Genomic DNA, 72,089 nt, shown 5'->3' with positions numbered 1-72,089 from the left:
GAATAGTGAAGACTTCTTCAAAAGGTGAACATTCTAACATTCTTTAGGAGATTATATGTTTTCATTAAAAACATTTATTCTACTTCTTAATTAAAGCTATTTGGTTGAATTCAGCTTAGATAGTCATATAGTTTTGCCTTTTTTTTTTTTTCCCCAGACTGTCTTATGAGTCATTTTTGCCATCCAATTCTAATGTGACTATACTTCTTGTTACCTGTGGTTTGTCTCTAGCTGAATGAAAGTCCGTAGCTTTTATAGGGACTTCAAGCAGAACTTAGGCCTTAACTATTTTCTTTTGGTAACAGGATCCTGAAGACAAATCTGCATTGCTCACCAGGATATGCCTTTTTTTCAAGAGACTGGGGTAAGTAATCAATCCAGATACTAACAAAAACTGAATCAGTCACTATGCAGTCATATTTAAAAAAAAATAACAATAAAATAAAAAATAACATCAGTTTTACTGGCAGCGTGTCAACTTCAGTGCCCCATAATAATAATAAAAAAGTACAGATCTTCCTGTGATTGTAGAAAAAGTATACTAAATAGGAACAACAGCAGCTTCTATAGGTCTTTTTCTAAAGAAAACTAAAATTCTTTCCTGGTTCTCACCAAAAATAAAAGGAAAAACAAAAACAAAAAAAAATCTTTCCACATGTTCATGCTCTGCTTTTTTATGCTTTGTGTACATATTTCAATTTGTGGTGTGTGTATATATGGTGATTTAGTATTGTCTAGCTAAGCAACATACAGATCCATTTGATGTTAAATTAATAAATATTTGTTACTTGAAGAGAAACAATTTGACACATTTTGTAAGTATTATTACTTTAGAGATTGTATTGTATCAGAAAAGAAAAAAGGAAAGGAAAAGATAGGGAGCTTTCAAAGTAGGTCATTTTGCGCAGGAATCAAATGCAGTGGTGATTAACACTTGAAGACATCTCTATATATCAGAAAGGAGATCAAGGTTGCTCTGTGTTCCTTTTGCTTTAAAGTCAATGGTAAAAAGTACAACCAAGCTTAGTAATCTCAGAAATATATCCAAATACTAAGTAACCAAAAAAGGGAATACTTAAAGAAAACTGAAATAGCGAAGATCTGAAATAGTGAAAATATAATGAAGTAGTTCAACAGATAAAGATTCTAATAGTGTTTTAATATGTCAAAACTAACTTTCACAGGATGAGACTTCAGATTTAGAACCCAAAGTTTAGTTTATAAATGATGTTTAAATTAGCTAAAGTGCACCCCATCAGCAAGATTTCCTAAAGTATTCAGTGTTGACCTGACAGCCCCACTGGCATCTCTGCACTATGTATACTAATTTCAATATAGAAATGTGAGTCACTGAAAAATTTGGAAAGTATATTATTTGATTTGCACTAGATAATGATCTCCGGTAAAGAGGGTGTTCAGAGAATGGCATGTCAACAACACTGACTCAGCTGGTGGACCAAAATATTTTCTCAATCTGCATGTTAAAGTGTACTATTGAAATTTCAGTTTAGTTAATTTTATTGAAGCTCGAAATAAAATTATTTCCAATAATTGTTCCCATGCCCTTCCATATATGTAGGTATACATGTATATCTATGTATATTGCAGCCCAGTACTTCAGAGGAAAGAGGAAGAAAGGTGATAAAGTGCTGATATATCTTTTCTCTGAATCTTTCATGCAGGGAAAATACAGTTCAGGCCACCAGCCCATTATAAGCAGAGGATGGAAAGGTTTTTCCTCCTGAGTTCATCTACGCTATAATCAGTGATAAAGCTCAGGGAAGAATTATGCTAATAAAATCTGTAGGCATTAGATAGCAAGCCAGATTTTGAAACCTCGAGTCTCTTTTCAGCCCTTAAATTGAAAATGGGTTTTTGTTACAATGGCTTACAGCTGTGGTCCCACTCACTCCACTGACCCTTGTGACCAACTCTGTCTCAACTAATAATTTGGAAGTGAATTTCAGCCACCACATCTGACTAATTCCCTGCAGCAGCCACACTCCATTTAAATTATTGAATACATAATACGAAATACGACTGTTTCATACCAAAAACCAGAGGCTGGAAAATTGCTTTGGAAGGCTGAGAGTGATTTCTCAGAAGTTCTGTTTGCAGTAAACATTCACAGTTAGCAATGTAGTGACTTTAAGCGCTGTGTAGGTTGGGAGTGCAATTCGTAAACTAAATGCAAGAAACTTTGTGTTATTGAATGGCTCACTTTTGGTCCAGTCACTAATTAACAATTTAAAACCAAAAAGATGATATCTCCAGTCTCTCTGAGCATGTGCAGTTAATAAAATTTCTCGGTTTGGACCCAGGAATTTTCAGGTAAACTGTATTTTACTCTTTCAACAGCACAGATCATTGTAGCAACATGTTAGGGGAAAAAAAAAAAAGATACAGAGCTATTGAAGACACAAACGTGGGCTGCAAGCCATCTCATCCTGTGATGGAAATTAATGAAGTTGCACAAGGTAAGAAGCTGTGGACTGCACCAGTGCTTGGATGGGAATCTCCAGCAAATGTCTCCTTATCCTCCTGGAGACAGTATATCTCCTGTCTCCTGTTCCTTTGTGGAACCATGGTGCTTTCATAAGAGCTACTTCAGAAAAATTCTCAAAGGCATGAAAAAATTCTCAAAGTTCATGAATAAATTTTCCACTTTCATCCTCAAAGTCCTACTTCTCCTAAATTTCAAAACCAGCCACTCTTCAGCTTTTTTTCTTTGAACCTTTCTCCTTTCCCTTACCCTTCATTTCATTTTATATGATCTATAATCAAGTAGCCCCTAAAGTCTTTGACATTCTCTCAGATCTGTGTGGATCTGTCCCACATCTTGGGATACACCCCCCGTGTCTGTTTATTTAAATAAAATAAATGAAAGCTGGCTTTCTCAAAGGAAGATGACCTATCTGGCCAAACAACTTGGACAAAGATAAAGTCTTGATAGATGAGTGCAGAAAGGCACTTCAGTGCCATGTAGAAAAGGATAAACTATGCATGAAGACTAGACTCAATAGAGCAGATAGCCCACTTTCTACTGTACAGAAAGTGCTACGGTTGGTTATGTGGATGTTCCCCATGTCTTCAAGTGGGCTGTCTGTTCAAGTTACAGATCGTTATATAAGTGAGGACAATCTAGAGAGGCTCTGAGACTATGTATCTGTACACCTCAGCTGTTAGCTCACCTTTTAATACCTCTATATTGAACTACATTTTTAAAAAGATTTTATTTGTTCAGTACAGAACTTTTTGTGTGTGTCTCACTGGTGATTGTGTAGCCTGCAGAATACTTTTTATTTCTCTGTCCTAGAACTATTTAGGTATGTGCTTTATTAAGCCTTTTTCTCTGCTGGCTGCACTTTAGAAGTGTAGGAAATGATCTGTTATTCATTTGTAAAACATTTTGTGATGAGGCTTCTCTACATATATAGAATTATGATTGGTATTTAAATTTGAAACTGGTTCTACACTTTCAAAGTGGAGGAAATGAGCTCCATTATTCACGTGTAAAGCATTCTGTAATGAAAGTTTCTCTACATGTATAGTCTTATTGTTGATATTTAAAACTGGCTCTCCACAAAGAAGGTATCCTCTGTATATTTTGGTTTCCTACCCCATTTGCCCATGTACCCCATTTGCCCATGTATCTTTCACTCCCCCAATACTCTTTGGAGCTATTAGATTCCTGTTATGACTGAGATGTCTCAAAGATATTAAATTCCTAGTAAATATGCGAGTACAGATAGCAGGCTGAGGGGAGAGAGAGAACTAACAATACTACTGGTAGAAAAGCAAGAACTCTGCCCCTTATCCATTCTGAGAGGTATCATCAGCTGGACAGTCAGTATGCACCTTGACTTTCCAAGACAAACACAAATTTCCCAGACAGGAGCTGATTAGTGCGGACTGTAGAAGGGAGATGCGCTTGGGAACGTGGGAGTGCTGTAGATGGTGTGGTTTGTGAGAGATGAGGCATAAATTCACAGTTTCTATCCCACTGCCCATGGTGTCCATCTGCATTCTGTATTTGGTTGTATTTTGTCTGGTGTTTATGGGGACTTAGCAGTTTTCATGTATAGTTATCCAGAAAATTTCAGCTACATTTAAATGAAAGAAAATGGATATAGGAAGGTCAAAAGCACACAGGAATTCTGGTTTGTGATTTATCAATAATATCACCCTTGAGTTGAAAACTTGAGGACCTTCTCACTCTGAGCCATTGTCATGATAAAAGAAAAGCAAACAATGAGAAGATCAAAGCCATGAAGCAGTGTGGAGGGAAGTGGGAATACTATTTTCCTCACCGGCATTACGGAGCAACATTAGAAATATAACAGCACAAGACCTATCTCTTTATACAAGTCTCTTCTGATATTCATGAGCAGTACAGATTTTGCTACATGAATGTGTTTAGGAATAGATGTATCATCTTACTATTTATGCTTGTCAAACTTTGGCACATTATTTCACTGTGTTAATCATTGCTTCTGTATTTCCAGAACTTGATATGCAAGTCTCATATTGGTAAGCAAATGAAATACTTGTTCTAGTCGAGTGTAAATAAGGTCTTCCCTCCTGACTGTAAAAGCTGTAAAGAAACATAAAATGTAGTATATTGTTAAAAATTCATTTTAGATAAACATAGTAAAAATGCTGAGCAACTATGTTCATCATCACAAACTTGCCATCTGTGGATGATGAGTAAAAGAACTATATATAGAAGTGGGTCCAGTGTGTATAGACTTCCTTAATTTTATGGGGCTACAAACGCATTAACATTTCCTGACAATTTAAAAGAAGCAGCAAATTGCAGTCCCACTCTGCTGGTACGCATTCTGTTAACCAATGAACTGGGAAAAGCAAGCTCTTCCTACCTACTGCAGTTTAAGGGGAAGAATAAAGGCAGTGTCCCCCGACTTCTCAGAGCCTGTGCCCAAAATCTTAGCAGGGAATGCAAATTTGGAAAAAGGTGTATAAAAATTGCTTTCACATTTGTCATTGCTTTATTTTTGCTTTCCAGAAATATTTCTGGAAATATTTGTGAAATAGCTAGCAGCTTCATAAAAACAGTGAAATTTAAAGACAAAAGATCTGGTCCATGCATAATAAGAACTCTGAAGCAAAATTGAACAAGCATTATTCCCCTAATCCTATGACTAAAAATTATACAGAAGTCTTCTGGATATGGAAAGGAAAAATCATAGTTCTCATCTTTATATGGAAGAATATGTTTCTAACAGTGAATGTTAAGGAGTCACAACAAAAGATTTATGAAAAAAGTAGGCATAAAGAGTCATCTACAGGAATTCCTGTCTGGCAGTCAAATATGGAATATTCAAGTTAAATGTATCTTGAGGACTAATCACAAACAAACAACAACAATAAAAAAGTGTGTGCTGAGTTCAGACTGAATTATGACATTCTTTTCAATAGGGAATGTTTATTCACTTGAATAAACTTAATGGTTAATTCAGTGGGAATATTTGTGATAAGTTTTGAGGAAAGTGTGTATTAAAGGGCCTGAAATTTCTGCCTAACTTTTATGCTCCTGAGGTGTTTAGCATATCTTTTATCATTCAGGATTTTCCTGTAGATTCCCATATGGTTGTCTTCTCCTGACCAAGTATCCTATGTTGTGGAATCAGCAGCTAAATGGTCAAGAGTAAGAAATAAACCCCTTGCATGCAAGCCAAACTGTGTGACAAGCTAGGTGCTCCTTGCCTTTTTTTGTTGTTGTTGACATGGAGTCAACAACATGGAGTCACACATCAGTGTGACATGGAGAGGAACTGAGTGACTATGGATACACTCTGGCTGGACAGATCTCTGAGAGAAGTCTTTTGGTGTCCTGGCATTGAAAAGCACACTGGAGATTATCATGGAAACTAGTGGGTATATATCATCAGGATGACTCAGTAGATTAATGATGAGGTGCCACAGATATCTGACTCCTGAGGCTGTTAGCTCAATTCTGGACTCTGATAGTCAGGAAAACATCTCTGTTTCTTATTCAGAAATAAAATAAAATAAAATAAAGAGAGAGAGAGAGAGAGAAAGTCACTTGTCTAGGGAGGCCAGATAAAATGTGTTTTTAAAAGTCTCTCTAAGCTGTCTAATATTTGCTTAAGTCTTGGGGAGTGTGTCTTTTGTAAGTCCTGTTGAAATAAACTCTTCTCCTTTCTGTTTGGTTCCTAAACTTCTGGTGTAAGAAAAATTTCCATTGATTTCAGTAAAGAGACGAGAAACCAAGTGGCTGATAGAAGGATACACAAAGAACTATACAGACCTAACACGGAAATAATTGGACCATTCATCTAAACTCTACACCTGCAACCAAAATGTCAGGCAATTTCCAAATGTCATAACCGTCACTGGGAAGCTAATGTTTGACATCAGCTTTGAAAGTGCAGTTAAATATTTTGAATAAGATGATTTGCACATTTTATAGGGGGTTTTGATCCACTTTTCACAATTACATAATATAATCCTTGATAAAGAAAATAAGGCCCTACCTGCTTTTATAACATACTTCCTCCTTTCTTTCTATCCCTTTTGAAGGATATCTATCAAAAAAAAAAAAAAAAAGTCCAAAGTTTAGGCCCAGTCTTAGGTTTCATTTTTGATTAATATTAATAAATGTGAATACCAATATTTCTTTTCTCCTAGCTTTTATCTGTGTTGGCCTTTTGATTCTAAATTCTTCAAGGCAATGATTTAATGCAAATGTTTGGTTAATAACTAGGAAAGTCAGGCTATGATCTTGATCTATGAAATCAAATATTGATGCCAACTCTTGATGCTGGTCACAGAAAATAACTGTTCTGTCATTAAAATGAACTGGATTTGGGTAGTAGCAATTCAGACATGCTGGAAATTAAGCCCTGGAGGTTCAGGTCACAAGCGTGAAATGTGTGATACTGATGGGAACCCTCTGTGATTGTGGAATTTGACATAGCCAAATCTTACAGACATATATCTAATTGAGCCTTACTGTCCAATCAGTATCCTAAATTTCTGAAAACACATTTGCCTCAGAAATTTAATTTTCAATGACAAGTCTCTAACTGTCTTGGTTTGGGTGAAAAACATGGATCTGTACCTCTCCTGGTCATACTGCAGTGACACTGGATTCAGCTGAGAGCCTGAAACCAGTCTCAGCCAGACTGTTTTTCTTCCTTTCTTCCTTCTGTTGCAGCTCAGCACCATATGGGTAAAGAATTGTTGTCCCCAGGCAGTAGGACAGAAGTGAGATAGCCTGCGAAGACTCTACAAACCTGTCTGTGAAGGAGAAAGGGAGCCTTGTTATTCCTGTTGGAAGAAGAAGCTTCAGCTGTGCACCTGGCTGAGAAAAAAAAGCCAACTGATCCAAATGGAAGTGATGGTAAGCCCCGATCAAGATCCTTGCAGGTGTAAAGTACAGTCACTACAAAATGAAGAAGGGAAAGGCTGGCCCCATATCCAGTTTTATGATGTGTCCAGAGCCTCAGATTACCCTAATACACCTGTTGAGGCAACTTCAAGACTGAGGCCTTTGCATAGAAATAAAAATAAGACAATAAGTAGTAATTGATTTATTAGATATTTAGTTAAGGCTTTGTGCTACTAGAGATTTATTTGATTTATTTGATTTATTATTCACTTGCTGAATTTAAAGACCTATAATTAATAACTGGTTGTAAAAATTAAAAAAGTTGTATTGACTAAAAATCTCCAGAAAAGTAATATGGACATGCTAAAGGAATTATGTCTGTCACTTAAGAGCCAACCTGGCTGAGTGTAAAATCTTGAAATATAGCCAAGTAATACTGTATTAGTGAGTACATATGAGCCATGTTTCCGACTTTATTCTTGATCCCCCCCCTTTCTTTTCCTTCGGTTTCACTTGTGTTTTCTAACACCTCTTAAGCCTTATAGGGTCAGATGTTTGGGGAGCAGTCTGGGCTAGATTTTCAAAGAAGCAGAACTGTAATACCCTGCATAAGGTTTCTAACTCAACACCTGCTTTCTTTTCCACATTATGGAAAAGAGCTGTAACACCTAATTTTTTTGTCTCGTATCCCAAGCTGAAACATCAAGTCACTGTCTCTGTTGGTAAGTTTTCTCTGCCAGGGATGATTGATGCTGTGAGCTTCCAAAAATATTTCAAGGGGCTCTTGCACCTGGTGTTGCTGTTAGTCCTTTGCACATCTCTCACTGCATGGACTATGTCTCAAGAATTTAGAAAATCAAACCTTGCAGGCTGTCCACGTTTCTTTTCAGAACTTCTAGGATACAAAAGGTACAAATGTAGCAATTATTTACTTGACCTATTTTCCAGACTATAAGTCAGTTCTACTGACAGCTGTTCAGTAGAAACAAACCCAATCTATTGTGTTTTCTGTTACAGAATAAAAAAGATCCATGAATCTGCAGACAAAAGCCATTTCCGGGCAGACATTTGCCTGCTGTTTGTCATATGACAGTATTCTATTTAGTAGCTTATATGAGGTGATGCTTCTCATGGGTATAATAGCAGAATTGGACTAATATTGGCTCTTGCAGAGGTTATCTCACTTTAGCTGTCCCTTGTGCAATATAATAATTTTATCTCCATTTTATAGATGAAAAGAACAGCTGACATTCTACCTGGGGGAATGTGGGAAATTTTATCAACAAGCTCCCCTTCTCCAATATATGTTAAGCATTTTATCAGTAAATAAATAAATAAATAAATAAATAAATAAATAAATAAAAACTGGTGTTAGATTGTTAGCTAGATTTTATCCCATCCCTCCTGTAAATTCCAGAATTCAAGGCCCCCAGATCTTTATTTCTTGAAGAACTTTCACCATTACATAGAACTGAAAACTCTGATTAATTTTCTTTGGTATACAAAATCTAGGCCAAGAGACAACTTTTGGTGGCTCCTTTATTTAAACAACAGTTGTGGGAGTGTCTACTTGTTTTATTTTTTGAGGGTGAGAGAATTTTGAAGCCCTGTATCCTCTCCTCTGTCCTGTAAGTCTCATATGAATTATTATTTGGATTAACATGCACATTGTTTTAATGTGAAAAGTGCCTTGTTTCTGTAACTAGTGTTAGAGTGCTGTACACATTTTCCTCTAGCTTGGTTGCTGCATCTTTCCATCTCTATAAAAGGCTTCCTAGGAAAAGGTCCAAGGATATCCACTTAGCTGTTACACAATCAGCACACAGAAACTATTTTTTGAAGTAACTCTAGATTATCAGTAAAGTCATGGAAAATGTGTTAGGAACATGAAGAATTAAACTTCTGAGGGTATTCAGAGAAAGCTTCCTTTCTTTTCAGCTTATTATACTAATTAGAAACGTGTTTTGCCTTGGTAACAAGTTGTTTGCCAAACAAAATGTCTAGCGCTTAATTTCTGTTTCTGCCTTATGCAGAAAACTTTACAAAGCGCAGTTCATACAGCAGTGGCAATGGCAGCTGCTTTGCATTTCTATAATGTGATTCAACAATGCATATACGCAACTGGAGCTGCCTTTTGATAATCTGTATTTCAATAACCAGGTGGCAGTGCTCTGATATAAATCCAGGGCAGAATGGGCCGTGATGCTCAGTGATAACATTTCAATTAATTCCTGCTCTCTCATCAGGGAATGTTAATCTTCTAAAAATGATCTCTGTGGAGTGCACAGCAGCAAACAGGCTTACTTTAGGTGTGAAGGAATTGGAAACTTCAACTGCATGAAAACGGAGGAAGGATCTTAGATGGGAATCGTTTGTTCTGCATCCATGAGAGCAACCATGCAGATGTCTCATTTGTTCCCAAACTCCATCCCAAAGAATTCCTCCGTTAACCTAGGGCTGGATTACAGTCCTTTTGTCACAGTTTTTCTGTGGTCCTTTATAATGGAAATTAACCCTATTGGTTAGTTGGGTAGTGTGAATTCATAAACTGATGGTGTATTTCTGGTAAGTGCTGTAAGGAGGTTATTCTGTGGGGTCATAAATTCTCAACTAGTTTATTTGGAATTGGGAAATCAAAGTGGCAAAAGAAAATCAGACTTTTAAATAATAACACAGGATATGCATTTAGGATTAAATGCTACAGTAATGACAATGAGCTACAATTATCTGACTTCTCCTCCTCAGTGTGAGTCAATTACCTTGTTAAGCATTTAGAATATTTAGTTATCAAATATGAGATATAAACCTGATTCACCCCAGAAGCCATACATCTGAACAACTTATATAGTCCCTTTAAGATATTGATATTGTGCCATATATATATATATATTAATTTTATTTTTTTCCACCTGAGTCATTGTCCACTGCAGTCACTGAAAAGACAAACCAGGTGTCAGTGGATCGGGCCGTATTCTACTACTTCACCTCTAGAAATAAAAGGTCAGAATTTCACTACAGGCTACATGGCACCTCTGAGCCAGAGTCAAATGTCCACCAGTGCACAGGACTCCCCCAGGACACCCTCATGGTTGTTCTAGTTGGGCCACCTGCAGCCAGCTCCAGGAGCATTTCAGCTGTATGGAAAGTTGGGGACCTTGGTCTTGAGCCCATTCTTAAAATACAGTGTAGTTGTTCTGCTTACCATAATTAGAGTTATGAGGAGGGGGAAAAACACAATGCCAAAACCAATAGAATAGTTTTTAATTTTAGTAACTGGAATTGGCTGTAAAACACAGGGCATGAAGTTACAAATTTTCCTTTTCTTTTTCATTTAACATTTGCTGTTCTGATTTTGTACAGACACCTTTTTCATGATGTACTTCTTATCAACTGCTGAAAAGAGTTGAACAAATTCAACAAAATCATTTTCTCTACTTATTTTCTTCTAATATAGAAATAAAATGAAACTTAGAATTTTGACATATTGCTATGCTGCTAGATATACAAATGCCTAGGGGGTATTTATACTAGGATCAAGCTCAGAGAGCAAAGATGTTCGTCCTAAAAGAGAGTTGCTCAGCTCAGCTGGGCAGATCTGCTTAGCAGTACGGAGGGGAAGCCCTGCCTCACTGCAGCAGCTAAGCATACAAAAAGATTGGTAAACCTGTATTGTAAGGACTATTGCCTTCTTCCCCTTAATCTGCTCTCAGATGTTATTTCCCTGGATAACTTTGTTGTCTTTAGACATTAGTGTCTTTAGACATTAGTGTCTTTAGACATTAGCATCTCAGATATACCCCAGGAGGACAGAAGCACTGGTAAGGCTACGTATTGAATCCAGCAGCACAGCTGACTGACAGCTGCCACTCAGTGCCAGAGCAGTCTGGGACAGGCTAAAATCTCTGACTGTGTTGGGGTAGTGACTGGTTTCACACATGATCACACATGCTAAGCTACGTGCACACCAGTACAGACCCTATGTCCGACAGATGTTCAGTTTACATCTTGCTCTCTTTTTGGTGCCTTCATGGCATTGCATGTGAATGAGAAGACAACTAGCAACTGGCTTCTTCTTTGGCATAACCAAAGAGCTGAGCGATAACTTGTTTCACGTAATGCAAATCTGACAGAGGTTGTGTATGCCAACTCCTGTCACATCCCTTTACCTGTCTCATGAGGAAGGTGGTGTAACCAGGCATGTTTTCACTCCCTGTCCTGTAAAAGACTGAATCCACTTTTTAGGCACACGGGGCCAAGACCCCTGCCTTTTCTACATGCAGCTTGGGATGAATGAGCACACACTCAAACAAGCATGCATGGCTCCTATTATAAACAATAACTCCCAGCACATTTTACTGTGCTGTGTGCATGTGCTTGTATGTCAGTAAAAACTTACTGTCCTAATGAAGAAGGCTGTTTGAGGAACTCCTGGAACTGTGTAGATGCCAGCTACTACTCCCCTCCTACCTATTGTGACTTAAGGAAGTATGGGTGACAATTTGCTCACAGTGAGTAGCTCAGCTGATCAATGACTCTTTTGCTGCTTCTGATTTTTGGTTAAATGTCCTTTTGTTTAAGAACCCTGTGAGATTAAAACAAACCAAACCAACCAAACAAACAAACAAGCAAACAAACAAACAAACAAACAAAACACTCTGCATCCAAGAAAGCTGATATCTGGATTTAATATTTATGTATAGGTAAGCTTACTTTTAATTCTATTCTTATTTGCCTATTGAAAAGAGCTAAATAGGTACGTTTTTAAATAGAGGAAAGAGGCTCTGATGTAGAATGCATCTGGAGAAAACTACCTTTATGACATGCTATTAGCATCTTTCTATTTCATTACTTTTGTTATATTAATTGGTTGTGAAACCACAGCTCCCTGAGTTTGTCAGCTGAAAAATCAAGTAGTTGATTTACAATTTTAATGAAGTTTAGAAATTTGCATACATAGTTTTTGTCAGGGACACAAATTCAAGACCAAACATTTCAGTTCCTTGAGGTACCCTAATGCAAGGGAAAAGGGAAAATCTTCCTTTTGACCCTGGCCCCAAGGTCTTGGTTCCTGTTTTATTATTATTATTATTATTATTATTATTATTATTATTATTATTATTATTATTACTAAGTAAAACACAATCCCAGTCCACAGAGCAAAGACAGCAGGACACAAATATGTAAATTTGAATGTTTTTCAGTTCAGAAACATTGTCTCTCTAAGGAAAATAAATAATGTGGTAACTGTGTTACAAAGAGGTCATTTTTTATAGAAGACTTCCAGATTTCCAGATGTATTGGAGGGAGGATTGCAGAATGCTTATTTTAAAGCCAGGTGCACTGTGACTCAAATCATCTTATTGTATGAAGTAAGAGCACAGGTAGGTGAAATGAAAATTGGTTTTACCCTGGCAGACAAGTATCAGGCAGTAATGTGGTACTTTAGGGCCAAAATATAGCTAAGGAGCCCTTACTCTAGTTAATTCAATGTGCACTCCTGGATTTAGTAGATGGAGGCTGAATGAGCTGCATTCTTCAGCCCTACTGATAAGTGGCTGGATTCTTTCATGCTTGAGATTTAATATATTTATTGTTATTATTTTCGTCACTAATATACTGGTACATGCATATACTAGTATTACTAAAAAAATAATAAACTCACTCTTTGCCATTGCTAGCACTCTAAAAAACATCTAAGTTTTGTTTCTTGGAGAGGGGGTTGTAAAAGGGTGCAAGGATGGTTTGCAAAGTGTTTGTAAGAGCTTAAGAATTGCCTATGCTTAAAACATTGTACCAAGTGTCTGGGCCCTCTGGAGGTCATAGAGAGACAGATGAGACCAAACATGCTCACACTCCCAAAAAGTTTGAGAAACTCTATTCTAGCAATTTTCTTCATTATCTTCTTTCTCTTCATCTCCCAATTTCATTATGTCTTCTTATCTTCACTGTATTTCTGTTCCCTCCATTGTCTATTGTTTTCTATCTTTTTTTTGTTTCTTTTCTTCTTGACTTGTGCCTGTCTTCTTTTATCAGCTCTAGTTTTATAATAGTCACAACTGATAAATGTCTCATAACCAGTATCTTCACCAAATTCATCTGTGTATCTCCTTTTCTATAGGGACTATTCTTGGGTGAGTACCTGAGTACCATCCTTAGTTATATAAAAGTGACATTTCATTTTCAAAGGCAATCAATGAAGTGTAATCAGGTAATGATAACAACATAATGTGCAGACAAAATTATATTAGATCTTTTCTTATTTTTTACAGCAATTAGAGTTCAGCTCCAGGTTGTGCAGGGCAGAGTTCTCCAGTGGCTGCAAGTTCTTTGGTCCCTGTGTCTATAGCCTGCCTCGGTTCAACCCTGCTCTCGTCTACCTTTGCTGCTGTCCTGTCTCTCTCCTTCACCTCTCATTCATGGTCTTCTCCTGCATTTCAGCATCTCCAGTTCTCAGTTCTTGTTCTCTTCTCTTCTGCTGCCTCCCACCTCTTATTTTTGTTTATAATCTCAACTTCTTTTCAGTTTCTCTGCATTGTTGCCCTGTTCTGCTCTTGCAAACTTCCTCACTACTGTGGTACTTACCCTTGTGTATGACCCAGGCATCTCTGAGGGGGCTTTCTGCTCTCTGGTCTGTGTTCACTCCAGTGTAAAGCCACACACAGGAACAGTCAGGTGCTTGTCCTGTATACAGGAGGGCTGGTACCCTGGCACAGAGCTCAGCCTCTGGTGTCTTTCTGCACTTTTGGCTGAGACAGAAGTTGTGGGAAAGAGATTGAGGGCACAAAGTTCAAAATTGCCAACATCTGCCATAGTGTTCCCTCCTTCTTTGTGAAAGAAAAAGAAGACACTGAAGAGAAAGTGCTGCTCTGTCCCTGTAGACCCAGGTAGGAGCATTTCATTGCACGTACACTCTGAATTCCTAACAAGTTTTGATTGTATCTGTATGTAGAGAGATATTTTTTTTTTTCAATGTCTAATCAAATGAGAAAGAAATTTCCTGGGAACTATAAAATGCATATCACTGCCATATGGAGGAGAGAGAGCAAAAGCAGAAAAAGGGAAGCTGCCCTGCTGAATTTTAAGTGTTGTCTTCAAAGAACCTTCCTATGAAATGGCTGTTAGGTCATATTTCAAATGGGAAAACGAAGTATATTTTCATTCTTGCCCTCTGAAGTAGGTAAGCTGTTTCTTGCAATGTTTTCCAAAAAATATTCACCTTTCCTGAAGTTAACTATGATTCAGAAAAAGATGCATGTAGGGGTATTAGTAGGATGTCTGACTACCACTGCAGCTCCACAGAGCTTCATAGAGTCCAACCAGTTAGCACTGTATTTCAACAACTGCAAATGAAACTCTGCATAATTAAAAATACCTTCCTAACTACAAGGCCTGAAGACAAAGTAATCTATTTTTTTTTCCACAGAAACACCAGAGAATTTCCTGAGTGCAATTTACTCATCAAAAAGTCCTCAGGAACATCCCAAAGTAGGGACTCTATGGCAAAGCAAGATTACTTGACCCTTAATCAAGAAAGTCTGGAAACTCATACCACTTTCATCCTGGTGAAAAATCATTACACGATCTGATACATTTCTTCATTACAGAACAAGGAGATTGCCTTCATGCAACCATGTTTAGAGTAAAAAGAGAATATTCAATTGCACAATTCACGGAGTAGGAAGAATTTTTTTTTTCTTTTAATAGCATGCAAAGTGCTAGGAAAGGTTTTAAATCTATTCTATTCTAAATGAACAGCTACCATTCTGGAAGGGAAATAGAGAATACCAATCCTCTGCTCCCTTACCCCGTGCACACACTTTATTCCCTCAGAATGATCATTTCTTCTCTTGGCAGGAGGAATATTTCCAGTTATGGGGGAACATAGAAAGTTAGATGTTCTCTCTAGAGGCAGAAGACAAACTGACTGCAAGTAGCTTTCATCTTCCCATTTGGCAGTGCAGAAACTTCAGTACTAATCACATTTCTCTAATGCTGCAAGAATATGAGGAAAATTGAGAACAGGAATGATGGCAATGTTTACATTCATTTTCCTCCCAAGAAAACTGAATTTGAAAATGGAACTATTAATGCTCATAAAGACATCTGAGAGGCAGCAAATGTGAGAAAATTTGATTTTGGCTCAGTAATTGTTTCCAGTCTGTGGTTAGAAGATCTATCTGTGTTAGTAAATAAAGTAGTGTAGCTTCATGAGAACATTTTTGTTATCCTGCTTTAACTTTCACCTAAACAGGTACAGTTATGAAGTTATGAAAACTAATGAAATTATTTATGAATTAATGATGAATTAATTATTATTACTATAATGAATTAGTTTATGAAAACATAACTTCACTAGTTATACAAACTAATGGGAATCCAGTGTTCCAAAGATATTACAGAAAAAAATGCTAAAAAATGGTCAAGGAAATGGTCATTAGAAATATATCTATTAGGTAAATTAGAAGAGTTTTACTTCAATTTTGAAACCTCACTTTTTATCATAAAGTAGTTTTTAAATGCATTTTTGATTTTTTTCCCAGACATATATTTAAATATTTCATAAGCATCTGTATTTTTTTCTTATGTAACTAGATTTGTCAGAACTGCATAAATCTTTGGTAAATATTTAATAAAGCTTCTAATAAAATTAATAAGAATTTTTATGCTATCTTACTAGGTCTAGATTAACTGTAAGAAATAAATTATGAAGCATCTTGAGTAAAATGTGAAATAAATGTAGATTATAGTTATAACTTCATTTGTGCTACAGGCACAAAGACTTACATCTAGAATGCAAAACTACATACAGGGTTCTTCATACCCTGAGAAGAAAGCTAACTAGGAAAATTGTTTTGGTCTCCAAAATTATATTTACATTGAAGAAAACCAACAAAACAGCCAGCATATATGAAAATTTGCCTGATTTTTTAAACCTATCCTTACCATTATTACCATTTCAAGGGCTTAGTTGCATATAAAAGCTTTTGAAACATGTTACTAGTAGAGAGGAATTTTCTCAGAAACATCTCTTTACAGGTCATCTCCACTGGGTGTGTTTGTTCTCTGCGCTCCCTTGGGGGTTTTCTTTCTTTCTATCTTCAGCCCTCAGCTGGACTTCCAAATGTAAGGTCCTTCTTGCTCTGTGTCTATAGAGTACCGAAGAGCCCAAGGCCAGCCCCTGGGTATCAGCCATGCTTGCACCATTGGTAGTATGGAGGGGGCTCTGCCTTGTGTCTCTTCAGCTTGTTGCCCTCTGCAGATGTTCATTGTGACCAGTCTCTCGAAGCGAGACCACTATGTGTTTTGTATATTTTCCATCTGCCAAATCTGAGATCAGCACTCTTATTTCACCCTTTAAAAAAGCAGGACTATTTACCAAAAAATGAATGAAGATCAGTTGCTGAGCTGGCAACAGAGAGCTATGTTTTACAAAACCATAGCTGATTTGCATAACAGCTGGAGCAACAAATCTCCATGGTCTTCGAGTGTCATCCTCTGTGATCCTATTGGGGTGGCAAACACAAAGAAGATTTAAAAAAGAGTTGACCTTAAGGTGACACCACCAAGAATTTGAAAATTTGTTTTTAGCTTGTGGTAATTATCCTAAATATGTGAAGCTGGAGGTAGGGCATGATCTTTGAGAAATGTTGGAAAAACAGAAAGTAGCATTCATTTCACTTGTTCCTTTTTAACAACATTTTCTTCTTCATTTGTTTTATTCATTTTATGACTCCAAGCCTTGCTTGGAGGTGAGTTATTTTAATGAGGTTTTGAATGATCTCATATCTCTATCTTCATATCTCTCATATTGTCTCATATCTCTACTCAGGTCACTAAATTAGAGCAACACATTCTAATAGCTGTGAATAGAAGTGAGGGAAAAAAAAAAGGAAAATCGAAAAATGGACAAGTCAGGAGAAATACTGCTGTATCGCAAATCCAAAATATAGTACCATTGCTTAATATAAGGTGGGAAAAAAAATCAAATGTTTATGAGCTAATGAGAAACCCGAATCTACAGAGGAACAAAAAATAATTCTGAAATGTACTTCTTAGCAGGACTGGGTAAGGTTTGCTGATTTGCCAAGATTTAAACATGACTGTGTGTGTTTCACAGCTCTGCTGCTCCCAGTGGTAAGCAGGGAATGAGGTATGGTGTCTCTGGATGCAGTTTGGTCAGGCAGCACGGGCTTATTCTTTTAGCAGAACAGCTTTGCTTTATTCTGCAGCCCACAAGCTCTGTTGGCTGGCAGGTCAGGGAAGGTGAGGGTAGCTCTGTGTGTTCCCAGTTTTGTGTTTCCAGGGAGATGCTCTCAGTAGATCATCTTGGTATAGTCACTTAACAATAATGTGTGTTTGGGTCATGTCCACACCTGGACGGCACAAGGAGAGGACCTGATCACTCCCTGCATGGGCACATCCCCAAACATTTCTACATGAGACATACAGAGCAAGTCATAACCAGGTGACAAACACCTGCTCATGATACCGTGGGCAGTATCTCCTTCCTCAAAAGAAGGCACTGCCCCTCACTTTCTATGGTGAGCACAGTCAACTGTGCAAAGCCTTCTACAGTAGGGAAAGAAGATAAATTACTTCCCAGCTAGTCTCGCAAGGAGTTTGTTCCTCTTGTCTGAGACTGAATTGACTTTCATACTCTTACTTCTACTCTAAGAGAAAGATGTATTTTTATGTACCATATAATTATGCAGTCTTCTAAAAAATTTACCTCCGCTCTGATTTTTTTTTTGCCTGTGCATTGAAATCTCCTAAGATCCAGATGTGGTATAATATGTGGTTATAACACTGTAATAAATAGTTACATGCCTTTTTAGAGGTTGAAATGATGGTTTGATATTACTTTGCCATGAAGAGTAATTTTGCTTTCATCTGGATGACTGTTACAATATTAATAAGCCCGTCTAATACAAATTAACCATTTAAATTAATTTACTCCTGCAACCTTGCAATTCTTCTGAAAGCAATGTTTCCCTAGCGATCAGTGCTTGTTTTCTAGTTTTGATGTAAAAAATTCCTAATTCAGTCCCATATAAATAAATCATATATATGTCTCTGTTGGAAAACTAATGCTTGCCAGGAAAACAGCACCAAAAACCCAAACTGATGGCAGTATAAAGAATGGATGAAAGTGTTTGGATTCCATTTAAATTGGGGCTAGAAATAGGTTTCTCAACCACTAATACAATGAAGTTGTTTGCCTTGGTGTTTTTTTGGATGAACGTACTTTTTTTTTTTTGATTCCCAACAAAAATATCATTGAGTTAGCAGTTAGATTTATGATCAAGAAGTGTTAGTGCACAGTACATTCATTTTACTCCATGTCTACCATCTTATTAAACACTTCTCTACACCAGCAGAATTTGAATTAATCTACTGGTTGTGCTTTATTTGCGGCTTTGCTTGCTCACGTGTCCTGTCCAGAAAATAGAGTGTGAGTGAGTAATTGCTTGCATCTCCCATCCACGGCCTGGACCTGCTGCTGTGCACATTTCTCAGTCTGAATTTCTAATCCTCCTGGGCTTTGATGATTCATAGGCAGTAGCTCTGGCAGACAAATCCCCCACTGTGCCCAATCTCCAGGAACCAGTAAAAGCTGTGCTCAGCTTTTCATAAAAGGACCTCTATTTTTTGTTATGTACAGGGCAGAATAGATGGAAAAGACAGATGTAAGATATCAACTTTGCAGGCTGTCCACCTCAGACACTTTAAAAGTTAATGCAGCAGTATGCTGTGGTTTGGATTCAACAGTCATACAGATAAGTTTCCTGACCCCTAAGACAACTGTATTTTCATTCTTTTGTGATGGTAATGAATGAGAAATGAATCAGTTTGTGATTTGGTTATGTGTCAATGTCTAGTGCCCCTCAATGAACTTCCATAATAGAATTCACTGTGGAACATCTTAGACTAGCTTTTCCAGGGAAAGGAAGTGAAATCTTGCCAAGAACAATCACACTAGGTGAGGTACACACTGTGGTGAGTGTCCCACAGTTACTATGTTCAACCACATGGAACTATTTTTAAGGAATAAACAAATGCATTCAAAATCTAATGAGAAGAAATATTGGTTAAGAAATTTTGGTAAAATGTGACAATAATTATGTATGGTCACTACAGTCTGCATAAATATTTGCTCAATATGATATGTCCCTTTGTAGAAGAATCCCTTTTTAAGGTGTTGCTGTGCTGTAATACAGGGATCTAGGAAGCACAAATATGCTCGTTGCTGCAGCTAGAAGTTTTACTGTATTTATATTAGGATATGAAATGTTGGAACATGACTGGTCAGATGCCAGGGTTGCATTACAGATCAGGTTAAACATGCTTGTGATTCCATGTTAGGCTTGGATCCCAGCATGTTTGCAGAGAAACTCAATCTTTCTTTCTCCTTAGGTGGAAAAAATCACTTCTATACTGTTTATTTTTACAGTCTGCAAGAGAACAAAGATGTTTTAATTTGTATTGCAGCAGTAGGAATCCGCCCTCCATGTCCTGCCCAAATTCTTTCTTCCATCACCATGGATGGGATAACTTTTGTCATCCTCTTCCAAAGGTATGTATAACTGAGATCCAAGGCACTTTGAGATTAAATGGCAGTATGTGCATATATTTTGTCTATACACATACATCACACACACATACAAGAATCAAAGTAATAGTAATAGTATTACAGTTTCCATTGAAACTGTGGCAGAGGGATTACAATGTTCATCTCATCCCCTCCCTTTGTTTCAATATACCTTCATTTCTGTTTCCGTTTTATACAGTGAGGGACAGTCTGTGCACTGATGAATTAAGGCAGACAGTGAGGCTGTGGGAGGCATGTGTCAGGAAGAGCACATCATCATCTGTGTTACAGCCTCTGAGACCCCAGCTGAGGAACAGATGCATACATGTTCTTAACCTTACCTCAATGATCTGTTTAAGCTTCACTGTGCAAATTATATTAATTGTTACATGATTAAGTGTTTTTGTAAAACAGACTCTAAATCACTAGCAAAATGTGCCTAGGAGCTTTGAGGCTCAGGCTAGGTACAAGTTGTACCTAGGTACAACATCAGATGTATGCACGTAGCCCTCCAAACACCCTTTCTCTTAATCCTAATGTTGCCCATGATATTAAATATATGAATGGTCAATACCTGCCTTGTGCTTGTTTACTTTGCCATGTGCATCCTTTTATGTTGGTATTGGATTTACATTTTTTCAATGCATTTAAAGCTGTCCAATGGGCCAGTTCATGGATTTGTTTCAATACCATAGATTTGTTTCAATACATGTGTGCTACAATCTCATTATCAGTTGACAATTAGCACCTTCCTCATGATTAGATATCAACAATACAGCTGGATGTTATTACAGAATTTCTTCAAGGGTGACAAAAATAGTTTTTAATAGGCTCTTCCTTCATGAGTCACCAGTTTCCTCACGGCTGTCAGCGCCCTGAGGGCACAAACAAGCCTTAGTGGTGCAACCAGCCTCAGCTGTACCTGGCCATGGCCTCTGGTGACCTGAATCTCAGCTTGCAGACTGACTTCCTGAGTTGAACTTGGATCTGACTCATCCTCATGCATTTCCTTGGTGATCCAGGCTCTTGGCTGGACCTGGCCACTATCTCTTTGTCTGCACAGAGCAGACCCTTGCTACTCCCTCACTTTGGCTGAGGGCAGTATTTTGGCAAGAAAGTGCTGTACCTCTGCAAGCCCATGTCTACTGCTCTTAGGCATGGTTTGCTTCATCCACACCTAGTGTCACACAGCGTTGAAAACTAATGAACATATGTCACCTGATACAAGCCAAAATATGGCTCATTGCTCTAGTGTGGACAAGCTGGGGGAAAACGAGAAGTCTGGGGAGACAGGACCAGGAAATCAGACAGAAAAAAATTCCAGTGATTGCAGGATGTTCCCATCTGCTGTGATGACAACAAGGAAGATCCACCTGCTATCATTTTTGTGGAAATAGGTAATATCAGTTTGTTTCTTGCTTTTTATGTCTATTCTATATTACCAAGGTGCTACCTTGAGTACGTAAGTATTGTGCCTGCTACTGGGAACTATTTTTAAGGGTTGTTTTTGATCACTTCTGTTTCAGAATTGCCTCACACCTCCATACGCTCATGAATACAGACACATTAGAGTCACTGCAGGATGATCTCATACCTTTCATTTTACTCTCATATGTTGTTAATAAGGAAAGATGTTAATGCTCATTGTGGACTCTTGCTAACTTCTAGGTGGGGGCTGATTCTGTCAAGTGCTGAGAGCCCCTGGAAGACATTTAGCATCCACATCTGTCAGTGACTCCAGAGAACACCACCCAGCAGTGATAGCTGCTCATACTGCTTAAGGAGTAACCAGTTGCTGCTAGGATCAGGCTCCTGGAGAATAACCAGTTCTTTAGCAGATAGAAAAGAACAAGGAGGCTATTATAGATGTTGGAATACTTTGCAAAAAGAAAGTCTGTGAAATGTGTCTGCAAATGTTCTTTGAAAACAAGATTTTCTAGCTAATGATACATTTGCAATTTTCCAGCTGTATATTTTATTTTTCCTTTGGCTCCTCACAAAGTCTAAAAATAGCAGTTGACTATTCTGTAGCTATTTGTGGGAATTAGGCTTATAAGTCCTGGACAGATGTACATTATTTTGGTAGGTGGGACCTTCATCTGCCAAATTGCTGTATTTTTCCAACCCATTTTATCCCTCTGTATGTTCTTTCTTTCTTTCTTTCTTTCTTTCTTTCTTTCTTTCTTTCTTTCTTTCTTTCTTTCTTTCTTTTTCTTTCTTTCTCTTTCCTTCCTTCCTTCCTTCCTTCCTTCCTTCCTTCCTTCCTTCCTTTTCCTTCTTTCTTTCCTTCTTTCTTTTTCTTTCCTTCCTTCTTTCCTTCCTTCCTTCCTTCCTTCCTTCCTTCCTTCCTTATTTTCCTTCTTTCTTTCCTTCTTTCTTCCTTCCTTCCTTCCTTCCTTCCTTCCTTCCTTCCTTCCTCCCCCCCCTTCCCCCCCCCCCCCCCCTATTTATTTATTTATTTTTATTAAAGCTATGAAAGGATGGTTTCATAGCGGTAACTAAATCTGAGCTGAATATAGACAGGCACCAAGCAACATTTCTACCAATCACCCTATTGTTACAAAGTGGCTTTTTTTTTTTTTTCCTTCCCCCCTCTCACTTGTGTTATTGCTATGCTGACTTCTGTAGCTATTCCTGTAATGAATGTTCCCTAAGAGATGCATATTAAACCAGACGTCTAAATTAATAAGCAAATGTTACTAGTAAGGCTGAATAGTTGCCGCATGGATTTAAAAGTGATTCTTTCTTCAGTTTGCCTTAGAACCAGAATCACAGAAGCACTTAGTTTAGAAAAGACCTCCAAGATCATCAAGTCCAACCACTAACCTAGCACTGCCAAGTTTATCACTAAACCATGTCCCTTGCTCCAAGACTGGAGACAATATCTTTTCCTCATTCTGCAGACAGCACTAGAGTCATCCCTTCTATGGGAGAGGTTAGGCAGGGAAGGTCTCACCTTCAATAATACAAAAGTTTTGTTTGTGTGCAGAGCTGGGTCCTGTAGACCCTATATAGCTTTCTTAACATTACTTCTTATTGACACTAATTGAAAAGTTTTCTTAAGTCTCGTCTCAAATTTAAGATTAGAAATTCTGGATGTAGTGAATCTAGAAGTAAGTTTAGACTGGTTATTTGAGTTTGCATGACTTTAGTGACTTTCCAAGAAACTAAGGGATTGAAAAGGTATTGACTTAAAAAAAATAAAAATAAAAATAAATAAAAAAAAATGAAACGCTTCTTTTGTCCTTAAAACACTAAATAGAACTGCAAACAGACGTATCCTTTTCCTCTCCAAGTACTTCTGTACTGTGTAGTCCCTGAGCAATATTATCAAAGCATTAAAATGTTTTCTAAAACAATATCAACTAGCAATATGGTTTTTGGAAGCTAAAACAGAACCCAAGAAGGGGAAGGAAATTACAGTACCTTATTTTAAAATTAAAGGTGAACAGATCAACAGATATGAAACCTATCTGTTTGCAGCTTTCATTATATCGTGTTAACACTTAACAGAAGGAAACAGGAAGGAAGAGATAAGACAAACACAGAGTATATTAGTGTTAGGGAAAATGGTGAGTGTGGTAAAGGAATTAAATCACTAGGTAAAATTGTAAAATGCTGTTTAATATTCACATGTAGATATAATACATGTTAAAACACTGTGTAAGAAAGACCATTTGTTAGGAAATCTGAGATCTCAGGAAATTTAGTTTTTTCATTTAAAATCCAATATAGAGACTGTCAGTAGATGAATTGGAGTATAATAAAGGTGTCAGTCATGGCCTACTTCAGTATGAAATAAAGTCAATGGAAATTGTTCTAATTCTTGTGGGTCCCTCATTTTCTCCTTTGTATTTAATGATGATGATAAATTGTGTTTTCTTATCACCAGTTAAGCAACCTTCTCTAGCGTGAGTAATCGTTTAAAGAGAGGTCATTTAATTTTTAAAGTCCTATTAATTATATTCTGCCTTGCTTGTTTTCATTGATGTTGTGCATAGGTTGAATTCTCAAACCAGAACGAGTCTGAGAAACATCAACTTTTTGTATTCTTACTCAAACATGTATGTGAAGGCTTATATTTAACTACTTAAATATCCTAACGGAAGCCTACTATTAGGCACTAAGGTTTAGAAATGTTAGCCCACTCCAGCAAGCTAATGTTTGAACTTGTCTAATAAACAATGGGCAATATTCACTCTTTCCATCAGTTTTCTGGTATTGTAGTTTCATAGCAATTAAGGCACCCTTAACAATCCCTCGTTTATTATACTCTGGGTAACAACTGAAGCGGTTAATATGAGCAATACCACAGGATTAATGCTAAAAGCAGACTCTAGCAATGATGTATTTGGCACCATGAGGACAAGCAGTACTGTAGACAGGGGTAATCTGTACTGCTGGAAATGCAGTAGTCCAATAGAATGGAGCTGCAGCTATTGATAAATTGTCTGTCTGGATTCCTTCTGTCCTTTGGCCTCAGTACTGTTTGGTGCATACATACCAAACCAGATGAAAGGAGAGGATGTTTAGAACAAACAAACAAGCCACCTACCCAGGACAGTTACCACAAGCTCAAGCCATCACTCTTGAAATTTGGAAATGAATCAAAACAAATACATAAGAACAGATAAAAACCACAGGACAGACAGAAGCTTTTTTTTTTTTTTTTTTTTTTTTTTTTAAAAAAAAAAGAGCCTGTCCTATATTTCAGCATTCAGTGAGTTCTTTGCATGAAAACTCTGCCAAAAATATTTGAGCACAGAAGTGAACAGTATGTTTTTCTTTTGAAAGAAATAACCCAGTGTCTGCTTGTGCAGCTGAAGTAGGAAGGGAGAAAGAACCCACTAGTGTACTGTTTTGTTTGGCATTCTTTCAGCTGTACAGGGATGACAGTCTCAAGGAATACAGAAGGAACAAGTAAGTACAAGAATGGGAAGGGTGGACTACAGGAATAGTGTAATATTTTATGGAAAGACAGTGCAGTGAAAGAGTGACACATGGAAAGATCTATTCTGGCTATAAAGAGATGACCAGTCATCAGAAAGCTCTGTGTTAAAACATGAATACTCCTCAAATGTTTCACCAGGAAAAAAAAAAAAAAGGCAGTGAAATTGCACTAAGATTCAGAAGTTCAGGGGTAACTGAGTGTACATAATTCCCTTTGCCTTTTGTATGAATCCTTGCTTTAGTTTCTTGAAAATTCACATTTTTTTAAGGGAAAAATGGAAAATAACTCCATGACTTAGGTGCTGGCAAACTGAAGACAGGTGGCATAGCACTGATGATGTGGATAACTGAGCTTTACAGGCTAGATTTCTCAATGTACTGAGTAAGAAATGGCAAGAATGCTACAAGCCAAAGAAGTACAGCTCTGAAAGAGGCTGTGGACTTTGTCAAGACCTAAAAAAAAAAACAACCAATCAAACAAAAAACAAACCACCACTACCAAAAACAAACAAAAAACAACAGCAACAACAACAAAACTATAACAACAACAAAAACACCTATAAATGGGAAATTCCAAATTCATGAGATTATCATGTAGGAACTCTGATAGCTGATGGGGCTGAGGGGAGGGAAAGGGAGAGGAAGGGAAATTTAAAAATAAGATCTTATCCCTAAAGAGTAGCTGAAGCAAGAAGGAGTTTTGCAAACAGACCCTCCAATAATACAAAGAAATTGGCATGAAGAGGCCAGGAAGCTGGATGCATGTTCTTCCACAAAATGGCATAATCTAACCTTAATTACTAAATTACAGAGGTACAATTGGTGAGGAGGAAGACTTTCTTTAAACTTCCCACTATGACTTTTAAACGGATATAGGCAACTCAGTGTTTGCATTGGTTAAAAAAAATATATATAAATATAAAAAATGGTACAAAGCAATGTATGTACTTATAATAAGAAGTGTTAAGAGATTCCAGTAGCCCCCAGGTAAGATTTACTCTTTCATTTCACTTTTTCACCCAGACTGTTCTAGCATTGCTATTTTATGTTAATGTTGTGTTTAGCTCTTTTTCTACCTGTACATGTGGCAACTCTTGAGCTTATTTTGAATGGCAATCCAAAATCAAGAGAACAGTCTCATGTCACCAGTAAATGCCAGCTCTGCTCTACACCAGCAGCTTGTCTTTTTATTTATTTATTTTTTATTTTTATTTTTATTTTTATTTTATTTACTATATAGCTACTTCACATCTTTATTCCTTTGGAGGGGTTGGAGGAACTTTGTTTGGTGGAGCTGGAAAAAGACCGTGTAGTACACTTTTCCCTCCAAACTGTTCCTCCTTTCAAGTTTCTTCTTTTCCACTAGGTGCCACTGAAGGCTAGGGGAGCAAATAAACCCTAGGAAGAGCATTTGCCTTGCCTGAAATCCAGAGCTCCTGGATTTCCCTGTAACTTGGGGGTGGGATTTCAAAGTGACCTAAAACCTGTGTAAATTGGGTTCCAAGTTATAGCCAGTACTGCTGAAAGCTGTACCTTTCTGTTCAAATTACTGGAAGATTCAGTCTTTAGAAACATGTATTAAATGTATTAAAAGTCCATATGGGAATTTGACAACAGCATCCCTGTGAGCAACTTTTTTTTATGCTTTTGGGGACTGCTGCTCAGTCCCTGAACAGCTGGGCATTGCAAAATATGGTAGCCTAAGATCATGGAGCACTAGAAGGGATAAAGCTACTTCTGTCTCTTCCTTTTACTGATCCAGGGCTGTATATAACTGCCTATGATGTTTTAAGCTTGCACTGCAAAAGAGAGAATATTAATGAAAATTTACTAGAAATTTTACTATCAATGCGTAACATTTTAAGATGTCTTTTGATGAACAGAAAAGTTTATGGATTTTTACAAGAATAGGGAGCTCAAAGTGTTAAAAGAAATCTATTTTTAAATGGTAGCAAAATAAAAATACTGGCACTAATTCATATTTACTTAAAAAGAGGCTTTTTTTTTTTTCAAAGTTTGAGAGCTACTGAAAAGCTCAGAAAGGCTCAGCAAACTTTTCTTTAAGAGGAGTGAAGGAATTTGAAAGAAAATTCTACTAAAATGAGAGTAGTCAAAAGCAATTATTTCAATCTGAAGTCATGCATTAGGTGTGTAAAACCAGTATAGGTTTGTAAAACTAGTATTTATCTAAAGTTTGTCACAATTAAATTATTAATAAATTCCTTTAAAAAAAAAAAAAAAAAAGACTCCTTTGTTCCTAAATATGAGAAGAGTAAGAATGAACTTTATTTGTTCACACAGTTTGAGTCAATTGAGTCAATTGTTTGTTTCCTCCTACGATGCTGTGGGAACATATGTGTGAGGTGCTCTGTGGGTCTCTAGTAGCATGCCACTACATACCAAACAGAATAAGCTAAGGAAATAACTGCTTTTAGCAGCTTCCCACCTGCAAAATAAGTGCTTTTATTGTTCCTATAGTCAACTAACCAGGAAGTAACCAACCCAGCTCAATTTTCTGTTTCAAATCCTCTTTGAAAGGGGAGTCCGGGTATAGAGGTATTTATAACAACCTGCCTAAAGTAGCTCTGTCCACCCTGTTTGAAACTCTGTCTTAGCAAAACTGGCAGGAGAAATACAACTATTCTCCCAAGCCCTTAAGGCCCCCTGTGTGATGTAAAGAGGTCTTACAACATTCATGGAGGTGATACCATGAATATGACTTCATTGTCAATTCCAAAATTTGAGTAAGGATTAAAATGGGGAAAAAAAACCTTACAGTCGACTCAGTAAGCATAATGCTGGAGAAGGGATTATTGGATACTTGGTTTCTATTCTTGTTGAATAACTTTTAAAAACTGCTATACCTTACTTATATAATGTACTGTTCATAATTTTTTCTACCTTTGCTCTATGTTTCAGGATTCACAACTGAAAAGGGCTCTCAGAACTATGACATTCAGTAATGCTGTCACAGCCATGAATATCTAAGGAAAAGTCTAAGATTTGCTTAAGAGACTGTGTTTCCAAGAGCTTGCTCATTTTCTCCAGCTACTGGCCTGGTTTAAAAAATAAAATAAAATAAAATAAAATAAAATAAAATAAAATAAAATAAAATAAAATAAAATAAAATAATAAAATAAAATAAAATAAATAAAATAATAAATCCACCTCTATCTGTGAATCTTGCCTTTCTTACAGGAATTTTACAATAAATAAATGAAAATGCAGTGCAACTCTTCCAACATTATATTTTTGTATATTCACCTTGCAGCATCACACTCCTCCCTTTCATCTCACCAGATTCCTCAGTAGTGCCAAGACATGACGCAATGACTGTTCCTTAGAACTGCCTCCTTTTTCCCCACATCCCTTAACGTATTAACATTATTCCCAGTGAACTTAATGTGTTCACTTAACAGAGCGCCAAGTGCTATATCCTACCATCTTGTTGAATACAATCTCTGCTGACAGCTGGATTCTCGGTGGCATAAAAGTTACAGTGGAACAAACTGAAGTTTCTCAGATATGGATACCTCAGCTCTCTGCATATGTATAGCAGCACTTCCTACATGAATTTTTTAATGTTCTGTAACTTCATATTCAAAGATAAAAAAGCATGAGAAGCAGTGATGGACTGTATTATTTGTTATAGATCTGTGTTTGAGCAAAACAAGGATGTATATATTTTTGTATGACACTATACCAACAGCTTGCCCCCACACCACCAGTCTATGCAAGCTGTCAGCACTTCTCATCCATCAACCTAAACAGTATTCTGCTTCAGCAGTGTTATTATCTGTCTTATCTTCCTTTCTGTTGCACCTGGCAGAGAAATGATGTTTTTTGATGGATTTTTTACTTAGGTCTATTGTTTTCCTTCTCCTTCCTTTTAAATAAATATCCTGCGGAGTGCAAACTTGGAAACATTTCAGAGCAAGTTTTGCTAGCAAAGATAAACAGAATTCTTTAACATTTACTCTTTTCAAACCTTACTGGTTCTGTGCTTTTTATCAGTGTCTTTGTGTTGATGTGGTGTATCTGTGAACAAGTACACAGTGCGGAACAAATTCAGTTTCTTGGTTAGATCATATTGACTTTTTTCTTTTCTTTCTCTCTCTCTCTCTCTCTCTCCGTTTTTTTTTTTTTTTTTTTTTCCCCAAGACAATATCCTGCTTGAGCTGAAAGGAGCTAGGCAGACTCAAGTTCAGATGCTCTCTATCTATACAGAGTTTGTTCAGCTGCCATGCAGTGGGGTAAAGGAAAAGGTCCTCAAATATGTTGTCAGTACAGAATTGGACTTGCTTTCTACTCTGGTAGCAAAGGGAGCCTCCTCCTTCTGCTAAACAGGACAGTGAAGCCAGAGCTGTAATCCCCGAGTGCAATGTAGGAGACTTTCCATTTATGGGGACTCTAGAGAATGAACTTGCACTCCTTTCATGTACCTCCTTGCAACCAAGGCAGTAGGCAGCATGCAGAGGCCAGAGTGCTGAGACACATACGTCAGCAGAGGCAATGCTGTGGAGAAATATGCAGCTCTAGAAGGCTGTGAGTGACTGCCCTGTTACAGACATGACCTGTTGAGAATCTGTACTGGACACAGCAGGGAGGCAATCTCTCATTGTAAGCCCTTCTTATCTGTTCCTGGCTGGGTTTGGCACCAGGACCCAAAGGGTGTGTGCGTATGTGTGTTTTACTTTCTGTGGGATAGATTGTGAGAAGTAAGATCTCCCCCCAAACTTTTTAGTTTTTTAACTTCAGCTTTCTCCTTGGTAAGAAAGCAGTGGACATCAACTATTTTCACTAAAAAAAAAAGAAACAAGCTGGAGCATATCTACAGTAGCTGAGGTTTCTAGGGATTTCTGGATCAGTTTTTTTGCCCTTTCGTTGATGTCCAAACAGACTGCAAGGACAGAGACAGGGTGCAACAGACAACTTCAGTATTCCAGACAGCCACTTGAAGCTTTATGAGCTGTTGTTTCCAGGGGGATATAAAGGTCTCCCTGCAGCAATACGGTGGCTTCCAAAGAGGGAGTGGAAATATGCTTTTTTATCTCTTCAGGTCTCTAGGGACACTAGCACTAAGGAGCTACCACAATCCCCACATTGTTTAATCAATGATCTCTATTGCTTTGTGATATGTAAAGCAAAAAGTAAACATTGGAATTCACTAGCTGAAGCATTCAGTTGAAACTGAAAGATGTCCACTGAGGAAATTTACCAAGCAATAAATCTGATTTTCAGAAGACCAACCATACAACCTTTTTTCCTGCTAATTTCAGATTAATGTTTTTGTCAGTATTTATAATTTCTAAGTCTCTATGTATGTGTGAGAAGGCAGCGGCTAGAATAAATAAATGCAGAGATGAGATTAGACACTGATTGCTGGCATGACTGTGGAAAATGCCTAAACCAGGTTCTCCATAGATTGCTGCTGATTACCTGCTGGTCCTTAAATTTCCAACCCAAGTTTTTATAATAGGAGAACAAGCTATCAGTGGATGAGTTGTATCTTAATACATAGAGGGATCAGAGTCCTGATGTCTGTATCAGGAAATGTGAAGGGAAATTTTCTTTTATTCCCTTTGTGTAAACTTTTTTCACCCAGATCACAAGCAATGCAGCTGATTCTGCTGTCTTACAAAGCCTTAGTACTTTTCATCACCAGCCCTATGAAAGTCATATCTTGGAAGCAGTGGACTCAGTGGCTGAATGAATGGAATCAGCTCCAGGCTATAGGCACATCTGCCTCATGCTCAGAGCTTGTGGGGAGCCAGAAATTATGACATCAGATTTTGTTGCAGTCATCTGTATGACATCAGGCAATACTGTCATATTATGTTTGTTACTCAAATATTTGTTACTTGTGCCAATTTCACATTTCAGGCCATGAAGCTGTAGTAATAAAGAACTCCTCCTATGCTTCCAAGATGAAAAGAACAGAATCTGAAGAAATGGATCAACAAGGACTTGAAAGCAAAAGAGTTAATAGCATTAATCAGAAAGACAACAAACTCACTAATATTTCCTGTACAAACCTGTTGTTAAATCCCAACAGCTAATTGTATGTTAGCATAAGCTGCTTGCCAAATTCTAGTTATGACTAATTCCAAGAGGCTCATTCTTATTGCAACTGTGTTCCAGTGAATTTATTTAATAGTTTAAATGCTGCAGTTAAAGAATCTTAATTTCAACTGAAAGAATTTAAACCTACTGCCTTCCCATCTCTGACTGTCATAATTAAAAGAAGAGCCAGCATAAAACTCTAAGGAAGCCAGTAAGATCCAAAATTGCCAGTGGTACAGTAATGACTTGGAAAAGGCAGACACTAAAAATGCATGATGTATTCAGAAAGGCTTATAATGAGAATTATGTACTTCTTGGGGGATCTAATCTACCATGCTTTACAGGGAGCTTTGCCTATATGTAGTCTAGGAAGGACAGTGGATGAAAACCACTGGCATGCAAGAAGTTGATAATGGAATATATCTGCAAAACTGGAGCTGTTTCAGCCCGCTGGCTGCACATCAAGTGCTGTCAACAATATTATGTTTGTTAAATAAAAGAGGAAACAGGCAGTTGAGTCAGAGGTGACAGTTAATCTGTGGGGTCTTTTAATTGTCTAAGGGAATGGAAAGTAGGTAATCTGTAGACAAATCAATGATCTATTAAAAATATTTTTGGTACCAATAGCCCAACACCAAAATGAAAGCGAATCTTAAGTGGATAAATATCTTCCTTTCTTGGGTGGCACAGCAGTTAATCACACTGACTTGTAAATTGACTTTTTTATACTTCTGAGGACAAATTTACAAAATCTTGACAGTGATTTGGGTCTCTCATATTTCTGATTGTTGACATATAAGAGAATACAATTTTACATGGCAGAATTAAAATGGAATGCCTCCGAAGCATTTCCATTTGGGACACTCAAAATTCAATACCTCCACAATCACTGGTTAGCGCTGACAATTTGATGTGATGGTAAATGCCAGCTCTCTCAAAGCCTGTTGTTTCAGGTTGCCAACAAATTTGGGAAGACACTGTCTTACCAGTTCTGTGCAGTACATACTGTGAATTTAATATTTACCTTTTCAATAGCAAGGTTTGGGTAGGTATCTTTTTTTTTAAAAAAAAAAATTATTATTATTATTATTTTTCCCAGTGGAATGTGAAGTTCTGGTTCAAAATTTGAAAGCTGCATCTTAAAAACCAGCCAAACAAACAAAGAGAGAGAAAGAGAGAATTCCAGCCTGTTTTCATGCCAAGAGGCAGAACATTTCAGCATGGTGCCATAAATATGTAAATGCTTATTATTAGCTACATTCATGCTTGTTTGTTTTCCTACAGACTTAAAACAAGATTTGCAAACCCTAAATCATCCCTTATATATATATATATTTGATACGCATTTTCTAACAGAGTAGCTTTAACGATTAAATGATTTCTCTTGTTTGGACCCAGATGTATGTTACCGATAGTTGCACTACATATAGTGTAAAAAACTTCCTGAAGAAGGGTGGACAAATAGCTGCTTAAATTGATGTGGTACCCAGTGTCCTTAACAGTGGAAAGAAATGCTATGGCAAATAAGTTACCCATTTTTCTCATGTGGTGACATGTCATAGTAAAAACACATTAGGATTTCACAGCAGTGGACTATGAGGTTTTATCTTTAAACGGGTTCTTTCTGTCAGTGCAAAAAGATTGATACATGGCTTATTGTAAGGAATTCTGTCCTAGCAACACTAAACATCGTGTGCACACCAGAGAATGCCAAACTCAAGAAACATATGTACCTGTACTTGTTGGCACACACCTGCACCCACTGATGCCACCATAACTTGTCATGGTGTGAGAACGGTCTGTAATAACCTGTTTGTCCTTGTTACTCAAGCATCACAGTAGGGAATATACAGGTTTAGTGTGCATAGAAACTTAGAAAACAACACACTATCTGTAACTCTTGTGAAGTTCAAAACAAGAAGTCCACAGAAACATTAATAGGCCTGTCTTATAGTAATATACCAACTGAAATCACTCATGCTGCTCATAGTACAACAAAAATTTGAAGGTACAAAGGTTTGTGAAAGATAAGACTGCAGAAGTGAAAATAGGTAATTGCCCGTCATCTTGTCACTTTTTCTTTCAGTAGCAATTTTCTTGATTGACTTTTAATTTTGATTATTTACTAAGTACAAAAAAAAAAAAGCAGTAAAAATACTGTGTTTTTTTTTCTTTTTTTTTTTTCCCCCTTTTTGCTCAAACTTTGATATCTCCTTACTGGTAGATGGAGAAGCTCGAACCAATGTGAGGACAAATTTTGTAGATAATTGAAGACTGACAGCAGAAAGGTATGGAGAAATAGTCTCCCTTTATTTGCTTGTTTCTCTTATATGATTTTTATTTTTAACTCTAAGCCTTCTTATTTCAGTGTACATTTTTGATAAACTCAGTGACACGGATTTACAAGTGAAGATTATTTTTCAGCTTGTATCTAACATCAAAGGATGTTCTGAGAAATCACATTACAATTTTCAGCTTAAGATTTGTTTATCACATACATGTATATAAATACAGTCCTGGGCCCAAATGAGGGACAGCATAACATCTATTTGTGATTAATCTCTCTTAATAATCCCTTACCCCTTCCTCTTCTACTTCCACTGAAAATTGCTTTTAAATCTATCTGCATGATGTGACTTGTCACTACTGTTGCTGTTTCTTCCTTGATCACCAGAACACAAAACAGTGCAACTTCAGTTCTAGGAGAAAGTTCTTTTCAGCCTTATTTTTTTTTGTCCACCTGGATATCAGAGGGGTCTCTTCTGGGTTCTTCCCCTAGGCACAAGATACAGATGACCTCTAAGGCCAATACCATCATCCAATTTCTTGCCTGTGTGCTGTCAGGTTACATACCTAAATAGAAAGAGAAGGTTTCTGGTGTGATATTATCCCTATATGTGGTTCCTGGGCTGACTTCAGTAGGTTGGGGAGGCAGTGAAATACAAAGAAGTTACCCATCAATTTCAAAACGTTTTGTTTCCCTGAAGCCCAGGACAAAATGGGTTAAATGGTGCACATATTCTTCACAAAAGATTTCAAAATTGGGTTATGAAAGGAACTCTGCAGGGAATTCTGGATGATCAGACTTCTGGTATGTGGAAATACATTACTTGTCCTTTTTGATTCCATTGATTTGGTCTTTCAACATGCTTTTTGGATCATGCTCTTTGGAGTCAAAGAAAGTCACTACTTCAGTCACCTACTAAAACACAAAGAAACATGTAAACAATTAAAATTTGGGTTCACACTGTACTTTTAAAATGTTTTTGGCAACTGTATGAACAGAACACTTGTATTTCCAGGATTCAGACTCTCAGAACATGTTTCAGTTGGAAAGGATTTCTATAAAGCTAATTTTTGTATTAGGAATCTTATAAGACTATATAGTATATAATAATGTTTGCAGTGCATAATATTTTTTCTCCGAACTTGTTTTCAGCCTTATGAAATAGAGTGATACCTCTAAATTTTATTAGTTGTATTGCCTCTTTTCTTCCCGAAGAATTTAAATACTGATATCTAAACAAATATTTTTTAAAAAAAAAACAGTGATATTTTCAATCAGACAAGGTTTAACCATAGATTAATTTTTATTGGTAGATAAAACCAAATCTTCCCTTCCCTTCCCTTCCCTTCCCTTCCCTTCCCTTCCCTTCCCTTCCCTTCCCTTCCCTTCCCTTCCCTTCCCTTCCCTTCCCTTCCCTTCCCTTCCCTTCCCTTCCCTTCCCTTCCCTTCCCTTCCCTTCCCTTCCCTTCCCTTCCCTTCCCTTCCCTTCCCTTCCCTTCCCTTCCCTTCCCTTCCCTTCCCTTCCCTTCCCTTCCCTTCCCTTCCCTTCCCTTCCCTTCCCTTCCCTTCCCTTCCCTTCCCTTCCCTTCCCTTCCCTTCCCTTCCCTTCCCTTCCCTCCCCTCCCCTCCCCTCCCCTCCCCTCCCCTCCCCTCCCCTCCCCTCCCCTCCCCTCCTCTCCCCCATAGTTCCATAATAAACTGGGTTCATTATGTTTTAGCCAGCTTGCAAAAGCGTAGAATGCTTTTTGTTTGTTTTTTGTTTGTTTGTTCAACTGCAGTCTTTCCTATAAATTGGAAAATCAGTTAGGAGTTATGAGGTCAATAGTCAATCAGCCTCACCTTAGTCTCTGGAGAAATCATGGAACACATTCTCTTGGAGTCCATTTCCAAACATATGGATAGCAAGAAAGTAATCAGGAGCCAGTCAGCACAGCTTTACCAAGGGCAAATTCTCCTTGACCAATCATGGAGAAATGACAGCCCTGTGGGTGAAGAGATTGTGTTGGTTGTTGTGTTTCTCTGACGAGCATTTTCCCTTTATTATGGATTTAGATGGGACTTTGTAATTTCCTGAAGTTGTGACTTTTCTGTGAGATCTGAATCCTAATTCTGAGAAATGAATAGCTAAGTGCTTAACTCAGCCTGTTCCAAAACCTCCAGAGCCCTTCTATAAACATCTGAGATGACCAAAACCCAGCAATAACTGTGCCACATACGTCAGAAATGCACTTTTTAAAAAGCACAAGTGGTGTTGGCTTCCTGTGATGGTTAAATATAACAATGATGATTTCTAGTCAGAACACCAGTGCACTTACAGCATTGCTGTAAAATCCAGACTCTTCTAGTTTCCAAAGCAAGTCATCTGAATCTGCAGGTTGTATTGCTAGTTAAGCCTTACTGCTTTATTTATTTATTTATTTATTTTTTCTGGATATTTTCCATTGTAGTTCTGCTTTTTGAATGTACATTTACTTCTTCCTCCTTGGCCACTTTAAATGGACATCAGCTAAAACAGACTAAACCAGATTTGGCTGGTAAATCTATTCTAAACAGCTTGTACTGAATGCTAATGCACAATTCACAGTATTCATTATTCCCTGAATGAAGTTCCTATATTTGGTACTACTCTTAAATTATAATGGGAGTACTGGAGCTTACCTCAATTTTTACAAGGGACAGAGAAGCATACAGCCCAGTTTCTGACCGTACACAAGCATGCAGACTCTTTAGCCCTACTTCAGTATGAATCTTTATGCTTTTTACTGGCAACTTTGAACAGGAAACTGGTTCTTCCAGCCTTGGGGAGATCTGCACATAAGGATTTGAAGAGGAAACCCTTAAGGCAGCATTTAGCTTCCTGAGGTATCAGAGACATTCCTGTAGTCCTCGTCAAAACTACTTCATGTTTTTGAAAAACATTTCAGGGACAAAACCAAAACATTTTAAATATTTATGTTAGGCAACATCTGTGCATTCTGGTTACCGATACAGAGTCTTTAAAAGATCTTAATTTCAGGAAGCACAAAAATCAGACTGAGATTCCATGTTCCTCAAAGGACATGGAAAGAGTCCCATTTACTTCACTGGGGTGTGGAGCGCTCCAGGATAAACACTGAATAAACAAACTTTCCCCAGACCCTACACTCTAATAGCTGAAATTCCCAAAAAGAATTAGAACTTCTTTTTTCTTCAAATCACACCTCCACAGAATCTTCTTCTCTTACAATGAAAATTCCATTATTTTTTTTTCCCACTCAGCCTTTCTATTTTGTTCCCACATCAAACAGGCTTAGTGCATGTTTGCGTGTGCATATGTCTCAGGTTTGCCATTTCAGATTGCTGTTCAGGAACAGTTTCAGAGCCTGAGGATTAAAGCTCAGTTCTTTTTATTATTATTATTTTTTTCTCACAAAACATAAGGCCTGCTCAATTTCATATGCTGGGCAGCCACACCACAAACTTCACATGGCCATCACACAGAACAGAAGGCACTTATCATGCTGCTTGATGGATCTCAGAGCTCAGGTGTACCCCATACCTGCTTGTCAAATTGACTTGTTAGTTGTAAGTGTAGCTTTTTTTAGATTTAGGCTACAGGGAAATAAACATCTCCCTCTGTTCCTGCAGGCAGCTATAGAAGGATAATGAAAAATAGCTAATCATTTCAGTCTTCCACTTGGTTGTTTGGCAACATCTTGCAGGGAAGCTGCTGTCTCCTCTGCACAGCGTGTTCAAGACCCTCCCCACCTTGCCACAGCCTGAGGGAATCTGGAAATGAGTGCTGCATGCATGTGGACCACCTCCTACTAGTCTCAGCACAGAGACTGGGTCTCATTGGGTTGTGGTTAAGTATCATTAGTATCTTTGATTTTACATAGTGTATGGGTCTGGGTTGATGCTAAAGCATGTTCTGCTGGACTGAAGGAGCTAAAGTGTGTATCTCAGCAGTCTATTTGTCAAGACACTTAGCAGGAGAAGTAACCTTACATGAAAAACACCCTGTGCAATTATGTTGTATTGTTGAACTGTCCAGATGCTTTATTCCACAAGCTAGGAACACTGATGTCAAGTAATAGAGGACCACGTCTCTGGGTAGAAGGTAGAACAAATAAACTGGGGACTTTTAAATGGAGGTACAAGGGAAACATGAATATAGGGATCATTAGAGGGGGGAAAGAGAGAGAGAGAGAGAAATCAGTTTCTCCTGATACCCTTCTGTAGGCAGAAATAATCAACCATGTGTTTTATCTTAATAGCTGGGGAAGAACTACAGGGAACTGTGTCTTCCCAAAGGCAATTACTGCATTCTTGTTGTCTGCAACTGAGTTGTAAAAGGTTTTACCCATTCAGCTCTTCAGCAGGCTGTATTTTTAGGTCTTGTTTCTTCTCATATCTTTGATGACAATCCTTAATGGTTAATAAACCCACAGACTCTTTTGAAGTAAGAAAGTATTATCAGGATTTCACAGACTGAAACTGGAAGCACAGGTCAGGTTACAATAGGACCTTTTCACCCTATCATAAATTGATATTTTGGCAAAGGCACAGGTGTTCTTTGTAGTAGGTTACTGCCTCATATGCTGACCCAACTTTCATATCCAGTAGACTATCCACCTTATGCTGACAACTGTTAATATAAACAATGATCGCAATCTCTGTTTGGCTTATTGCACAGAGCCATGAGGGGGACATAAAATAAATATATATATATATATAAAAATAAATAATCTCAGTTTTGATTACTATAACATTCAAGTGCTTTTGGTTCAGCAGTATTGTCTGAGCTCAATAAGAGCAAAACACCTGCAAGACAATTTTGGAATGGGTCATTTCTACACAGAGCAAAGCATAAACCTATAAACTTAACAACTTGGTTAATACTTGTCTTTTTGCAAAGCACAAGAAAACATCTACATCTAGATTATTCAGAACTTAGGCTACAGCATGGCCTGGTGTCCCAGCTCTCTGGCTGGGAACCTGGCTGAACCATTGTGCATCCTTTCCGATCCCTCCATTGGAAGCCAAGGTATAAGGCAAGGGAGAAAGGGATTATGAATGGCAACATCCTTCCCCAGTGTGAGGTAAGGATGCAGGCATGTTATGCACCCAAATCTGGGAACATGCAATAATTTCAGAGACCCCCAGATCACAAGTTGTCAATGTCAGTATCATGTCTTCTTAGGGCTACAACAGTGTGATCTAATTTCTAGAACTTTAGAAGAGTAATAACCTTTGTTCAGTTATCAGAAATTGTTGCCATTCTCAGTACTGTCTTTTTAATCTACAGGTGTGCAAATCCTCTTAAAGAACCAGCTAGGTAAGGGTAGGTCCACTGCTACTTCCACAGCTCTTCATCTGGAGTAGACCAGTGGTCACAGGTTCATGACTCAGTTACTGAAGCACAGGTATTAACTAAATGTCATTAACTAACTAATTATACCACGTGCTACAAAACTAGGTGGTAAGCATTCCTGTATTCTAGATCTCTTTTTAAAGTTACTTTGTATAGTAGGATTTTTGGATGGGTGTGTGGGCAAGTAACTCTAGTTCCTACTTCATAGGCAGTGCTGGAAACTAAAAAGGTTAGGGAAAAGCACTAAGCACTTAGGAGGCAAATTTATTCAGCAGTTGCCCTCTGTAATTTAAAGAGAGTGATGTGCAGGTTATTTCTGTCTGGTGACTCAAAAGCCCTGAAACACAAGACAAGCATCTAGCAGTCCAGTCACTCTAAAGGCAAGTTAACTGTGCTGCAATTCCAGAAGCCTCAGAAGCTTTCTGTTAGAAATGAATTAACAGTATGCTAAGCTAGAGATAGGAAGAAGAAGAAAGTGTTTTTCTGATATAAATGACAGCAAAAATGTTTAAGACAAAAACAACAAAAACATTTCAGTAGAAGAAAAGAAACTGTCCCAGATTATATCTCTGTAGCTAGTGCTCCTGCTAAAAATGCTTACCTTTGTATTCATTTCACAATATCTTGTCAAATTACTTGATTTCAAATGTATGTTAGGTAGAAGCCTTGGTACAGGAATTCTGTTTTTTGTAAGAAGTTTGATTTCTTGCTATGTTTTAGAACTGACTGATAGCATTGCCTACCTCCCTGAGAAGAGATCTCTTGAGAAGGGAAAATGTTTGCGTCTGACACAGCATTGCAAAATTTCCAATGCACTGTATGTATTTCTCTAAAGCCTCTGCCTTCTTTTAGATTACTATCACTTTTATTTAATGTTCTCAGAGTGTTGATTGGTAATTCATTTCCACATTTTCTTTTGAACATGCAGCTCTTCAATTTTAGGGTTTCCATTTGCTGCAAGAGAAGAATTCCAAACATGGAATTTTTTTCTCTTTTCCCAAGATACGCCAATGAAGCATCAGATGTTTCTATTGAATTTCAACTCTCATTGCTCTAGCATGCATGTTAAAGGCTCTAGTAAGAGCAAGCATGCAAACAAATCTGAAGCTATTTGAGTAGAGTTTTCTTCCATTAAGCAACTGAGCTGGGTATAAAAACCTTTCACTTAGACAAATACATTTCTTGCAGTCCCTTTTAATCTTTATCATGCATTAACATAGAACATTTCCATAAGCATTTTTTCCATTTGGAGGAAAAAAAAATAAAAATCTCCTGTTAAGTTCAGGACAACTGAACTTAACATAGCTTACTTTTAGGGTAACCAGGGAGCACTTGACATTTATTGAACTCAGTTATAAGTTGATACTACTGTTAGAACAGATTCTCAGTAACCTACAAAGAGACAGTATGAAAACTTAACATCGTTTAAAGAGGGAAAAGCAATGACATACTTCAAGGATATGACCAAGTTTTATCCTCTTTCAGGATAAGATCTTATTTATTTTCATGCCATACGTTTGGGGGGCAGAAGGGGATTCCTAAGTCAGTGCGAGGCTGAAAAAACCTTGCCAGTTTTATGAAGTGATCAGTGGCTGAGATGAAAGCATTCCCTTGGTGATCACAGACTGTTTTATTTGATTAATATGATAAAATGAAATATCTCACACTACTAAAAATAAAAAGATATACCTGGGAGGATGTTTCAGGCTATTCTACCCCTAGCTATATCTGCCCCAAGGATGAGCAGCTGTTGAGCAGTGCTACGTGCTGCTACGTTTGCTCTTCTGTATCTTAAATGAGCCTCTAGCTGTGCAGTACATGTCAGCTGTGCAGTATATGTCAGTATATGTCAGCAAAAAAGCTCATACTATATCATATAGCAGCAAAGGCTTTCTTTTTCCTCACTGGAATAATGAATCTCTGCTTTATATATATATTTGTATATATATATATGTATATATAGTTTTCTCTAACATTTTCTTTTTTTCTAAATGATGGGGATCAATAGAAATGAAAACCCATGCCAGTCACTTATACATTACCCCTCAACAGTCTGAGTTCTGAATATGTAGTGTATATGGAAGGTTTTTGATAACCACCTTTGTCATGACAGCTATCGACAGTTGCATAGTGCCCTTGCTGTACCCTTCGGAAATATGCTATTGGTCAGTATTGGTCTTAATTTCTGTATCATTCATAGGTTCTCTATCTGCCAGTATTTGCTTCCTTTCTAAATGGCATTGTCTGCCCATTGTCTGACTGTTTCACCTGTGTGCTTCAATATATGATCTCTCTTGAAAACATTACTTCCTGTACATGTGTCTACAAGACTTGCTTAGTGAATGGGATATTTTTCTTCCAAAAATCTCTCCATATTAGTTTTCTTAATATGAACTGGCCCCTCCTCTGCAAGCATCATGTGCCATTTTCCTGAAGAGTCTTTCTGATTCTGGAGAGCTGACTCGTTAAATGTGAGTAGGTCACACTCTTCCTTTATGAAGTTCTTAAAGGCAGTTTCCAGTCACTAAGTGAAAACCAGAGACAATCAGAATGAGATGTGCCATCCTTGAAATCAAAGTAATGAACTAATTAACAAGGATTCATAAATTAACTGAGATCATATTCGATTTAGCAGAAAAATATAAATCCTGTAGGATTTATATAAATAAGAAAGATATCATTTCAGTTTTCAGATTGTCAGCAGTGTTTGAGTACTGAGAAGAACTTCTACATGAAGACATAAATACTTGCACTCATAGAAGACAAGATTCATTCTCACCTTAACCTTTGACAGTGTTCTCAGAATAAATGGAACAACCTGCATTGTGTATATAAAAATAGTTTCTATACTGTTATCAATGAAGAAAGCAGGAAATAACTTTGATACCAGCTTGTTCGCCACTGGACAAGAAGCACCTAGTCCACTTTTAAAAGAGAGATTTCTTGAACTTAAAACACAGGCAGATGAGGCTTTAACTTCTATGCAGCTTGCTACAACATTGTAGGACTTCAAGTCAAAATTGCCAGCAAAATACAATCACATAAAAGACAAAAAGCCCAACAAAAACTGGCAGTGTCATAGATAAGAAATCTGTCTGACACACCTGGCAAGAGTTTACAGCAAATAGCAGAGATAAAAGTAATTCAGGATGGAAAAATCTGGGCAGCACATGAACTTGGAAATTTGACCCAAGAATAAGGCATTATAATCAGAGAACCAATTACACTTGAAAGCACCATTAAAATCTGTCAGCCCTCCTGAATTTAAAAATGGAGAGATTAATAAATCACATAGCCTAGAAAATGACACAATAAAGGGAGTACTGAAACACTACCTTAATTGTGGTAAGAAAAAAAAAATCTCTCTTTTCTGGTTCATCCATCGTTCCAAGATATTTAACCTAACCTTTCCATGTGGACATCACTCAAACTAATTGATCATTTCTTATAATGGGAAGTGCTGGTGTTGCAGGTGTACTAATCTGTATGGGCTCCGTTCCCCCAAAAACAACTGTAAACGTAGGACATGATGAAAATCATGCTAAGCTGTGAAAACTGTTTGTCTCTATGAGTAATGAACTATGTTGATCACCCTTGAAACTGCTACAAAGAAGAATACTGAAAACTGCATGACCTTGCCAAATTATTACTATGAAGAAAAAAAAATGCATGATGCAAACAGGTGATTTAGAAAAAGAAAGAGGATGAAATCTTCATGTTCCAGTGCTTAATTATCCTCCAAGTATTTTTTTTTTAATTCTATCTAAGCATAATTAACACTCTGTTAATTTATAACCATTATCTCTTAGTCTTCTCTTGCGCACCTCAGTGAAGAGCCTGACTTCCATTTTAGATGATGTCCTACTTTGTATGGGCTGGTAGGCTGCTACTAGGTCTCTCCAAAGCCTTCTCTTCTCATATCTAATAAGCTCTGTTCCCTCAGTCTTCCTGATAGGGCTTGTGCCTCAATGGCATTAAATATTCTTCAGGAACAATATGATAGTAAGTATACACGAGCTGCAGTAGCATCTTCAAAACAGAGACTAAGCTGTACTCTGTGGAGTGAACATTCAGTCTTTGGTGCTACCTCAGCCAAAGCAGCAAACTTTCAATTTCCCCACTACTTAAAGCCATAACTATCAGAAAAAAATCTCAGCACAATTCATCCTTAAGAATGGAATCACATCTGATATTACTACCAGTAATAAGTAGTTCTAAGCAATGTAGAGAGCTGTCCTACACCTAAGCAATGTAGGAAGATTAGCAGCAAGAACACAAATTACCTTTCTTAAGTCGGTCATTCCATCAGTCTAGTGTCTGTTGCAGCTAGTGGTTTCTCAACATGAGGAGCCAGTTCCATTGCATCCAGAATTGGGCACTGCAGTTTAGTGGTTGATTTTTCTTTGTTTTGTAGAAGTTTTACAGTTCATAAAATAAATTGGCATCAACATTCTCTGTTGTAGACAAGAGATGAATGGACTGTTTCCATCTGTTGAAAGCCATTCTCTCTCTTTCAGTCTATGAATGTTGTAGAGTTTTCTTAAAGTTAAATGCCTAAACTGTGTCTGGGGACTTTGATTTCAGGCTGGCTGATTCCCCAGGGCAGATGCATGAATCCTCTTTTGCCAGCTGCACTGTTCATGCAGTTAGCTTTGGACTCCAGATTTTCTTTATTTTTCTTTTCTCATTCTCTCTCTCTCTTTTTATTTTTTATTTTATTTATTTATTTATTTTTGAATGACAGATCAGGGAGGATACAAAGATACTTTAACAATGATTTATAGCTGTCTTTTGAATACTTAATAACCAAAGACAGATACCACTGTTTGTCAATATCCTCAAATGTCTTGTTAAAACACTTCTTGGCACTCTTTCTTTTTTCTTAAGAGGAATGAATGGGTAAGAAGTTCTCTTTTTCTCACAAAAGTTGTGTTATCCCATTTGTCATTTTGGTTAAATACAAGGTGTTTTTCTCAAATATGTTTACCTTTACTGGTCTGTTCATCTCAGTATGTACTACCAGTCTAGCCCAGCTCATTCAGATCTGATGATAGTGTCAAATACACTCCCATTTCTTCATCCAGGCCAGTGGTGTTCATGTGAAGTGGTGGGATCTGGGAAATAGGGCCAGGCATATTTCCTTGTCCTTATTGTGGAAATGCACTCTAACATTTTATTATTTTATTATTTCATTTTATTATTTTATTTATTTATTTTATTTATTTATGTCATTTTATTTTATTTTGGTAGTGATGTGCTGTGATATAATCTGTTTGTTACTTTGAATAATGTGAATAATAACTTGTCAAAATATACCTGTTCTGTCCTGGCATATTGGGGTTATGTTTAATATCTGTATTCCAACTCATGGGGAAAAAGAAAAAAAAGAAAAAAAAAAAAAAAGCTCTCTCTCTCATGACTTGTGGTGATGCCACTTTCATGCTTTTATATGTCCTCTGTCATATCAGAGATACATCAGAACAGAAAATCACTTTTGCTTATCTGTCAGTGTGTGGGGAAAATGATCTCCTGAACGCACTTTCTCAATGGTTCCAGAGAAACATTACAGACATGACAATGGAGGTACTACAAAATGCATGATAAACCTACCCTGGGATCCAGTATTTGGGAGATGATGCCTTGAGCAAAAGCAGAGTCCAAGTACACGCAAGAGAACACAGCCCAGGGGCAAATATGGATGATCCTGGAGAACTGGCAGTATTTGAATGGTTTGATGCCACCATCTTCATTCAGAAATAAGCCTGTTAGCAGCATTCTCAGTCATCAGCCTCTACTTCTCTCAGACCACCTGGCTCAAATAAGACGGAAATTAAAAAGCCTTCTTATTTCTTAAGCGAGTTATTATTGTATGAATTAGGGATAGCATTTGAATAGCAATGGCAGGGATTATGTGTTTCAGAAGTCTGGTTTGCAATTGCTTTTCCGCAGAGAATACATTGAAGAGAAAAACAACCAGCGGATAAGATTGTTTTTTTCTTCATTTTAACAATGTAAGGCACAGATGTCTTACTTTTTTGTATAGTCTTTATGAAATTCTTCAAATTTTCTCAGGCTTTGAATGATACTTTTATACTACATTCCCATTCTGCCATCTTATTGTTTACATATGATCAGGGAAATGTAATGGATTAATTTGTACTAGCAATGCCAAGAGACCTGGAAGCTTTCCTTCGTCAGAGGGGTGGAAATGAAATTCTGCTTGTATTGATTTTGGTCTTATTTTTATCCAGTTCCTAATCCATGACAGACTCTTACTTGTTATTTTCTGATGACTCAGTACTGTGAGGAAGAATTCACAAAGCCTTTAGGGTTACGGTAAGGGTAAAGGTAAACAGAGCAGGACTCTACAGCAAATCAGTTGAGTCTAATGAAGCCCAGCCATCATCCTCCTGTGGGATGGGGTTTGCTGGCCTGTGCTGCCCTCTTATCACTTAGAGACAGACTGTCTGGTTGGAAGCTATGAGCCCAGTCATGTAACTTCAGTAAATCAAAGCTTCTTCTAACAAATTAAAGCATCAGCCTGTTTATTTCCAGGAAATAGTGAGTGATTTTTATTTTAATGAGAAGAAACAGGGACTGATGGTCTTAAATAGCTGTGCACCAGGATGAAGTAAGTGTCTTAAGACGTGGCTGGAGCTGTAGCACAATTATGTTCACAGATTTGGGCAATCACAGGACATCTGCAAGATGCGAAAACATCTAATACAGCAATGAAAGTTAAGCTGAAAAATATCTTTTTTCCTTTCTTATTCTCCCTTTTTTTTTTTTAATACAATTTTTTTACCTTCCGTGCTCTCCTGCAACCCTTCTGTGTTTTGCATGGCCCAGGCTGATCACGGCACATGTCAAAGAACACAAAATGCCATATGCAAGATTACTTTCTCCTTCTTTGACAGGTTTGCTGCAAATGTAGCAGTATTTATTTGAAGGTATTCTTCTGTCTTTACACACTATAAGCATTTATTTAATGAGCTACCCTTTTTCATTGGATTATAGGATTGCTGAGAGTAATTTATGACAGAAATCAACATATTAAAACAATGCTTTGATGTTGCTCTCTGCTAATGTAACCTGGATATATTCAAAATGTGTTAAGCATAGTCTGCTGAAGTTAACACTATGACGCCTATTTCCCATTAACCATAAAAATGATTATGCTCTCCATTTCTTCATTCAGGACAGTAGGTCTAGTTCCAATGGTGAGAGGGACAGAAAAACATACCATGTTTATTTTATTTTTATTGCAGCAAGTACAGAACAGTATGGATGGTGGGTTATTTCATTGTATTTATTTTTTTTTTTTGTAAATATGTTCTCTGTTCAACTTCAGCCAAAGAGGAAATTATCTTCTGAACAGAGTGCTCATCAGACTGTCCAATTTTGTGCTTGCTACCTCGTCATTAATACACCAAAATTAGATGTGAGAAATGAATGGATATTGTCAAATTAATTTTTGGTTCAGAAAGAAAAAAAAAAGAAAAGCAAACAAAACAAAACAAAAATAAAGGAAAGGAGAACATTATATCTCTCTACTTAGAGAAAGCAGATTTTCTTAAAGTTTGATCTAAGGTAAACATGATTTTCTGAACCAGAACCATTTGCTGGAATGGGGTTTTTGTTTGGTTTGGTTGTAAACCCAGTCACTTGGATTTACTGACAGCCCGTTTGACTGTCACAGCTTCAGCCTGAGCTTAGATGGTCTTTCAGAAAATATGCTTCAAATAAACACATTTTGTTGTGTTCAGTCCATCCAGAAGCAGCTCTTTGTTAATGATGCGGAGCTTGAATCGCTGCTGAGCTTGAGTTGTGGGATTTACAAAGCAATGCTAAATCTGACACCAAAACTGCGCTTTTATTTTTATTTTTTTTAAATGATCTATCTCCCAGAATAGAATTATGTGCACTCACTGAAATTTATAGAAGTATGCTCTTGCAGATGAAGGCATTTTGTTTGTGTTTTATGTTTTAACAATTATGCAATGTATATAAGAAGATTAATCACTACATAAAAAGATCCCCAAGCCATATACGTGTTACTAATGTTGAAAATATTAATCCTTATCTGACAGTTTAGAGACCAAGTGTTATGAAATTAAAATAGGAAAAATCTAGTAGGCTTCTGCCATTAGTCCAGAGTAAGAGGGACAATAAAATCAGGATATCTTTTTGTTTTGTAGAAATGTACATGAAATTTTCAATATCAGGAATGTTTCTTTTAGCAAAGTTTGTGATCTCAGTTTCTATCCTCCTCCAGCTGCTTATAAATGCCTTTTGTTCTCCGTGTTAAGACTGTCACAAATTTCTCTTCAGTATTTTGTTCCTTTAAAATCATGTTCTATATCTCTGTTGCAGTATCTTATCCAGTTACCTCAAAAATAGATCCATATTTCCTTAACACTGTGTGGTGGTTTTACTTAGATGGGCAGCTGAGCTCCACTACAACTGCTCTCTCACTCCCACTCCTCAAAGAAAAAGGGGGCGAAAATATGATGTAAAGGGCTCAAGGGTTGAGATAAGGGCAGGGATATCACTCAACAATTATCATCACAAGCAAAACAGACAGCATAGGGAGATTAATAAAATTTATCACCTATTACTAACAAGCTAGAGCAGTGAGAAACAAAAAAACTCAAAACAACCTAAAAACGCCTTTTCCCCATTCACCCTCTTCTATACGTGTGTTGTCCATCTGTCCGTCCATTCCCCCTCCCCTCCCCCCTCCCCTCCCCCCCGAGTGGTGCAGGGGAACAGGGAAAGGAGGTTGTGGTCAGTCCCTAATTCTTCATCTCTGCCACTCCTTCACAGTCATTCTCTGCCCTTGCTCCACGTGGGGTCCCTCCCACAGGATGCCGTCCTTCCTGAACTGATCCTGCGGGGGCTGCCCACAGGCAGCAGCTCTTCAAGAACTGCTTCCACATGGCTCCGTACCACGGGGTCCATCCATCCCCCAGGAGCAAGCTGCTCCAGCACGGGTCCCTCACCGGTGGCAGCTCCCCCCAGACCCCCTGCTCCTGCGTGGGCTCCTCCCCACGGGCTGCAGCTCTGGCCCGGGGCCTGCTCCTGTGGGGGCTCTCCATGGGCCTCAGCCTCCTCCAGGCCACATCCATCTGCTCCACCGGGGGCTCGTCCACGGGCTGCAGCATGGAGATCTGCTCCGTGTGGGACCCATGGGCTGCAGGGGGACAGCCTGCTCCACCAGGGGCCTCTCCACAGGCCACAGGGGAACTTCTGCTCTGTGCCTGGAGCACCTCCTCAGCCTCCTTCTGCACTGACCTTGGGGTTTGCAAGGCTGTTTCTCACTCCTCACTGTCCCAGCTGCTGTGGCACATCAGGTTTTTTCCCTTTCTTAAATCTGCTCTCCCAGAGTTGCAAACAGTATTGCTTACTGGCTTGGCTCTGCCCAGCAGCAGGTCCCTTTGGAGCTGGCTGAAACTGGCCCTTATCTAACATGGGGCAGCTTCTGGACTCTTCTCACAGAGGTCACCCCTGCAACTCCCCGGTATGCAAACCTTGTCACATAAACCCAATACACACTGCAACATGGAGGTTCAGTATCAAGAAGACAGGTTGTTGCAGCTCAGCTTATCCAGTAAACTGGTCCTTGGACTTCACTCCTGACACAAAAGCGGTTTGTTTTTTTCATAACAGAATTATAATGGATGAGCCAAGACGCCTTTGAGCTTCTTCCCTTCCAGTAGACAAGTAAAAAGGAGAGAAAAAGTAGTGTCTGTGGAATATTGGTGTATCTAACACTGATTTTCAAATCATGTGAAGGTATTGTATCACCGCTTGGAAGGTTCTCCCCATCAAGGGGAAAAATCTTGAACAGAATCCAACTGAAGTCAATACTTATTTGTTGGAGTTTTATTTTATTTTATTTTTTTTCCCAGCAGCTGATGCAGAGCATCAACTTGCTTTAGTATAATTAACATCCTTAAAAAGAACACTTACTACATAAAGCTCTAACAAGGGTATCAGCGTTTACAAAACAGCAGATGGATTCTAAGACTTGTGAGTCCCTTTGGAAAAACAAGAAAACAAGATAATAAAAATTGTCTAGGCCAAATCCACAGCATGATTATATCTTCTGAAGTCACTCTAGGCCAAATTCACAATGTAATTAATTTTAGTGGAGCAACAGTCAGATTGGATTTAGCTTCGTAAAGTATTAATGTCTTCAACACCAAACCAAACCAAACCAAACTGTATTAACGAATAGATGATGAAAAAAACCGATGATCAGTTACCCTGCTTGAAAATGTCCATTGGGGTAAAACAAAGTGTAACAGTCTACGGCTCTGTAGACCAGTTTTCTTTCTCCAAGTTTTGAGTTCAGAAATTTAAGAAATAAAGAAAAAGCTATCATCCTTTTGATTCTGGAAAACTGGACAGAAATCCTTTTGGACTTGACAGATACCATCTGTCGACCACACATACAAGTGGTTGCCTGTCACTTAGTGAGTAATAAAAGAGTGTTCCAGAAACAGAGCCACAGCCAGCCCCAGCTTCTAGCAGGTAACAAACAGTTGCAAAGGGAAATTTTGAAACCAAGAACCTAAACAATTGCATGGGCTGGTCTGGCAGTAGGCTGCTGCAGCCCCTGAAAAAACAGCAGACTTTTTGATGTGCCACAGCGCAATCTAAACCTTTTCCCTAGTGATAAGTTGTATGGCAGTCCTTATATCACTGCTGATTTGGAGATCTCGTACACTCTCCCATATTCATATCTGTGTCCTGCAACCATTAATTCTCTTGAGTTAGCCCAAATATATTTGTATTTTCAGTCCTGAGATTTTCCAAGGATTGGTACTTTTAGTTTGCATGCAGTTACTTCTTTTTCATAAGAATCTTGCATCAGAGCAGCTGCACCAGGTGGACATGAAAACACCCACTAATGGATTTTCAGCCCATTACTTATCAAAGGGAAGTTCAAACCTTACATCTAATTATATATGTTCATCTGTCATTCATAGAACATTCCTGGCAGTCTTTGACAGAGCATTTCAATGAGGTTTCTGAAAAGCATTTTAGAAAAATTAAAAATATCTGACCCACAAACTTGGTGATTGTGGTGTCTTTACAAAAGGCATGGCATAACAAATGAAAACCAGGAGCTGTGAGTTAATAATGTAGCTAATGTGAACTCCAGTCTGCTAATTAAAACTCCGTGGGAGCAAATGTTTCCTACCGTATGCTAGTAACAGCAGTGAAGTACTAAAATTAAACTGTGGTGGGCCCAGCATATCACCCCTGAGAACTAATTGTCTCTATTCAACACTGCATTATATAAATAAATAGCTTTCTCCACCCTCTTCACTGATAGTGCCTGATACATAACACACAATCCTGACTTATCATGATGCAGTCAGAGGGAGGCAAATTCTCTTTTGAAGGGACATGGTGGGCTGAGGAGCCCAACATTAGCTTAAGCTGTGAGCTGGTCTTGTAACTTTAGTTTGCAGGGTAGCATTTATTTTTTTGGCATGTCCTGTATTTTTCTTTAGGGGTGTGGGGTAGTGGATAAGGTGACTGTCCTGGTTCCAGTTAGGACAGAGTTAATTTTCCTCATAGTAGCTGGTAGGGTGCTATGTTTGGGATTAGGATGAGAAGAGCGCTGATAACATGCTTATGTTTTAATTGTTGCAGAGCAATGTTTACACCAGGCCAAGGACTTTTCAGCTTCTCGCTCTGTCCTGCCAGCGAGCAGGCTGGGGGTGCAGCAGGAGCTGGGAGGGGACAGACCCAGGACAGCTGACCCAAACTGGCCAAAGGGGTATTCCATACCATCTGACGTCATGCTAAACAATATATAGGGGTGGCTGGCCGGGGTGGGGCACCGGCTGCTCGGGGATAGGCTGGGCATCGGTCAGCGGGTGGTGAGCAATTGCATTGTGCATCACTTGTTTCTTACACATTATTATTATTAATACTATTATCATTATCACTATTATTATTATTGTTATTATTATATTCCTGTCTTAATAAACTGTCTTTATCTCAACTCACAGGCTTCACTTTCCCGTTTCTCTCCCCCATCCCAGAGGGGGAGGGGGGAGGGTGAGCGAACGGCTGTGTGGTGTTTAGCTGCCAGCCGGGTTAAACCACAACAGTCCTTTTGGCGCCCAACGTGGGGCTCGAAGGGTTGAGATATCGACAGATTTGACCAGAGTGTGTTAAACTAAAATTGGTATAAGTATTGGACCTGCTTAATAGTTGCTAGTCACGATGTTGATTGCCTTAATCTCCAGTCTGCTGTGCCTGTTTTCCAAATTGAGTTTTATAGCGCGTTACTTTCTGTATGTGCTCCCTGTTGCACTGTTTATCCTTTCCGGGCCCTGGTTTAAGATTGTTATGGTACTGTGCAGTGTAACAATGGCTTATGAAATGATGAAATATCTGGTCATGACTCTAACCTGGTATTTGTACTCAGCACTGACGTCGACTCTATACTTTGGAAACCATATCTCGGAAACTATTAGCAATTACACCTATTGCCTTTTTTCGTTAGGGAGCCAATCTGTGAAGGGGACAGGGGAAGACATGTTTCCCTACCTGTTCACTCTCCCTTTCTCCTTCACCACCCTCTTATCCCCCGAGCTAGTTACGGTGGTTCTCCACCGCTCTGCAACAATTAAAACATCAGCATGTTATCAGCACTCTTCTCATCCTAATCCCAAACATAGCACCCTACCAGCTACTATGAGGAAAATTAACTCTGTCCTAACTGGAACCAGGACAGTGACACACATTCTCCAAATATAGAGTTTCCTTCCTTCTGTCCTCCCTTCCCTGCTCTGTGATGGAATATTCTTCAGGCTCTTTTTTTAATCTACTGTGAACCGCAGAAACAGTTCAAAGGGTTTGGTTATGCTTAGTTTTGGAAAACAAACATATATATATATAAGAACTGGGGTTTTTTTCATGTGTTATCATGGTTTTAATTTTACATAAAACTTGACTTTGTCAAGCAAAAATATATGTTTCTATTTTTTGAAAAAAAGGAAGCGGAACTTTGAATGTTCCTTACTAAAACCTCTGAAATGGTCTCTTGCACCACTAACAGCAATGTACAAGGCACCTCTGCATATTTCAGGACTCCCTGTTATTGGGAAGTGAGCAGTGGAATCTTGTTGAGTTGTTGGAGTTTCAGGCAAGCAGTAGTCAGGAGGAGGAGATGTTTCAAAAAGAAATGGTGCATCCCTTCTGCTCATGTTTTCTCTTCAGCCATATGGTTATTAATTAATGATTTGGGAGGAAACCACAGGGAAGCCAGGAAAAGGGTAACTACATTGTAACAGGACTATAATGGGTGTCAGAAGAGACACCAAGCATTTTCAGATTCCCTAGTTTTGCTGTCTGGTTGTATTTGTGTTGACTTGTGCTTGTCTTTCAAAGAAATTAACTTTGCCACCTCTTTGAAGTCATTCTTCAGGAAAATGATCCATACTGGGGTTATCAGAATCAACAAGCAATATTAAAGTACATTAAAAAAAATACGGTATTCTTCAGTTGGTCAACATTCATTTGATAAACTTATTGATATACTGTAGGACTAATTCCAAGAGCTTAGCAGGACCCCCGAAGGGGATGAATAAGTCTATGTAGCTGAGAAGAGTATCCAGAATTACCATAATAGATCTCTAAAAGCTCGGTGTTTTTAGAGAGAGGTAAAACATCAAGCTTCTGGGTGTAAATTATCTGCTTGGGATTGGAAGTTGAGAAAATACCAAGGGGATAATATGTTTTATTGTCCCTTTTCCTGTGGCAATTGAAGCATGGAGGCACTGAAACATGGAGACTCCATGGACTTGGGGAGGCAGCATGAAAGTTTAAACTGACAACTGACCAGTTTGTAAGTGTTATCTCTAAAATGAACTATATTCTGGCCTCTGGGATTTCATCGTTTCCATCACGGCTGCCCAACCTGAAGGAAATCAGAGAAAAAAATAATAAATGACTTTTAGAAACATTTATTCAATAAGACATTTTATATTACAACAATGTTGTTTTCACGCCTTCTCTTTTGTATTATTTAGCCATTTAGCAACTGGAATGAGGTCCTTTTCATAGGATTATAATTTAAATAAAGGATCTGAGACCAAGTAACTAACAAAAATGGCTGTAGTTCATAACACTATGCCATCACTGTGCTATTAACTATACAATGGACTGATGCAGCAACAGATAATTGCAGAAGTGTTTCCTTCCTACATTTTTAACTATAAGAAATTGATAATAGAGCACAAGATAAACTCATATAAAAGTTCAGTATGGCAGTGGGATATAAATATCTCCAAATGTATATTGAATCAATTCATTAACTAAATGCCCAATATATGTTATGGCTTTAAATTAATTATTTCTCTTTCCATGGTTTTGTTTACCCGGTTGTAAATTCATTGAGTATAAGTTGATAAAGCATGTGTGATAATATCATTATGCTTTCTGCACTTTTTTTTGTTCTGTGTCTTTTTTTAAAAGAAATATCAAAGAGCATTTAAAGAAAAGGAGCAGTTACAAATGAACAATTTGATGCTACCTCAAGGATCAAGATTCTGAGAAAAAGCAAATGTTAGGGACTAGACATGCATAAAGTCATAGTAGGATATGTTTCTTGCCCTCCCCTTCCAAGATTACCAGTTTACAGGCAAGACAGAGCCCCCATTTTCAGATGAAGAACAGCAGCACAGATTGTAATCCATCCATTTATTTGCAGAATTTATTATATATTCTTCTGGGAAAAAGTAAACAAAGTAAACTCACTCCTGTGGGCATCAAATATTTTGAAATATAGAGTAACATTTTCTAAATTCCTGTGATTTACATTTTGACCAATATACTTACTCTGAGAAATATACACCATCATCATGCAAATAAACCTGTGCAAGGAATTCATAAACAAGGACAAATAAAATAAATAGCAGATCTACAGCATCTTTGCATTAGAAGTCACGGAGATGTTTTTTTATTGCAGCAGAACTAGCAACAACATAAGTGATAAAAATGGCCATGAGGAGTGACAACTTTTGGAATTGCATAGGAGCCAAAAAGAAAGCAAAAACATTGTTCTTATCTGCATATAAGACCTAGAAGGATCCCAGATATTCTGAATATGTTATAATATGTAGAATGTTATTACTTCAGTTTCAGGTCAGAGTTGAAAGACAGGAAAGGTTATTTTTGTTCTTTGTTCTGAAGCAAATTTTCTCTGTTTTAAAATGGTCACCTGAATATCCATGCCTACTTTCAGTCTTACTTTAGGAGTTGGAAGTAGTTCAGAATACTTTGTATCCTCTGATCCAGGCTCTTGCACCAATAAAGTAATATTATTTTTGGCTTAGCTTAACATTTTAGGTTAATGTTTTAGTTTGATTTGGGACAGGTTTTAACTGGAAGAAAAGAAAAAAAATCAGGGAGGAAATAGAGAAAAAAACGGGTAAGCTTGGATAAGTATGGTGTTACTCAGTAAAAGATAATGGGGACCATGTTAAGATTTATTTTTTGTATAGATATGAAAGGCAATGGATTACAAAAAGTATGGAGGTAACATAGATAAGTATGCAGTTTAAGTTCTGATAAATTCACTCTATGACAAAAACAAATAATTTCAAGTTCGTGGTAACTCAGTCTTCAGTTAATAGAGGCTAGCTACTGTACCATCCTTGCTGAGAAATCGTAGCCCTGGTGAAATGGTTTCCATGGCTGCATGAAAACGTGTGTATGAGTGCCTCTGTCAGGTAAGATACCAGTGAATGGACCTAATGATTATGTATGTGAAAGAGTCAGTTGATTAAATGTGCATATCTAAAAATATATTTTTTATGACCATGCACACCTTTTCACTTTGTCTTCATTTGATCTGAGGAAAACCATTTATTGATTGATACAAGACCATCATGCTGCCAGTTGAAAGACCCAGTTGCAAGGCTAGATAGCAAATTCTGGAGAGAGAAACCAACCATAGATAAAATACCTGCACATTTCTCTGTTATCAGAAAACTATAGAATGCATACATGATGAATGTGAAATCTGTTGACAATTTCCATATTTGAATTTACATCTATTAGGACAGTCAAGAAGGACATCGCCAGGTTGGATGGGGCTTTGAGCAACCTGATTTACTGGGAGGTGTCCCTGCCCATGTCAGGGGGGTTGGAACTAGATGATCTTTAACACACCCAAACCATTCTATGATTCTATGATTCAATGACTTTAGAAGATGGGATGAAACACTTAACAAGGTGGGTCCTAACAGATCATGAGCTGCCTACTAGCTGTCCCCAGAGTATTTGGGAAAGCTCTCAAGAGGGATGCTGGTTTGGCAGCAAAAGGAAACAAATCAAGCTGCTGCTCTTAGACTGATCGAACAGCAGGGGTCTTGTTTTGGCTGGAATGGCTTTAAAAAAATATTGTCTCTTCTAGACACACATTTAAATGCCTGTGTTTTTATTTATGCTGCTTGATTAATGGGGAAAAGAAACCACAAAGCAAACAAACAAAAAAGTAAACCACAACATACTTTAATATTAGAGATCTACCTTTTCTTCTTGAAAGGAGAACAACCTTTTTTTCTGTGATAATATTGCAAGTTTCCAGTAGAAAAGGGTGTTTTCTTGAGTGGTATAAAGTAATAACTGTATTCTAAGAATGTGTTTGAAAAATGTTTTTAAAATCCGAATTCTGAGAAGTTTACCACTATCTGCCTTCAGTAGTCTTTCCTTTGCACAGATTCCTGTCATCTACAGGTGTCAAGGAAGAGAATACAACAGAATAAAATTGAGATTCAGATAATCATATTGAGTTTCAGATAAATGAAATGATTTGTCTAAGGATCTACACTTAGGCCAATGATGCAGGTGTGAAACAGAATCTTTGCAGGTATCTGCTATCCAAAAATAATGCTTTGATTGCCTGATATTTCTCTTTGTGTCGTCCTCTTGTCTGGATTCAAGAGGAGAGAACAATCCCCTACTGTATCATCATCAAAATTTCCCTGAAACATTCTCTGGGAATCTAATTGAAATTCTGACTTTTCATTTATTTATTTATTTATTTTCCCCAACTGTGTGGAAAGTGTTTCAGAAAAATAGGATCTGTTTGCATGTCGATCTTCAAAAACTACTAATTGCATTGGATAAGTAAATAGAAACAACATGTCAAATGATTACATAAATATTACACACACAACCCAATGTTTAGGGCATATTTATGCAGCATAACCTAATTAAAGAATATATCCTAAAGTTTTCCTGGGAGACCAATAAAATTTCTGTGGATCCTGGACTGCCTGGCAGGTTGACATTAGTTAACAAGAGCACTGTGTGAGAGATTGGACACTCCATCAATCATACCTGCTTTGGTTAAACAAGGCCTTGAGACAGAAGTTATGGTGTCTGTCCTGATGGCAGACCCTTTCAATCACATATTTAAGAGCAAACTGCAAAATGTTGTCCGTTCAAGTTGCAACTTCAAAATGAAACTGTCCCTAGATGTCACAAATATTTTGAAGACTGTGACAAAACACCTTTTGCTGGATTGACTTTCTTCGTACTCTGGAAAGGTAAACAACTAGTTTGTAAGCCTGTCATCTTTTTGTCACCATTCTCTATCAGGAGACCTTACTGGTAAGAGAAAGCAGATCTTTTGCTGAAGACCCCTTGCACCCTTCTGCGATGTTACTCTGAAGACTTTTGGTTTGGAGAAGTGGGAGGCAAAGGGGTGCAATAATTAAATATGTTTGTCCACATGTTTTAAAAAGTGTTCATACAAGATTTTGTTTTCAGAGCGAATTCTCATACTAAAGTCCTGCTGACAGTTTTTCTCATGATTAGAAATTGTTCTGTCCTCTAGAGATGCATATGTGTCCCCATATAAAAAAAGCTATAGAAGCTCTGTCATCAGAAGGGGTTCCTCAAGCAAAGATTTACCAACTCTGTCCTGAGCCACATAATACAGTGGTCAGCCAGTTGTTTGTAAATACTTTTTTGTTTGTTTGTTTGTTTGTTTGCTTTCTCCTTGTTGCCTATTTCTTCACAGAAAACAGCGGCCTGCAATTCTAAGGCCCCTTTTGTGGGAACCAGGTTTGTCATGTCTTTTGGGAACACAATTCTTCAACCAGGAAAACAAACAAACAAACAAATAAACAAATATTTATATTGTGATCAAGGACCTTTAATTTCTATTTAGCAAAACACTCTCTTTAGTAATAGAAATGCATACAGTGCAGATCCTACTGCATTTAATCCTCTAGTTCAACAAACATTCCCCAGTATACTCTCTAAAAGAGAAAAATAAAGCAAAATCATACCCCTAACTAGATCCCTAATGAGGGATCAGTGCTCTATAAAGACATAATTTTAAAGTGAGTTCCTTTTAGAATTCCTGCTGCTTTTTGCCTGCTTCCACTCAGTGACTCAAGTTAGCAGTTGAATAGCAGGGATTTCTGTGAAAATAGGGAGCAAATGTTTTGTATTTCTTTGGGGAGAGAATGAAATATGACACAAACATTTATTTGTGCTGCACTCCTCAGATTTGTCTCTCTAATAAGGTAGTTCTGAGTGATTTCAGCCACTGATGATTTGTTCAACCAACTGTATCAAAACAAAATCCTGTTCCACAAATACACAACCTGAATAGAAAGTACTACATTTATTTACTTTCAGGCCATTTTGCTTTCAATTTAGTCCCAAGATCTTGAGGGTTGTGGGGCAGACAAGAAAGTGTTTCCAAACATTGGTTTCATAAATACCAGAATACATTATTATTCCCCTAAAATATACTGCTTAGAGGTGTTTATTTGTTATTTTCTATTTATCATTAACATTCTCCTTTAAAAAGAATCAGTTGTGTCAGGATCACAAATGTCAGGAGGAAACAGAACTGACAGAACTTTTAACATAGATGCAGAAAAAAATAAAAATAAACAGTGAATATCTCACAGACCACTGACTCTGAATGTCTGTTCTTCTGTGCTAAAATAGTATGTTAAAAATAAACTGAGAAGGGAAATCAAGATGAAAACCTTGCAAACTAATATTGCACTAACTCCAGAAAGAATATTATTCATAAAAATTTCTGAATAGGTTTGCTTGATGATCCAGTGTACCCATTAGCATGGATAGGGCACTTTTAATTGATTCATGATAATTAATTTGTTCTTAAAGCGTGAATAGCACTCTGGGTGCTTAACAAACAATCCAGGTGGCTATAAAGCCAAAGTACCTGCTGTGGGGAGGCTTATGGTCTAATTATCTAACAGTAATCTGTTCTAGGACCATGGTGCCAAAAAAGTGCAATCTTTATCATACTTGATTTTCATCTTTCTGTTTAGTGGCTCAGAAACAGTGAAGTATTACTGGCTCTTTGACAGACAAGTATTGAAAAGATTAGTAAATTCTTTCCGTTTTCTTCATGTCACCAATTTAGGAGTGACTGGGACCCTCACTAGTAATCTGATCTGTAGTAATATTCCGTATATTAGAATGGAGAAGGAACAGCAAATTTCACTACTATTAGTGGAACATGGCTATCTTGATGGTGTATGCATGAGACATGAGAAACAGATGCATAAATCCAGGATCTTAGCTGAGTATGCTGATGTAAGTGCGCTGAAAATGGTCTCCTGTCATCTTTTCATATGAGGCTGAGGAACTGGAGAATTTTCTGTGAACTAAACATCTATGAAGCCTGGATTTGAAAGGAAAAAAAAAAAAAATGGAAAAACAAACCATGTGGTGGTGTGGACCACTGCTATTTTAAATCCTATCTGAATGTTTTTGCACTGCCATTGATTTCATAGCATATGTCTATCAGTGGCTTAAATGCAAATTCTGCCTTGGTTGTCTAATTTAAGCAAAAGTAGCATGTAGGATCATTTAATTTGTCCACTAAGGCCCATGTGTCTAGAGAGTAACTTGGTCTGATCAGCTACCCACACACCTCTGCATCTCCCTCCCTGGCATGTGCCACTCTGGTCTTTCTCAGGTCATATAGCTACAGGCCATTATCATGAGCAGAGGCCAGGTTTGGAGCTGTGTGGAGCCTTTTGTACCCTATATGTTTCTGATCTGTTGAGACAGCAGGTCTTCAACCCATGAATGGCTCCACTGTGGTATCCTGGCTGCCGTGTTCCCCAAGTTAATGGTGACTGGATTTGTACTGTGACTCTTTTCCTTCCACTGTCTACTGAGCTACAGTGGAGAAAAAACAACACTAGTGTGATTGCACTGCCCTCAAAACTTTTAGTGACTGAGAGCAGCTGCAGAGTATGAAGATGAGACAGGCCACCCTCTACAAGTAAGCTTGTGTTTGCCATGCAACAACAACACACCTTCTTCAGGATTCCTGTCCTTCTGTCTGTCACCTTCCAGTCAACACAGATTTACCAACCATGTAACCCATATATGGCCATATATTAAAAATGCTAAGGGACAAATGTGCTCTCTGGGTAAGTTAATCAAGAACAATACTGCTTATTCATTTGGAAAGGACTAGTGAAGCCCAGGGAAAGTTTTATCTCTGCCATTCTGAGTTACAACAGGTATGTATATTTAGACATTCATCACTACCTTTCAAGTCAAGTCAAAAGAACAACCCTTTAGAAACAATATCTAGGCCTTGCAGTCCTAGAGGGACATGACCATTTTTTTTTTCTCAGGTTCTGAACTATAACCTGGTAGAAAAAGCATGTGTGCTTGGCTACCACATCCAAGATGTGAGGGCCACCACCTTTAGAGTGAGAGACAACCTTAATGCCTGTTGGTATTATAGCACCCTGCTTTGCCACTCTGAGTGTCTATGGAGCAAGACAGGGGCCTCGAGATTATCTTCATGGATCTCAGTGGAATAGTCTAGCCCTCCTAAAGGGAAAATAAGTCTGTGAGACAGCATGTTTATGCATCTCCCAGAAGTAAGATGCTTTTCAACACCTAGATTTATATATATGTACGTTTGTTTTTTATATAGCCTCCCTTGAATCTGTCACTTTCTTCTCTTTATAACTAAAAATTATCTTCCCTGTATCCTAGTCTCCTTGGCATATTTAATCTCTAAACAGATGAAAGTCCCCAGATGTCTTACTTTGTATTAAAATCTTAAACTTGAGCATGAAAAATCCAGCTAATATGAAACCTGAACTCTGTTTCTTGAGTCAACACAGTAAAATTGTTCCATGCTGGCTCTATATGCAGTGTAAATGTACTTCAGTTGGCTGGCCTAAAGATGGCTTGTTTTCAGGTATTCTCATTTTTGGGTCATTAACTCAGCTTCCACTTCAGAAGTTGTCAAACTGCTGAAGCAAAAAAAGATCTACAATATGTCTCTAGAGTTGGACATTATTTATTGTTAGTGGGAAGCTGCAAATCAATTCACTTCATTCTCAGGAAAAAAAAAAAAAAAAAAAAAGCAGTGTGTATGTTCTCATTTCAAAGAGTTCACAGTTTTGCACAGGGATCTTACTCCTCTGATTGTCCAGACTGCTTATATACTGGTGCATATATAAGAACTTTCTACTGCTTTTCTGTTGTGTCACTTTGGTGAAGAAGCTCAGCTACATGAGAAAGGCTGGAAAACTCTTGACCCCTGTTCTTACAGACTGCAGGGGTGCAATCTCTGGTTTTGTCACAGCCCTCTGAAGTACCATACTTGGCCTTGCATGGTCATCAATATTTTCCAAAATGACACAGTTCAGATATATGCAAAACCCAGATACTGGACATCACATTAAAAAATATCCTTTCTCGCTTGTGACCATTCAGACACAACAAATATTCATCCACTATTCTGACCACTTATTGATAAGTAGTCACAGCACAGTCTATTTACAAGGGTTGCTAAGGAATAGCATTTAGCAGGGTCAGGAAATAGCCATCTGCCTATCAAGAGAGGAGAGTAACTTCACTGTCTTCCAGGAGAGGGCACAAGTTAAAGGATATTTGTTTTCTCCTGTAGGATACAGTGGCAAGGCAGAAATGGAACAGTTTGTTATGATTAGGCAGGGATTCCTCTTGCAACAATCTCTGTTATGGTTTGCCAAGGATTTGGTGTCATGAGTCTCTTTACCTTTTTCCAGCTGAGAGGATCTCAGAAGATACTCTATGGTTTTAGATGGAGTGCATGAAATCCATGGTACTTATCATATCAGAGGATATTGGCCCTCTCCCAACCCTAACTGGGGAGAAGCAGCGTTTAAAGTAGATGTATATCACATGAGAAATGCAACTGCCAGACTTTTCCACCAGCCAGGGATCCATCTGAAGCAGGTGGAGATTCTTTATCGGCTTGCTCCTCAGCATACGCTACTAGCAGGAAATGGTATTAATGAGTTTCCTTTCAGAAACACAGACTTCTTTCTCTTCCCTTCCCAATTTTTTTTTATAGTTCTGCACTCCATTTTCATTAACAACAACCTGCAGGTCCCCATATTTCAGACATCCTCAGAGGAGATAGTTTGCAAAGAAGTGAGCCTCATATCCAAATAAAAGCTGCAATATTTGACTGTGAAGAGTAGTAGCCCCAGTAAGGCAAGCTATAACCAACAATACATGCATTACCTGTCCCATAATCCAGCAAGGGTTGATACAGTGATCTTCCTGGCCTCTTAAGACACTTCTTACTCAGGCTTCAATACTGATGCAATATTTATCTTCACTAAAAAGAAGATCACGATAGCCCAGGCTTGACTTCAACAAGGAGCTTTATAGAACAGAAGCTTTTGGTTCTGGTCACAATTTATGTCCATGTCCAGATAGATTTGAATGACCAGGTGGACATGATGCAATACTCAATCGATTTAGATAACTTGGGAGTTTCTAGAGCACGAGAACCAAGAGAAAACATATGTACAGCTCCCTGGAAATGGGTTTTAACCTTTGTTCAAGTACTTCTGTTTCTCATGGAACCGGTAGCCACGTGAGACTTCAGACCTTCTTTCCTACCTCTGCCATCAAGATACGTCTCCAACAAGATTTTTATTTATTTATCTTTTTATTTGCAATCAGCTCACAAATCCAATGTGCATAACAGATCCACAGAAAGCATGCAGATCCACAGGAAGACATGGAGAAGATGGGGAAACAGAAGATGGAACTTCACTTTTGTTGCTTTAAACTAAGAACACATGAAATTACTGCCTCAAGTGCTTAGAGCTGTGGGAGTGAAGATCACAAACAGAGTTTACCACTTACCTGTAAATCATGTTTGTAAATACCTGTGGTGGGTTTGCTGTGTGCTTTCTCTCTTTTGGCTGAAGACCTCTTAATGATATACTGAACAAAAGAGGCTTGTTGCTACCAAAAAGCTGGTCTAGCCTTTGGGTTTCATAAGCAACTTGAGCTTCTTGTAACAGTAGACAGAGCATGTCACAGAGCTTCAAGGTTTGTAAACTAAATTATTCCATGGTAATCCACAGTGACCATCATTCTGTGTAATATCCCCACAGGAAATTATGAGCACCTCAAAATACACCCTGTTCCCCTTACTGTTTGTTCTGCAGTCGAAGAAGCAGAGTGAGAGAGAGAGCATGTGAGGCTTTTTCTGGATCTTAATAAGAGAATCCCAACAGCAAATGGCTTAATAAAATAGCTGTTTTATAAGATTAAACAAAAACAGGAATACAGATAGTGAGTAAATTTAAAGTTCTTAAGAGTCTGGGAACCGCTCGTTCATGCAGTATTGGACAAACCCCAGAAGGACTTTCGCGTTGCACCTGTCTGTGGAGAGGTTCTTCCTCCCTCCCATGCTGTGATGCCTTTTATTTTATGAAACAAACAGAATCATATATCTTCTCCTGCCAAGTTATCTGTCATAACATCCACCAGTGTACAGCACAGGCCAGCATGGGGCACACTAGCAGATTTCCTTACAGCAAGCACTCCTACTAACAGATGGACTGCTCAGGCCCATAGTACAAGACCCAGTACATGGCTTGCTTGAGATCACTAACTCCTCAAACACAATGTCTTCTGCAAGTTCCCAACAGGCCATTGCAATGACATGGAAGTTGCTGCACCAGATCAAAGTAGCACTACCTGCTCTGTTCTCTTCTTCAAGAAAGACCAATAGTGTATTTTCAGAGAGTGATAGAAAATAAAAATAAAATAAAATAAAAAAACTTTCCTTGTTGTATTCTGGGAAATCAAAGTACATTGTCCTGAGGCTGTGACCCAGGAGCCTAGAGCACACAGGGAAAAGAAACTGGTTTATTCTTTTTTTGCATTGTGGATCCTGTGTTGGTCTGTAGTTGTTTGTCTAGCTGTAATGTCTTGCCTAATGGCTGTTCTTGAGGAAGAATGTGTTAAAACACTCAAGTACTGAAATGTGTATGACTTTGATCAGATTCATAAGGAATCCACTTGTATTTTCTTTTTATTTCCACTTGTATTTTCTTTTTATTTTAACTACAGATGTAGTGGAGAATATATTTGTATGCTTTCTCTTCTCTTCCTTTTTGAAAAAAAAAAACTTCAAAACCTTTCGACTGCAAAAAAAACTGTCTGTAACTTAACATCTGCTAAATTACCTATACGCACATTTCATAACAAGATTTACAAAGTCAACACAGGTCAGATAAGTTATGCTGTTACTGCTATTTTTATATAGCATTCAGTCTTAATATCTGCCAGGAGAATGAAGCAGTCTAGCCTTCAATGAGAATAGTGTGCAGTCGCAGAACGGCTGCAACCATTCACATGCAGTTCTTGGACAGAAGATTGCTAGACTTAAGTCAGCCCTCATCAAGCAAGAATTTGTTTAAATGTACTTTTTAATTCACATTGTTTTTTCTCAATATCAGGAAACTTCAACCACCAGAAAAAAAAAAAGAGAAAAAAAGAAAAAAGTCAATAATTTTCTAATGGGAGAGTATCAGACAATTATTGGATGTTGCCCAGATACAGAAGAAGATAGCCTGTGCATTGAGTACATTGTAAATTTACAAATGCACTATTGATTACAATTTTAATAATTCATTATAGTACTTGCCATTCCTTTGGGATGCAGAAATTGTAAAAGAAAACAAACAAACAAACAAACAAAAAAAACACCACCACCACCAAAAACACTAAAGCTACTAGACACTTCATCTTTACATTCCCTACAAAGAGAGCATGGACATGAAATTATTCTTTGTTTGTTTATATATTTGCATAAGTACATCTAAAGAACTTCTACCATCACCTGAACTTTAATGAAATCCCATTTTGATTAGGAACATTGCTGGAATTATAGTCAGGTATGACAGACACGTTGTTTCTTTAGTTCTCAAACACTTTTACCTTGATAACGATTTTCCAATCAATGCCTTCCATTATCTGCCAGCAATGTTAATTGAAGATGTATTCACATTAAACACTTCTATCTTATCTTAAGAAGGTGTGTGGAGCAGAGTTCTAGTACAATAGAAATAGCAATATTCTGATATTGTAATTGTATTCATACTTTATGCACAGCTAAAATTACTTGCAAGTTAAAACTATCAAATGCTGCAGTTGTTGTGTCTCTGGATTAATGATGAAGAAGCATTTAATATCAGCTAGTAGAAGGGAATTTCCCAAACTCTCTGATATGCTTTTTATATTGTTTATCACTCTTTAAGAAACAGCAGTCTGAAGTCTGAAACTTTCTTAGAAAATGAATATTCATCTGATATGGAAAAAAAAAAAGTTCTTGTAGGAGTAAGATTGATTTTCTTAAAGATCAAATCAAAACCACTTTTCAGTCCCTGCTTCTTCTTCAGAAGGACAAGAAAGGCCATGATGAATTTTTCCTCTATTGTTGTAAGCTATTTTATTAAAGTTGTTTAGAGAATCTTCTTGTTGGTGCTTCAGGGTTCTTGCTTTGATGGCCACATTTCCTGAGCCTCTGAAGTCTCCTCACAGCCTTGCTCACTGTTCCAACCCTCTAGCAGGGCCAAAGGGATATAACACAACCCAACCATCAGTGGCCCACTGCTGAGAAATCTTCTGAAATCTCATGTGTGGGGTTTTAGCCAGCATGCAGCAGGGCTGTAAAGCACTTAAGCAACAGCTTGAGTGACACCATCTTCTGCAACAGTAAGTGGTGCCATGAGTTTCTTTCTTTTTTGTTGGGATCAGACTACCTTGAAAGTAGGACATTTCCTCTACAGTGATTTATGTTTGCTGTCTTACTAAGACAATCACAATGACCTGAGTTCTCCTGGTTAGAAAGAGAGGCAGAAGATATATAAAGGATGCTAACCTCCATTCTGTTGCATTCTTTTTTTTTCAGATATAGTCTAGGTCTGGCCATGTCTGGAAGCCAACACTGCAAAATTATTTGGAAACAAGGACTGAAAATGTTGCTGCTACTGCAACTATGTTGAACTTAGAAACTCTCATTCCAGTTTCTCCTCTCCACAACAGTCTGAGATGCTTCCAGGGTTAATTTTTGGGCAGTGGGACAATGGGGGAGGGAATACAGGAGACTCCATCTGAGACAGAGCATCTACTTTCAAGACAAGAAATGGAGCAAACCTGAAATCTGAAAGATAAACCATCACTGGACCTTTTTAAGAATGTCTGTAACAAGAGCCATGAAGCAAGTGTGAGCAGTACACGGCTGGGAGATGACCAGAACACACGGTGAAACACAACATCATTTCCACATTTCCTTCCCTCAACAGCCTATGTACTAATGGCTTTTTGCCTTTGCAGTCTGTTTGTTATAGATTGGAGTCCTGCACTTCATGCATTTTCCATGAAACATGAGCTGTCATCCCGCCTGGGAGTGTAGGAATTCCTCTGCAATTTTAACTTTATGAGTGTGACTGTGATGTTTTGGAAAGAGGAAAAGTAAAGTAGATATAGAGCTCTTTTTTTTTTTTTTTTTTAACCAAACGACTAAATGGGTAGGAGTGGAAGGAAAGTCAGAGCTTTCATTGTCAGAGCTCACTTTGGGTAATATATTGTTTTGGGTGCCAGATAGGAAAAGTTAGGTTGACAGAACCTGCTGAAATTAGGCAAATGAGAGAGTTGTAGTTATTAGCACTAATGCTGAGTAGTATTATACTCACAGGTAGTACTGAACTCACTGAGGTCAAAAATAGATCTCAAATTAACCTAAATGGAACAGAATCAAACACATTAAAGATTCCTGCAGTTCTATGTGATATTTCAAGTGGTAGAATCATCTCTTGATTACTAATTACAAATTGTGGTCATACAAAATTGTAATTTAAATTGAAGTTGCTGATAGTGAAGTAGGTCTGGACTGGTTAGTTGGGAACAGATGGCCTCTTCCTGCTGGGCAGGTACAATGCAACTAGGAGCAATGAAGACTCCAAAGAAATAAGGCATAAATTAAGAGTTTAAATCTTTACTTGCCTTACTGCAAGAAGTCACTTCTGCAGCTTAAAGATTTTTTTATTTTTTTTAGGGTAATAATCTTATACTTGTGGAGGAGGATATCCTTCTATTGAAGCAGTCAATACTTACCAAAACAATTATGATATTTCACAGGCTGTTCATTTTGTCTAAACAAACAATATCATAGTAATGTGAAGGTAACTGCCTCCAGACTATTCAGTTCCAATCCTCTTTCCTAAGGATGCCAAAAAGGTGAAAGAATGTGTGATGTGTCCATATTTTTGTTGAGGATAAAGGTAAACTTGTCCTAACCAACTTGTCCTAACAGCCAAAGGGAATTAAGACACTTCTTACTTCTGGCAATAATTGACTTGAATTAGATTTAAATCTATAACTTATATAGTGAAATGTCCTAAACACTCCTCTGGGTTTCTTGAACAGTCTCAGATTTATTGCTAATCTCTTCAAAACAAATTTTATCAGACAGGAAAATAATAGGCTGTATAACTCTTTTGAAATTCTTTAGGGTTTTGAATTCAAAGAATCACAGATGCAGAGTTTTGATGGGTGGATAAATACTTACGGCAGAGAGAGCCTTTTTTTATTTAGAAATCAGCTCCCCAGTCTATACTATAAAGCTGAGACTATGTCTGACTTAATTGCTAAGGTTTAAGAACCAACATGGGAAATATAATTCTGCTGCTTTGATAACCAGGATTGCTTTCAAACCTATACTCCCTTGTACAAGAGTAGCAAGAGTATGTCACAGAGAGCCAGGAGTTTATTCCTTGGAGAACTTGCCGTAAAGCAGCTGAGTAACAGAGAAAAGGATAAGGGAGTAACTTTGCACAGCTGATTTGTAGCTCTTTTTGACATGGCTTTGCTTTAAGGGTGCTTATGGCAATGTCACACAGTTACCTGAAAAGATATTGAAGAAATTAAACACACATTTAACTTGTTTAACAGAAGTTTCTATTGAACATAGAGTAACTGTAGGGAAAAAAAATAATAAATAAATATTTAAATCTTCATTTCCTAAAAATACAATATGAAATAAAAGACGGCTCTCCAAGATGATGTCTAAGTTCTAAAGAACAATACCTGTATGTTTTAAAGTATTTTACATATATAAATAAAATATACAAGTTAATTTAATTTTTGTAATATTCCTATGAGGAAAATGAGTATCACTGCTATTTTACAAGTTTCATAATTTGTTCCTAACTTATTTATGAACTTCTTCCCATTTTGTTCTGAAGAAGGAACTAGGAAGCTGCAGACTGGTCAGTCTTCTTTGATCCATGGGAAGGTGATGGACTAACTAACCTTGGAAACCATTTTGAGGCACATGAAGGACAAGTAAATCATCAGGAGTAGTCATTATCGATTCACAGAGGGGAAGACATGTTTGACTATCATGATAAGCTTCTTATAATGGAAGGCTTGCCTTGGTAGAGAGCAGTGGATATTGTCTATCTTGACTTCAGTAAGACTTTTGACATTGTTTCCCATCAGATAATCATAGAGAAGCTGGATTAACAGACATTGAGGCCATTTGAAAACTGGCTGAGTGGCTGGGCCCAGAGGGTGGTGACCAACATTATAAGTCCAACTGGAGACCAGTAACTAGTGGTGTACCCCAGTGGTCAGTACCAAATCTAACACTGTTAAATTTCTTTATTAATGACCTGGACAACAGGGCAGAGTGTAACCTCAGAAATTTTACTGCTGATCCAAAACTAGGGGGAGTGACTGATACATCAGGTGGTTGTGTTACCCTCCAGAGGGACCTTGACAGGCTTGAGAAATGGGCTTACAAGAACATCATGCAGTTTGACAGAGAGAAATGCAAAGTCCTAGACATGGGAAATGCGGGGGGCTGACTGACTGGAAAGCCGCTTGCCAAAAAAGGCCCCAGGGGTGTTCATGGACACTAAGTTGAACATGAACTGACAATGTGCCTTGTCTCAAATGTTAATTGTATTCTGGGTTGGATTAGGAAAAGTATTACAAGCAGGTTGAGGGAGGTGATTCTTCCTCTCTACTCAGCATTTGTGAGGCCACATCTGGAGCACAGTGTCCAGTTTGGGACCTCCCAGCACAAGAGAAACATCTGCATACTGGAGAGAATCCAGTGAAGGGCCATGAAGATGATAAAGGGATTGGAACATCTCTCCCTGTGAGATATAAATATATAGAGAGAGAGTTCAACCAAAACAGAGACAGGCCCTTTTCAAATGTTCACAGTGACAGGACAAGAGGCAGTGGGCACAAACTGAAACATAGAAACTTCTTTCCAAACATTAAGAAGCACTTCTTTACTGTTCAAGTGATGGAGCGCTGGCACAGATTGCCCAGAGTGGTTGTGGAGTTTCCCTCCTTGGAGATATTCAGAAGCAACCTGTACGTGATCTTGGGCAAGCTTCTCTGGGTGCCCCTGCTGGAGCAGAGGATTGGACCAGATGACCTCCAGAGGCCCCTTACAACTTCAACAATCCCACAATTCTGTGAATTCAAACTCAAAAACAGGAAGATAGAGACATGTCCTAGAGGAAGGTATGAATTATATTCCAGTAACTAATATTCCTGATATTATATTCCAATACCTAAAGGCGTCTATAGGAAAGCTGTGGAGGGACTCTTTGTCAGGGAGTGCAATGATAGAACAAGGAGTAATAATTTTAAACTAAAAAAGATTAGGCACTAGAAAGAAGATCTTTACTCAGAGGGTGGTGAGGCACTGGAACAGGTTGCCCAGAGAAGTTGTGGATGGATGCCTCATACCTGGAAGTGTCTAAGGCCAGGATGGATGGGGCTTTGGGCAACCTGGTCTAGTGGAAGGTGCCCTGCCCATAGCATGGGGGATGGAATTAGATGAACTTTAAGATCCCTTCCAACCCAAAACATTCTGTGATTCTATGATCCTATGATTTAATGCTGTTACTCCATTTGTTTATGGATACAAAGTTTATTTTATATATTACAGAGATAGAATTGTGTTCTTATCCAAATAATAGAAATAAATTGGCACCAAAAAAAATAAAAATTAGATGTGCTAAGCACACTTGTATTGCTTATTAATTGCATGTTTAAAAATAATAATAATAATAACAAAAATCCTGTTGTACTATAAAAAAGCTGCAAGGGAAGAGACAATTCTGGTGCCCAATTTAAGTAAGTGGATGATGTCCCCTTCCACTGAAATTTTCATTGTACCCCAGTACATTCTCCCCACACTCACACTTACTTCAAAGTTTATAGCAGTCTGAAGCACCAATATTTCAACTGCTCACGTCAATGAAACAGTTATTCTTGTCTACCAAAATTATTCAGAAATCCCAGAAACGAGTTCCATTTACATATTCAAGCACAACATTTTTTAGTCTTTTCTACCTGAGAAAGTTCCCAGCAACCATTTGCTCAGCATGTACAATGTAAAATTTTGAAAGCAATATTTCTTCTTCTTATGAAATAGTTTTTTTCTAAAGACTTTTTATTCAAGTGCATAAAGAGAGCAATAAAAGATTTATCGGCAAAGCAAGAATTGGAATAGAGAATAAAATGTAATTTCCAAGTTGTCTTCCATCACCTTATCTTTTAGAACCTGATACATTTTTGAAATCAGTTATAATACTATCAGGATAGGTACAAGGTTTCAAACTCTTTCTCTTCAAAGACCAAAGCAAATCTGAGTAGCTGTGGATATGATGTGCTAGGAAGGGAGACCAGCATCTGCAAAAAGAGGATCCTACTTCAAAAGAGAATACAAAATAATATTCCCTAGGGAATGACCACGTGACATAGGTCTCTACATGTTTTAACAGATCTCCCCTTCCTCCAGGATTTTCTTTTTTGCTCTACTAACAGAAATTGTTTTGTATCATCACTATGTATGTTGCTGCAACAAGGTATATTGAATTACAAGAACAAATTCACACAAAAAAAATGCTTCATGGATGGTCTAAAGCAAGTTGAAGTATATTGTGAAGCTCTTCCACAGCAGTTTTTCTAACCTAATCATTTGAAGAGACAGCAAAAGTATATTCTACCGTATTTGCAGTCAGACAGCTCCAATGTTTCTCTACCTTAACAGTCAGAAAGCCCTTCATAATGATCATTCTATTACGATTGGAAATAAATTCTTCTTCTGAGTTCATGCAGGAGCCATGCTGGCTCCTTTGATCACCATTTATAATAACAACTTATGTAGTTAATTATCATATCGATTCCAGCATACCACCTTCTCTTATCTATATAAACTAATTCCTCTATTTTTTACACTGAAGTGCAACTTTCACTGAAGTGATATTTTAGACTTTTTATTGCTACAATCCTCCAAAATCTTCTTTTTTTTTTTTTCCCAAAATATTGATTTTTTCTTTTTTTTTTTCCTATGAGGTAATATTTTTCAGGTTTTTATTTGAAACCACAGGACCTAAAATTTAGATTTTCTTGAAAAGAAGAAAAGAGAAGAGAAGACAGAAGAGAAGAGAAGAGAAGAGAAGAGAAGAGAAGAGAAGAGAAGAGAAGAGAAGAGAAGAGAAGAGAAGAGAAGAGAAAAGAAAAGAAAAGAAAAGAAAAGAAAAGAAAAGAAAAGAAAAGAAAAGAAAAGAAAAGAAAAGAAAAGAAAAGAAAAGAAAAGAAAAGAAAAGAAAAGAAAAGAAAAGAAAAGAAAAGAAAAGAAAAGAAAAGAAAAGAAAAGAAAAGAAAAGAAAAGAAAAGAAAAGAAAAGAAAAAAAGAACAAGAAAAAGAAAAAAAGAACAAGAAAAAGAAGAAAAGAAAGAAAAGAGAACAAAAGAAAGAACAAAAGAACAAAATGAAAGAACAGAAAGAAAAGAAAGAGAAGGAAGGAAGGAAGGAAGGAAGGAAGGAAGGAAGGAAGGAAGGAAGGAAGGAAGGAAGGAAGGAAGAGAGAGAGAGAAAGAGAGAGAGAGAAACAGAGAGAGAGAAAGAGAGAGAGAGAGAGTAAGAAAGAAAGAAGGAAAGAGAAAAAAGAAAGAAAGAAAGAAGGAAAGAGAAAAAAGAAAGAAAGAAAGAAAGAAAGAAAGAAAGAAAGAAAGAAAGAAAGAAGAAAAGAAAGAAAGAAAGAAAGAGAACCAAGACTCCCAGAAAACCAAACAACTTTGAGAGATTTATCTTTGAGAAAAATGCCAAACATCATGTAGCTGGTGATTGTAATTGCAAAAGCTGGCAACGTGACAATTGCAGGTGATGAATATGTATGCCTAGGCTTTGCAGACGTAATAATTAACAGATTGAGGTGTCTGAATGCTGCATGAAACAAATTTAAAAATTAGGGGAACTCTTCAGCTTTGTGCTTTGTTCTGTACCGAACACCATGCTGTGCCTTAGAAAACATATAGGAGTCCCAGCTGAGAGCCACAGAAGATAAATGATAGAGTGGACTCATATGAGCAGCACACCATTTTCAGCAGATGTGCAGGATACAAGCCTGTGTGTAAAAGATGTGATTTTTCTAACCAAAGGGAAAAAAAAAAAAAAAAAAGGCGGGGGGGGGCATTGTTCATAGATATGGTTCATCACAGCACTCTCTCTACAAACTCACAATGCCCACACGCAGTCAGTGTCTGTGTTTGGGGCTGTGCACCTCAAAACATGTTTGTGTCTCTAGTTATAGTGGGTGGTGAATGACAGGTCTATAGTCACTGCTATTCCTCTGAAGGAACAAAAAATTGGCATGCTGGCATAAAATGCATGTTTAGTCTAACAATGGGTCTGGAAACAAAAGAATTAGAAGAAATAGCAGAAGAGAGATTTGGGGGAAATCCTAATTAGTCTAAAGCAGGCACGGTTTGAGTTCAAGCAGGTGAGGAATTATGAGGGGTGACAGGAAAAACATGAGGAAATACTGAGACTGCACAGGGTAGAGATTGTGCTGGTAGCTGGGCAGGGGACAAGTAGACATCAGTCTTCAGCTAGAGACTATTTTCTATGAATAGCTAAATATCTGCTTTCCACTGACTGCTTTGAGGATCCTGTATCAATGGGTACATCGGAATATACACCAGAGAGAGGTTATGCTGTCTCAAAAACATGCTGCACACTGCAAAACATGGCTCTGGAGCACAAAATGAGAAAGTAACAAAAAAGTTTATGGTTCTTTCTGTT

General features: G+C 37.8%; 3 long non-coding RNA genes across 3 annotated transcripts in view; 2 read left to right on the top strand and 1 right to left on the bottom strand.

The window, feature by feature from the left end:
- The window catches only part of LOC310904416, a 9,019-nt gene extending 1,161 nt beyond the window's left edge, over positions 1-7,858 (top strand). Inside the window, exons 2-4 of the long non-coding RNA XR_014588318.1 lie at positions 306-364; positions 2,359-2,477; positions 7,202-7,858. This is a non-coding gene — a long non-coding RNA (uncharacterized lncRNA). The remainder of the gene's footprint in view (positions 1-305; positions 365-2,358; positions 2,478-7,201) is intronic.
- Positions 7,859-32,777: 24,919 nt separating this feature from the next.
- On the bottom strand, positions 32,778-35,738 carry LOC310885718. The gene is made up of 3 exons (XR_014574911.1): positions 35,104-35,738; positions 33,932-34,179; positions 32,778-33,830 (listed from the first exon to the last, which is right to left on the bottom strand). It is a non-coding gene; the product is annotated as an uncharacterized lncRNA (long non-coding RNA).
- A 14,742-nt stretch (positions 35,739-50,480) lies between these two features.
- Positions 50,481-70,976, top strand: LOC310900781. Its single transcript, XR_014585384.1, has 3 exons — positions 50,481-50,514; positions 64,884-68,515; positions 70,358-70,976. It is a non-coding gene; the product is annotated as an uncharacterized lncRNA (long non-coding RNA).
- The last annotated feature ends 1,113 nt before the right edge of the window (positions 70,977-72,089 follow it).

The sequence above is a fragment of the Anser anser genome, assembly GCF_964211835.1.
Source record: "Anser anser genome assembly, chromosome: 1".
Classification (NCBI taxonomy): domain Eukaryota; kingdom Metazoa; phylum Chordata; class Aves; order Anseriformes; family Anatidae; genus Anser; species Anser anser.
The sequence above is the reverse complement of the archived record's forward strand: the minus strand, read 5'-3'. Positions and strand labels throughout refer to the sequence as shown.